At 33.9% G+C, this 72,089-nt stretch overlaps 1 pseudogene; it reads left to right on the top strand.

Moving 5' to 3' along the window:
* The first annotated feature begins 20,085 nt into the window (after positions 1 to 20,085).
* Positions 20,086 to 53,763, top strand: LOC149530359 (DNA (cytosine-5)-methyltransferase DRM2 pseudogene; annotated as a pseudogene).
* Positions 53,764 to 72,089: the final 18,326 nt, after the last annotated feature.

Genomic DNA, 72,089 nt, shown 5'->3' with positions numbered 1-72,089 from the left:
ATCTTGATCATGAGAATTATTTTTAGTGTTTGAAGTATTTTTAAAATAAAAATACCCTTCCTCCAACATAGGATCATTGCTAATTGAGCTGACTTCATCATATTTTGCTACAACCATCTCAAAAAATATGCTATCCAAGTCAAATACATCAATAAAATTAGAATTTGAATGTTTACCTTTGAAATATTCACACTTAATTGCTGATAAAAACCCTTCAATGATCTCTTCTTCATTAAAATTATCACCACCCAAGAAAGCCAAAAATGATTGACATTTCTCAACCTCCTTGTCATTGCAAAGTGTTGCATACAACTCATCTTTTTCTCTTGCTATCAAACTTGTAAAATCCAAAGGACTCTCATTTTTAGATTGCAAAAGTGGAAGTTTCAAAATTGTAGATGCTTGATCTTCATAAGGCTACACCATCCTTGAGCATGATTATGCTACATTATCATCATCATACTCAACATGTAGATGCTAAATTCCAGACACATCATTGTGACTATTTTCAATCACAAGAGGCATTAACAAATCTTCTACGATAAAAACTTTCATAGTTTGATAAAAAGGGGTAGGAGGTGCAGGTTTCACCTTTTTGAGAACAAGCCTTTTTTGAGAAGGCTTTACCTTTAGATAATGTTGTTGTTCATAGGTGTATATTTCAGTCTGTGAGGGTTTAGTGCATTTTAACCCGTTGATGATCATATCATCATCTAAGCTAATAGCCTCCCTTTATCCATCTTGCAAGCGCTATACTTTTAGACACCGAACCAAGAAGCTAATTTAAATTTTTAGGGCATTGATGAAAATGAACAACTAATTTTTTAAGTTGGTTAACAAGTTTGAGGGATCTTGCCAACACATCTATTGAGTCTATCAATGAACTCCCTCATAGTTTCACTTTTCTTCATTTGAATTTGAAAGAGATATAATGATAACTTAGCAAAATAAAAAATGAGCTTAAACATCTAAAGAAATTTTACTTGAAGATAATTCCAACAAGTGATGCAACTACCTAGCAAATTCTGGAACCAATCTGCTACACTTCCAATGAGGCTTCCAAAAAATAGTCTGACAAAGATGTTATCTTCTTGTACACTAAGAATCCCACAAATGACTGTTACCACTTTAATGTGATCATTGGGGTTTTGGTTTGTGTTGCCAAAAAAATTTGGGAGATATTCCATTAATAATATTATAGGTAGAGTTGAATATTTGGGTAAGGTAAATGGTCCAATCCGAGCCCCCCATGGATGGGCTACAACCAAAGGCATAACACATTGGACTTCTTTTTTCAAATAAAATTAGAGTCACCAATCTCCATCCTCGGGGAGGTGCCTTCAGATATCCAAAGAAAGAAAGCACTGACACTTCACTTTCTCTCCCTAGTAGAGTCACCAAAACTCTGTTAGTGAATAGATTTTTCCTTTAGCAATAATGAAATAAATTGACTTTTAAATAAATAGAAAGAAGAAAAAACAAAACTAACTATTGAACGAGTTATCATTGATTGATAAATCTTCTTTGAATTGAGAGGTACAACTCCCTTAGTCAAATATTTGCAATGAATTAAACATTTGGATATACCTTAAACTTGAAGGTACTAAGGCATGCTAACACTCACCATAACCATGGATTGAGTGTGATTATTAGATTTAAAAACTAAAAGGTAGAAGAAAGATAAACAAAAGACCATAAGATTCCCTACTTAATCCTTTACATAACAGAGGAGATAAAAGGAAATCAAACATATCATTTTGCAAGGAGTGAGTACGTGAACCACAAAATTACATACAACACATGCTTAATACAACAAGGAGGAAGATATTTAGAAACACAAAAAAAAGAGAACCATATGATTAATCTTAATAGGAAAAACACGTTTACAAACCACATGACCTATGAAATATATTTAGCCTTATTTATAAGTATCTCAAAAAGGTCACAAGACCATTCTATATCTTATCCTTGTAATTAAGAATGTAGAAAATATCAAATAAACTTCCCTAAATTCCCCTATATTACAAATATCATAAATATGTACTTCCCCCTCCCACAGCCTTAGGATTTATGAAAAAGAAGAACCCCTAATGTGTTGTTTGTTTGCATATTTAAACTCTTCCAATCCCTAATGATCATTTTCAGTTATCATAACTAATTATTACTACCTCGTGAATTTTTATAGAATAACTTCACAAAAATTTAGTTATGGGACTTATAATATGATCTTCTAATAGGAAGCACATAGAGATGCTTGGTACATAACAATGCCTCATGTTGAGAACATCAGTCATAGTTGGTTATAATTGCATTACATGTGCCTTGTCTCATTCTTATCCCCAAACTAGATAATGTGAGCCAATTGGCATTTTTCTTTCTTTTTATCCACATCTAGTTGCTTTCATTTTCTCTTCACCATCGTTTCATCCAAAATCTACCCATACTTCCATATATTAGATCCAATCGACACTTTATCATTTCCTCATGATGAGTGAACTCCACCAAACATTTACCACATAATATTCACCCCACAGAACTAATCAATTTTTGTAACTTGATAAGAGGAACATTCGGCTTGGATGTCAACTCAGACCATTCTAACTCCATCGTACGCTACCTACAAGCATTGAGATTGGGCTGCAAGAAATGATCAACAACCACACCATGGTTGTGGAATATGGGACCTCAAAATATTTTTATTTAAAATGATGGTGATGGACCCTTTCAATGGTGCCTATGGTATTCTATCAAATATTTGAGTGCCATCTGTCACGCTTCTATGTATCAAATTTTCCATTGTAATTCCTAGAGCTCGATAGTTTTACACACTAACATTATGTCAAATAGATGGCATAGCCTCGAGCTTCCATATTCATCACCACTATGGTCATCATGGATATTCATGGAGACTAATAGGAAATGCCTTCTAATGTATGAATGAATGTGTGTTCATGACACCTGCCACTTGATATATTTGGCATCTCCCATATTACAAGTATTTGTATGTTTTTTTGAGTTTGCAACATGCATATGGATTCCCTTAGAGTAAGACCATCAATTTCCAACTCATCTGATCCTTTACTGTACTCTTAGACCTCTATTCCCTTAATCAAGATTCTCTGGCAATCAATCATACTTAAATCAATTTGATTAGCTTTATACCTATTATTTCCCATTGTGTCTATGGTTAAATCATGAGCTTCTAATGAGATGTTAGATTCATAGACATTTAGTGTCTTTTCTCTTAGTGAGAGATATTACAAATAAGGCCTAACCTCTCATTCTTTTAGCTAGGTTGGAAGTCTCGTCATTGTACACAAAATCATGGTGCTCTTTTTAGCAAATGTCACACAACTATGCTTAGTGACTTGTAATAATAATCAAAATGGTTTACAATTGCAAATGAATTTTATTCATTCTTCCTTTATAAGACTAACTCAATTTTTTATGAAAAAGATATTTGTATCTAAGCTCATTGCATTCTATGTTCATGGATCTAGGGGTTGTGTTCTCACATTTCAATATTTTAAAATTGTTCTATCCAATCCTTAGAGATTAATACACTAATCAAATCCATTGAGTCAATAGATCCCAATTGAACATGTGATACTGTGTTCTTTGAACTTTTGTGCCATCTAAATCTACATCCTTGAATTGTAGATGTTGAGCCTTCAAACTTTGAACATCTGAACCTAAACTATATGACCCCTTGGAACCATTACTTTTGCATTGAACTTCTTAACTGGAAAATCTTGAACTTTGGACTTGAACCTCTGAGCTTTGAGGTTCAAAGTTCAAGTTCAACATAACTTAAAAACACTACCTTCTTTACAAATCATGATTTACAACAACATCATTAGTAATAAAAACCAAACGAAGATTCTTCTTATGAGGAAATTATAAAGTTTAAAATTTGGATGTTAAAAGTATGCTTACACTTACATAGGCCTTTTATATTATGACAAAAATAAATAGGGGTATTGGATCCCCTTGTCTATGTCCTCTTGAAATATTGAACAAGCCTTTAGGATTTCCATTTATAAGAATAGAGAGTTATGTTGTAGATATGGAATTAAAGATTAGGTTGATACATCTTTTTGACAAACTAAATGCTTTGATCTATTTAAAAAATAAATAGCATCAACCTTATTGTAAGCCTTTTGAATGTCTAATTTGATTAGCATTGTGGGTTTTTGTTTTGTTGTACAATGTGAATGAATTCTAGAACGATAACGATACCATCAAAGATGGATATGTTCGACATAAACCTCATTTGTTCTTATGAAATATTATTAGATTTAATAGTTTTTAATCTGTTAGTCATTTCTTTAGACATGACTTTATATAGTGTATTGTAGAGCACTATTTGTTTAAAGTCACTAAAAGTCTACCTTTTAGTTTTTTTTTTGGAATTAGGGTTAACAAGGTATTATTTATTTCTATAAGAATGTTTCCAAATTTCCTAGTATTTTTTATGGCTTTCCATAGGTTTGATCCTAGGAAGTGCCAACATTTTTTAAAGAAACTAGGAGGGAATTCATCTAGACCAAGAGCTCTATCAGACTTCATTTTGAATAATGTTGTTTTGATTTTGTCATGTCCCCTTTTCAAATAATAAAAAAATAATAATCTTTGCTAAGGCAGGCAGGCCCAAGAAAGTGAAGTTTCAGAAAAAGGGGGTTAATCTTTGGAAACCGTTGGACTAATAAATGAAAATTATTATAAAAATATTTTTCATTAACCTCTCTTGGATGTGAGTTATAGTTATGCCCTCTTTTAAGAGGTTTTGAGGCATTTTGGGGGGGATTCCAGAACTTGATTTTTGCTCATTCTTTGTTATTCTTCAGAGGCTGCCAAACCTGTGGAGAAGGAGACCCAAGAACGGGAGTTTGCAGGTTTCTAGGGAGACCCAAGAATGGAAGTTTGAACCCATTCCATGTGCATGCTCATACAGAGTTTTCCTTTGTGCTAAACAGTGCAGATTTGTGGGTTTTCGGGTGTGTTTTTTGTATGAGTTTGGTGTTTTCAGTTGAGTATTTCATATCAGTTTGGGTTTCTGCTGTATTTCAGAATTTAAGGTTTAAAAATAGAGCTGAATATATATATTGGGACATGATTAAACTTCTGAGATAGATTATTAGTGTTTTTGTGGTGTTTTTGGGCATTTTTGTGTTAATTTTGGGAGCCCGATGAGCATAGTTTTTGTCCTACATTTGAGAACTGTTGTGTAAAGGCTATACGGATCTGGAAATATCATTTTGTAGGCTTTTATGCTGCTGAAATTTCTGTAAAAATGTTCACTTCCAAATTTATTAATAATAGGTGAAGCTGTGAAGCTTTTGGCACAATTTCTGGCATACCCGATTTGGGGTTTCTTGAGAAATTTGGTGGATCTTTGTGATATTAGTTGTTTGATCTTGAAAATATGATTAGAGGTTGGAAATATCATACAAAACCAGTAAAGGGACATTTCAGTGGTATCAGAGCCATGATCTTGCCAGCCTGAGGGTTTGTAGAAGTTGCATATCAGTTTTGACAACTACCTAGATCTTGCATTTCAGTTTTTAGAACTACCCAAATCTTGCATGTCATAATTTATGGTTGCATGTTGCTTCTAATCAGCTGCATTTCAAAATTTATGGTTGCATGCTAGTTCTAATCATTTTCATGTTAGTTCTTGGTGAATTTGGTGGTTGTAGAAGTTTGCATGTCAGTTTTGACAACTACCCAGATCTTGCATTTTTGACAACTACCCAGATCTTGCATGTCATAATTGATGATTGCATGTTGCTTCTAATCAGCTGCATGAAAATTTTTATGGTTGCATGCTACTTCTAATCATTTTTATGTTAGTTCTTGGTGAATTTGGTGGTTGCATGTTGCTTCTAATCAGTTGCATGTCAAAATATATGGTTGCATGCTACTTCTAATCATTTGCATGTTAGTTCTTGGTGTTTGAAGAAGTTATATCCTATTGGGGTTACACTCTACTTTATCCAGAATGGACAAGTATAGTATAGAGTCTCAGAGGACATGATCTTGGACAATTGATATCCAGAGTCAAAACAGTAGAAAGGATGGTTATTTAGACATTCGTGATAAACTTATGAAAATAAGCCATGACATGTCTGAACAGTTGATTGAGCACCACCGTATAATGAATGACATGTTGTCCGACCCAGCTAAGGTGGATAAGTTCACTGGATTTCTATTTGGCAGATTTTATCACAGGGAAGATGACACAATTACCAAGAACTTGCATGAAGAGTTTGAGAAACTAGCTGATGGCCAGGTAGAGGTCTCAGATTCTACTCTGCCACAGGAGGTGGTGGGAAAGGATATTACACAGATTGATAGTAACAGTCAACTTGATACTCAAATTGAGACAATTGTTTACAAGTCGTCAAAGGGTGATGCCACAGGTATTCAGGATGGTATAGTTACAATAGGCAGTGACTATAGTGTAGTGGGTTCAGATGATGATTATGAGGATGTTGTTGTGCAGGATGGTGAGATACCTGGTAGAGATGAGCAGACATTGAGCATTCATGAATTTGCTGAGAAAGAGTACCAGGCACAGTTAGATGCTTCATCACATGAGGTTGAGGTTGGTAGTACTTCACATGATTTGTCCAGCCAGCTGAAGGTGAACAAAGATAGTATTGTGACTTCATTATCTCATCATGACAGGTATGTGGAGTTAGTTGGTATTGGTCATATTACTCAGGTGAGGAGTTTGCTTGAGTTACCAGTTGATTCTAGTTTACGGATACGGACTCGAGATTGTTATATTGGTGTTTGGGATTCATTTGACTGGAGATCTTTAACACTTTTTGGTAGTAGTGTTTGTTTGGGTGCTATCATGGATTTGATTAGCAGATTACACAGTGTTGTCTTTTCTTGTGCCAGTATCTTGTCTGATGTTGGTATTAGTTTTTATACACCAATGTTGGGCTTTGTTCATATATCCAGTCGACCATACTTGTTGGAATGTGTTGATGATATTTCATATTTGACAGTGTGTATAGATGAGTCCCAGGATCATATTGGCATTGATGACATCCAGGAGGATGTAGTGGGCAGTTTTGAAGACTTAGTTTCCTTGGGTATAGAGGAGTTGGACAGTAATGCTAATGTTTTTGATACTTCGTATGTTGATATGAGCTTTAGATTTGATTCACAGGATATGGATGGTAATACTCTAGAGACTAGTAACTTTGAGGATACTCCTTCAGATAGTACATCAGAGGAGGTTTGTAGGAGACAGTCAAACCAGTGCCATCATGTGTCTAATCAGTTGAGAGTTAGTGACCGAGACATTGCTATCACTTGCCAACATTTCGATGCTGCTCGTAAGTTGTTAGCAGTTTATGGATGGGGTTCTCCTACTAGTGATGAGCAGGGAGGCAGTTATCTTTCCTTGACAGAGTTCCACTCTTTATGGGAGGCTATTTGGATTTTGAGATAGAATTATATGCAGTTGGTAGCCGACATAGATTATCTTATGGAGTGGGGTAGTACAGCATATGATGCATTGTTGGCCAAGGAAGATGAGGTGAGTGAGCTTACTGAGCAGCTTGAGGTGACTTCTGAGATTCTTGAGAGTACACAGTTGGCTTTCAAGGAGTCATAGTTTCATTTGGCTAAGGTGACCATGGAGTTAGAGCGACTACAGTCTTTACCTAATTCTATACAGTCACAAGCTGTGGTGTTTGGTGATCCGAGGATGTCCATGGCCGAGATTGTTAGAGACAATGGAGATGGGGATGCATCCATCCTTGATACTAACATTGGCATATCAGGTTCATTCCCACTAGAGTCAGGTTTAGTTGAGTTGGGTGTTGTAGCAGATCGTTGTATGCCTGACATGGTGGTGGCCTCTAGTACTGATGGTACAAAGACTAAAGATGTATCAAAGATCATGTGTGATGTTGGTGAGTCGGCAGTTGGCATGGTTCATGCTAGTAATACTACTCCCTTGGTGATATCTTCGGAGGTAGTAGGCAGTTCCAACATGGTTAATGATCAATTGCAGTTAGTTTCATCTAGATTACAGTCTAAGCCACTGACTGAGATTGGCGAATTCTATCGGCATTACACTGTGAGGTACGCTTATCAATTTACCTTTGATGACCATGTTGATGAGATGATGATACAAAGATGTACTTTGGTTCCTAGTGCTTATCATCAGTTATGGGATAGTTTGATGCCTCAAGATGAGATTTGTGATGGGCATGACATGCTGATAGGTTTTGCAGTTGACAGCTTGATAATATGTGACTTAGAGCAGGAGTTTGGGAGTGATACTTCAGTGGGTGTTGTTATTGATTCTACTCCTTTGGCTATGACATATCCTGACTTAGCTAGTGATCAGTCACAGTGGGTTGTATCACTTGTTCATGGTGAGCTATTGACTGAGGTTGGTTTTTTTAATCAACATTATATTGCAGGGTATGTACATCAGTTAGCATTTGATCCTTGTTTTGAGGAGTTGATGGCAGACAAATTTGGTTTGGATTCCATTTCTTACTCTTTATCTTGTAATGTCTTTTCACCATCAGTAGTGCATGGGAGTTATGGTTATGAGATAGTGGCCGGTGATTTGCGGAGTTGTGTTGACTGTAGGAGTTGTACAGTGTGTGGGTTCTCCATACTTGGTACAGTTTCATTCGAGAGCGTTCACCATTGTTGCAGAGTTGGATTGTACATTCCGTATAGGCCAGTGGGATGCATTGATGGTATTTACTGTGTTGGTAGTTTGATTTTTCCACTTTACTTGGGTTCTGATGTTCTAAGAGTTTGTGTCTCATGGGTTTTTGACTATGGTGGTGGTGATTTTGGAGTTTGGTTGAGCTATAATTGTCATTTTGATTATGGATTCCTCTTGGTCATATTGCAGAGGATATTGCAGGAGCCTGTGTTAATTGATAGTAGTATAGTTCATGACTACATTTGGGATCCAGGTGGATTGATTGGTTTATTGTTCAGCCATTTCTCGAGGACAAGAAATTTTTGGGAGGGGAGGACTTGTCATGTCCCCTTTTCAAATAATAAAAAAATAATAATCTTTGCTAAGGCAGGCAGACCCAAGAAAGTGAAGTTTCAGAAAAAGGGGGTTAATCTTTGGAAAACGTTGGACTAATAAATGAAAATTATTATTAAAATATGTTTCATTAACCTCTCTTGGACATGAGTTACAGTTATGCCCTCTTTTAAGAGGTTTGGAGGCATTTTGGGGGGATTCCAGAACTTGATTTTTGCTCATTCTTTGTTATTCTTCAGAGGCTGCCAAACCTGTGGAGAAGGAGACCCAAGAACGGGAGTTTGCAGGTTTCCAGGGAGACCCAAGAATAGGAGTTTGTAGGTTTCTAGGAAGGCTAAGGATGAGAGTTTGAATCCATTCCATGTGCATGCTCATACAGAGTTTTCCTTTGTGCTGAACAGTGCAGATTTGTGGGTTTTCGGGTGTGTTTTTTGTATGAGTTTGGTGTTTTCAGTTGAGTATTTCATATCAGTTTGGGTTGCTGCTGTATTTCAGAATTTAAGGTTTTAAAATAGAGCTGAATATATTTATTGGGACATGATTAAACTTCTGAGATAGATTATTAGTATTTTTGTGGTGTTTTCGGGCATTTTTGTGTTAATTTCGAGAGCCCGATGAGCATAGTTTTTGTCCTACATTTGAGAACTGTTGTGTAAAGGCTATACGGATCTGGAAATATCATTTTGTAGGCTATTATGCTGCTGAAATTTCTGTAAAAATGTCCACTTCCAGATTTATTAATAATAGGTGAAGCTGTGAAGCTTTTGGCACAATTTTTGGCATACCCGATTTGGGGTTTCTTGAGAAATTTGGTGGATCTTTGTGATATTAGTTGTTTGATCTTGAAAATCTGATTAGAGGTTGGAAATATCATACAAAACCAGTAAAGGGACATTTCAGATTTCTTCCTTGGTAAAGGATTGATTTAGTATCTTATTATCCTTAGGAGTGACTATTTTAGGGATACAATATACAAATTGAGCTTTAGATTTTAGGTCTGAAGACTCCCAATTATTGAGTGTTCTACAAGGTATACTTTAAGAAACCCCTCCTTTAGAAAAGGAGTAAAAAATTGGCGAAAGGTGTAAAACACCTGACAAAAAAATTTATTTTTTGTGGCGAAAAAAATAGTTTACAAAGAAAAAATAATAATCTCCATTGGCGAATCATTCATAGTCTCTCAAACAATGTGTAAAATCTGGGCGAATTGTGTTATTTTAAAACCACAAAAAAATTATACATTGGCGAACAAAAAATAATAATCACATTAAAATTTTAATTTTTTGGGCGAATCAATTCATTGTATTCAAGGTTAAAAAAAACATATGCGAAGTCGATGGCATCGGAGGTTCGCAAAGGGTTTCATCAGTTTGAACTTTTATGTTACGAAGTCGCGAAAAGGAAATCGCATCATCGAAATTTTTATTCAGGCAGTTAGTCTGTTGGTTGCGAGACTGCGAAATGTTAATTCAAGCAGTTTTCACATGTTCACAGCGGTTAAAGGGCAAGGACTTCCGCCAGTCGCGAAAAGGGAGATCGCAAGGTCAGAGGTTTTATGCAGGCAGTTAGTCTGTTGGTTGCGAGACTGTGAAATGTTAATTCAGGTAGTTTTCTCATGTTTTCAACGGTGAAAGGGGAAAGATATGTCATCCTATGAAGTCGCGAAAGGTTAAGATGAAGCAGTGTTCGCCACTTCACACTGGTTAGAAGGAAATGGGTTTTCACAACTGTGACAACGCGATGTGAAACGTGTTAAGTTCTGAAGCTGCGACAGAAGGGGAATCTCATTAGAAGAGGATATAAGGCTAATTGCAAGGTCGCAAGGATAAAGTGAATATTTGATTTAACTGTTGCGATAGCTCGAGAAAAGAAAAAGAAGGGTTTCACAGTGTCGCAAAAAGATTTCAAGGTTTAGTTGAACCGATTGCGACAAAGCGTAGAACGAAGGGTTTTGCAACTCATAAGACTGTACAATTGTCAATGATAATGTATTTTTGAAGCTTGAAATTTTGAAGGTACAAAAGATCAGGTTTTCAAATCTATTATCTGATTCCGAACAACTGATGAGTTGATTGATAATAAAGGCAGTAGTTACTACTGGTAGTGATCGATAATAGATATCCATGCACGTGCAAGCTTTCAAACTTTAAAGCCATTAAAATTTAACAATTTAATGCCGTGGCCCATCAGGAAATTGCAGAAAACTAGAATTCTCAGGTATCTACAGCTAACAGAGCAAAAAGATTCAAGAATTTGCAGTAAGATCAGAATGGCACAAGCAGAATCATCAGTAAAGAAGGGCACTGGAGAGGGCAGCAAGGTTTCATTGTCTGCCAAATTTGCAGAAGAATGGTTGAAGATTCTCCCTAAATCTTCCAATGCTCAAAGTGCTAATGTCCACGCGTTTAGAGATGCTTACAGCTTCTATAGAGATGCTCAAGTACCGTACACCAATGGAACTGAATTGTTCTTGTACTTTTACAAGAATAGGGTGCAGAAGGTTCCCGTCTCAAATCCATGGATGAGGAACCTGGGAAATTTGATAATGCCGGAGGTATACATGGATGTTGACCTTATCAAGGCATTGGTAAATGCATATAATCCAACCACTTGGTCCTTTCATAGAAAGGATATGAGCGTTCTCTGTATGTTAAGTAAGGATGCTTTTGTTGAAGCATTTGATTTGCAGGGTCCCATGTCAGTTCCTATTAACCTGGAAAAATTGGCAGCAACATTTGAGAAACAGAGAGATTTCTATACAACACATGCAATGTTACGACATATCCCGAGGGAAAATCAAAACAAGATGAAAGGAGAATTCCAGAAAATGGTTACTAATTTTATACCCTTGTCATATTTGTGTGCATACTTTCAGAAAACAATTTTCGGATTGAACAAACTATTGGGAGTAGATGGATCCATGGATGCCTCCCCAGCATTGTATGTGATAGCTCTAGACATTCAGGACCCACATACTAATGTGGGGTATGATTTTGGAACATTCATTGTTGATAGTATTCATCAGCAGATGGTGACAGCTCAGCAAGGTGATCTTGACAATTTCAAATTTCTACATTACTCGGTGCTTATGCATCTCATCCTCTTCTACAACATGGGCCATGTTGATTCCAGTTTCATTGAAGGTTTGGACAATTTCGGAGAGGCATTGCCTGTTCAAAGATGGACAAGATTATGGCAGAGGTTCTACTCTTTTTCTAATCCCCTCTCTTTTTATAATGATTTTGTTGCAACTATTCATAGGATGTTAGGTTCAAAATTGGAAAGATTACCTAGGTTAATCAGGAAGATTGTTAGACGAACTTTGTGTTTTGATGATGAGGGACCAATTGATCATGATTGGGGCAGTGCCTTTTTGTTAGCAAACTATACAGTGATTAGAATTTTTGGTTGTTCCCAACCCCCTCATTTCTTGCCAAGATATGTACCAGAGAGGGTGGGTGTAGTGGAAATTTTCTGGCAATTGTTATCCATGAATAGAGAATATCTAGGGCCAACCATTAAAAAGGGGTCTTTTGTGTGTAGAAATTTCAAAGTAGGGGATTTTGAAATTGGTAAAGAGGCCATTGAGGAAGTTGATGCCTTCCTAAGAGAGTTAAATTTCCCCATTGCCCCCACTAGGGTTTATGACCCATATAACATTGTTACAAGTGCTCTTAAACAAATGAGGGGTTATAATGTCATCATTGGAAGGAAAATTTGGGAAGAGGATGTCATTAGGGATGTATTGTATGAAGATGTCTGTGCTGATAGGATGCAGAAGTGGAGAGAAATCCTCTCAGTAGAGGAAGAAATGAAGAAAGTAGATCCTAATTTCCAGGGCTTCTATTCTGATTTACCCTATTTTAAAAAAATTGATAAGTGTATTGAGGAGTTTAATAACATTATGGCTCAAGTTCCTCTAAATGCTAGAGATAGGGTAAACCCTTCTTCTCCAAAGGCAGATGTTGTATTGGAAATTAGTGACGAAGAAGATCAGCCTGGCCCTTCAGACTAGGATAAAGGGGGCAAGAAGAAACAAAAATTGATTGAGGTTCCGAAAAAGGCTAGAGAGAAAGCCTTACAAGTGCTTCCAAAAGGAACTAGGTATTTTGATGATGCCAGAAAAAAGTTCTTAATTGATCAAGCTACTGAAGAGGAGATGAGACCCAGTAGTTTAGAACTGCAGTCCATGATGCTGGATGACAGAATTATACAGGCTCAAGAATTCATGAAGGATGATGATTTTATCAAGAGTGAAGAATTCAAAAGTTTTTTGTATAAACTCAAACAGAATGAACTTTCTTTGAATGTAAAACCTGGAGACACAGATGAAAAAGTGACTGAAATGGTGCAGAAGCTACAAGCCTATGATCCTAACAGTGAAAGCCTCACTGTAGAGGAGGCTAGGGAATTGGTACAAAGGAGTGGTATGATAGTTTTCCCAGGATGGGATATTAGTTCATCATTTCTACTTGATCAAATGAGGAGACAAGAAAAATCAATCTCTTATGAGGAGATTAATCCATTTGGTGAATTGCAGGGGGCAGGATTTAATATAGATACTAAGACAATGGCTATTTGGAGTGTAGCTCCAGAATCACAGAAGCCTACCCTAATGGAAATTAAAGAGACACCGACAGGTAATGCAATTTTTTGGAATGCACATTCAACTTCAAATCAAATTTATAACCTCCAAAACACCACTGCTATGCTAGGCAAGAACAAGATTGATATTCTTCAAGAACAACTGGTGCAGACATATGAAAAGTACCTTGACGCCAGGAAGAAGTATGAAGAGGAAATGAGAAAAACATATGTTCTGCAACACGCTTTGGAGGAATCAAAAAAGGAGAATGAAGATTTGAAAAGAGAAGAAAGGTCACTAAGAGTAAGGGAGGTACAAGACCAGAATATTCAAACTGACCAGATAGCAGAAGAACCACATCCAATAACACATATGGATGTGGATGAGTTTGAGATTAGCAATGATGCAAAGATCAGGACAATGAAACAGTTTTTGATTCATAGAATCACTGCTTTAAAGAGAGCCTTTGTAAATGTACATAGTATGTACATTACTCTGCAGAGTAATGAATACCAATGCTCTGAGGCTTTATCACTATTATCTCCATTGTATGCCCAGTGGGGGCCATACATTCAATTCTTTGATAGGTTAGTTCCTTTACTCACACAGAAAAAGGAACTACCTAAGGAGATCATTGTTCCTATAAGGAAAATGATACATCAAGTTAAAGAATTGAATTCATTCTTCATTGGTAAGATCGAAGCAGTAAGGGGAAAATTGAAAAGCATAGCATTAGGTACCCCAGATTTCATTCCAACAATTTTGAACAATGAAGGGTATGTCAAATCTTGGCAAGAGTGGTCTGAATCTTTTGATCTAATATTAGACCATCCAAGATTTATAGCATTTTCAAGAGGTGAATCAAGTGATCAAGTTGTATATGATATGATTGATATGACATACAAAATTGAAGCAGATATGAACAAAATTAGTGGAGAGGGTAAAGCCATCACAGATGCAAAATGGACTAAAAACATCATTGAATTAGAGGCAGTTAGAAATACAACATGGCCTATTGTGGATACAGATATTGCCATCTGGGAGGTTATAGCAGATATCAAAGCAATCCCTTCAGTAGAAGATGATTAGCACAAAAGATGGTGGCCCTGGGGAATCAATTGGAGGACAAGTGTTGCAGAAGAATATCAAAGAGAAGCTGTTCATCATAACAGATTACCTTACCTTTGCAGTACATCCACTGTGGGTAATGCTACAGTTAGAACTGGAAGACAAGCTTAATGATCACTTGCCACTTGTCACATTTTGTAATTGTTTCCCCTTTTTCTGTTAAAATATGTCACAAAAGGTTTCAACATTATAGCAGATATCAAAGCAATCCCTTCAGTAGAAGATGATTAGCACAAAAGATGGTGGCCCTGGGGAATCAATTGGAGGACAAGTGTTGTAGTAGAATATCAAAGAGAAGCTATTCATTATAACAGATTACCTTACCTTTGTGGTGCATCCGCTGTGGGTAATGCTGCAGTTAGAACTGGAAGACAGGCTTAATGATCACTTGCCACTTGTCACATTTTGTAATTGTTTCCCCTTTTTCTGTTAAAATATGTCACAAAAGGTTTCAACAAATTGTAATGATTATCTTAATTGTTGTTATCTTTTTTCTTTTGTAATGAATCATTATGTAACCTTTGTAAGCCTGAAGCTTGTTGCAACTCAAGTGATATAAATATGAGTTCCCAAGGCTTACAAATGGTCCGATCTGTTGTTATTTTTCAGATTAAGATTGAAGTATAATTGAGCAGATATTGTTCCAACTCTATGTATTTCAATTTTCCATTATGTTTTGTAGTCAGTAGTTCTCTGTGATGTTATGGGCTTTGCACACATCTCTATTATCTCTTTTTTTATTATCAAACAACTAAATCAAGAGAAAGATACAAAAATAACATTGTGTCAACAATATGAATAGAGTAACAAGTAACAAAAATCTTGAACTCAAATCAAGAGAAAGGTACAAAAATAACATTATGTCAACAATAGAGTAACAAAAATCTTGAAGTCAATTTTTGTAAATTGTAATTGCAATATGACTGAATAATGAATATGGAAGAACTGAAGTAGACCTATAAATTCCTTAGAACTGAATGCTACATTACTAAATCACAATTCACTTCATTGACTCAGTCTCAAATATGAAACTGAAGTCTGATTAGTACTAATAGGTTCCTCTTCATTCTGAATCGGGTATTCAAAATCCGTAAAATCTTCATCTTCATTTTGACTTTGAGACCTAAATTCATCATTTATGTTGGAGTCAGCAGTAGAAGTAGAACCACCATCTTTTAAAGTGTTGCAAAGGCCTTATCTTTCATGTGTGGAATTCCAAATGGCCAATGACCTATCATAAGGAAAATCTCTAACATTGTATTGAGTAACAAACAACCTCAAACAAGTTTCCAAATTTTTGTCTAGTTTGTTTCTGACATTTGATTTCAAAAACCCCAATGCACTGAAAACTCTCTCATCTTCCACCGACCCTAATATCATTGTTTGACATAAATCAGCAAGTTTGAAATATTTTGATATTGAAGTACGTAATACTTCACTCTGACTTATCCTTTTCCAGAGCCTTGTTATTGCACCAGGATCGAATGGATTCTCAAAGTTTTCCATCTGCTTTTTCATACACAATGCAAAAAGTTTACATTGATTTTTAAGATTATTTGAATCTAAGATTCCTTGTATTAGTTGTCCATTGTAATCTGTATGCTTTGAAAACTGTGTTATCAATTCGTCAAGTTTATTATGAAACAACTTTGCATCAGTTGGATTATGTCCAAAGTGTTTCCAAAATTGAGGAAACACACAACTCATGGCTTCAAGAATATCTTCTCGAGGGAATCTTTCACGAATCTCACTTGAAAGTTGGTAGGAAATAGACTTCACATTTTCACTAACAGATTTAAGAATCTTGTCAAAATCATCCTTTCTAACTGGTAGTACTCTGCCTCTCTTGGTTGTTTTAGATTGGTGCATTGGTATTTGAAATCCTTTCACAAACACACATAGCTCATTTTTCCCATTGAATTGTAAAAAATTCTCAGCATGATTCAAATCTGTAATTATCTCCCACCTTGAAAAAATTGGGCTATGACCTGAGAGATCTGAATACAAAGAATCCAGAGCCATGCATGTCATTTTACGTAAATCAGAATACTCATGAATATACATAGTTCTGTCTTGGGCTTTCTTAACAAGTTTGTTCATTAAATCCAGCATGGGGAGAAGACTGGCTAAAGTTAATAGGTTCTCTATATCACTTAACTTATTTAACAAATCAGGAGCTTTGTCCACTGTAAGGCGTTGCTCATATAGAACTCCAATCAAGGATTGATATTCTGCTAGAACTCATTCTGCTGGTCCATGCAAAGATATCCATCTGGTCTCAACATCCTTGAGAATCTTATTTCCTGCTGTTACTCCCTCAGAAAAAATCTTAAATTCTGCAAAGCGTTTAGGACTTATGCAAAAGTACGAGTGGAGCTCACGGATTAGATCTTCAACTTTTGACACTATAGGAAAAGTACTTACAATCTTATATGCTAAATTCATTCGGTGGGCCATGCAGTGTATGCCAAGCATATTAGGTGCAATACTAGTTTTTAATCTTGCACAAAGACCAGTCCTTTGCCCTTGCATTACTGTAGCTCCATCAGCTCCGACACACACTAACTTCTTTGCAATTGTCAAGTCATCCATACCAGCAATTTCATTCAAAGCTTTCTTAACTTCTAAATATAAATTTTTTGCAGTTGAATTGGCCCTCATTTTACGAACACAAAGTAGATTAGCTTGACGGATATGATCTTTTACAGTATATACATGCATACAGACCCAAGCAGTGTTATCTACCGCAGTGACTTCATCTAAGGATAATGAAATGAACTTGGATTCTTTTACTCTCTCCTGTACATTTTGCTTTTCCACCTTAGCAAGACAACTTGCCATTTCCCATCTAGCTTATATTGACCAATGTGACATAGGATAGTGAGGAACTCTCAAAAAAGATAATAAATTACCATATTCTGAAAAGTCTCTCATAGGACGCCCTCTAGATAGAATATGAAAAATAACACTCATCTCAATGGTCTTTTCCAAGTTTGCATCATTGGCTGCATGTTGAAGCCCATCCTTGATTGGATTGCCACTACTGCCACTACCAATTACCGCTATTTTCTTGAAATGCTCTTCATATCTATGGCATACTTAACATGAAGGCATTCTTCCTTTGATTTCCATCTCACTGCCGCTACTTCCTTTCCATCTATGATTTGTTTTTCATAAACCTTAACAATATGTTTTTCTATAGTGTCGAGCTTTAACTGCAACTTTTTCTCTCTTTTAGTTTTCCAGGTACAAATCGTACACTTGCATTCTGTTGGTGGTTCATCATTGTTTGTGACTAGTTCAATAAACCAGTACTTTGCTACCCAATCAACCTGGAAAGTCCTTTTCATTTCCCAATCCCGCCCCATTTTTACATTCCTTTTTCTTTTCTTCCTACCAACATCAATATTATCTTCTGTTACAACATCTTTTGTTGTTCGAACATTGTTATCCTCGTTTGATGCATTTTGATTTAATTGAATAACAACCTGCTCTTCTAGTGGTGGTGAGGTATTGTGATTTCCTTCTGCACTTGTACTTGCCAAAGTTGGTGGACCAGAAACATTGTCAATTTCAAAGAAAGCCTTTATGGTAGTATCTCTAAGTTTTCAGCATTTTGATATAAGATTAATCCCTTCACTGCCCTTGGGGGTCTTTCCCTTGTCACTTCCCTGAGATTGAGCAATATTAGTTACAGACTCACCCTCCCCTGACATCTCAATCCACTGATAATCTGTTTAAACTTTACTTCCCTAAGAATAAGCAGTATTACCTTCAGTATCCATTTAAAACCACAAAATATTTATACACTGGCGAACAAAAAAATAATAATCATAGTAAAATTTTAATTCTTTTGGGCGAATAATTTTCTTGTATTCAAGGTTTAAAAAAACATACCATGGAAGGGCTAGGGAATTGGTACAAAGGAGTGGTATGATAGTTTTATCAGTTTGAAGTTGGCAACTTGGCAGTTCCAAAACCGTGAGAAAGGCTTTAACAGGTCTATCACAATGTCGCTGTCAAAGTGAAAGTTAATAGTTTTGTGTTGCGAAACCGCGAGGAGGGCAGAGATCGCATCATCGCCAGTTGAAAAGATAAAGGAGATTTTGTTGCGAAACCGCGAGGAGGGTAGAGATCGCATCATTTTCGGTTTAAATGATGGTGAACTTTTATGTCGCGAAGTCACGAAAAAAGGGAGATCACACCATCGGATGTTAGCACTTTGCAGCGGTTAAAGGGAAAAGACTTCCAGAAGTCGCGAGACCGCGATGGCAATGATTTCGCATGTTTGCAGCGGTTAAAGGGAAAAGACTTCTAGCAGCCGCGAGACCGTGATGGCAAAGATTTTGCATGTTCGTAGCGGTTAAAGGGAAGACTTTCAGAAGCTGCGATACCACGATGGCAAGGATTTCACATGTTTGCAGACGTTTAAAAGAAAGACTTCCAGCAGCCGCGAGACCGTGATGGCAAGGATTTTGCATGTTCGCAGCGGTTAAAGGGCAAAGACTTCCAGCAGCCGTGAGACCGCGATGGCAAGGATTTCGCATGTTCGCAGAGGTTAAAGGGAAATGACTTCGAGGGAATCTTTCACGAATCTCAATAGAAAGTTGGTAGGAAATAGACTTCACATTTTCATGAATCCATGCATGCAAGCTTTAAAAACCATTAACATTGCCAGCAACTTTCAGGATTGCGTCCACTTTTTGAAAAATTTCTAATGAAAATGAGATAAGAAAGGAAACTGTAGATAAGCTTCTGATTAAATTAAACTACATAAGCTCAAGGAGAGTATTTTATAGCACAGCTACAGATACCAGTGTACCACCACTTGTGGAAGCTATCTCTAGAGTCTGAGTCGTGCTCGCGATGTGTCCTGCGCTACCAAAAATTTGATGGAGTGCCAGCAGTATTTAGTGAATGTCTCATTGCTTGGGCGAATTTGGATTTATACACATTACAAATCAATACAATTACCAATTTACCACGCCAAACGAGCCGACTCCTCCACGAGAAAATGAAATAGTGTTGGAGAAATGAGCCGACTCCTCGACTTCCCATTAGATGAAACGAGCCGACTCCTCCACGATAAAATGAAACTGGGATGATGAATTCTCCCATATGGCATGAAACGAAAACTTGAAACCTGACGAACATTCCACGATAAGCGTTACCTGGTTGGCTGCGTGAAAGGCGATACCACCAGGGAAAAACTCAAACGTAACATTTGCCTTGGCGATTACAATGCTAGGCAACCAGGTAAACCCAACAAAGTTTGGCAACCAGGAAACCATGGAAGGGCTTAGAAATTGCCAAAAATAACATTGGCAAAATGTCAAATTCGCCAAAATACGAAAATTCGCCACTATATTATACCCTGGTGTTCTAGAAATAAGACATGGTTTCCTTGGTGGTTTCCTTTGGATCATCAAGATACATACCTTGTTGATTTTTAATTTTATTAAATTGTTTTATATTTCTTATCATATTTTTGTTTTCTTCACCTTATGATAACCAATCCTCCTTGGATTTGTGTTTCCTATAAATTTCCTCTTTTAGTGATATTGATCCATGTCTTATTAACAAATCCTTTTATGTGAGATATCTTTGATTACTCATTCCTTCCTAGAAGATTTCTTCATTAAGAGTCTTAAACTCAGTGTCAACTTTATCTTTTTCTTAAAAGATGTTTTTAAAATGATGTTTGTTCTAATCAATGATTTTTTTCTTTGAGAATTTTAAGTTTAGAAACAAAGAAATACATGTTTGAGCCTTCCAAAGATTTCTCTAACCACCAATTTTCCCATAATAACATAAATTGTTATAAAGATACCACATATTTTTAAATTTGAAGGAAATCCTATTGGGTATTGACTCTTCAAGGATTTCAAGACAAATAGGGAAGTGATTTGATCCTGAGGTAGGATCCAATGAATCACTAATTTGATAGTAAAAAGAAGAAAAACTTCCATAGAATAAAAATCTATCTAGTTTTTTAGCTATGTTATGTGATTCATCCCTTTAATTATTCAAAGTGGAATTCCTATTATTAAGAGGAATGTGAATCAGATTATTGGTTGAGTTCCATTGATTAAAATCAAACATGGATTGAGATATATATTGGAACCCACCTTTCTTTTCATTGAGGCTTTCTAAAAACATTAAAATATCCCCTAATTACATAATAACAGTTGTTTTGGGAGATTAAGTTACTTATCTTGGGCCATAGTAATGGAGTTGTAAATATTAATGAGATAAATTAATAATTTTCTTTGAATAATTTTTGTTAGAAATAGGGAATAATAAGAGAGGGTAATGAGTCAATATTCCAACATTTTTTGTCCAAATATGGATATAAAAACTTAACCTTAAATATCCATATGCAATTAAATTGAATAAAAAAAAAATCATCCCACAAAGAAACTCATAACATCATTTTTTTTAACTAGGGAAACTATGGCCAAGGGAAAACCCTAGTGAGGATGGTACTGACAAAATGATCTTCTAATCAAAATGATCTTTTGAAAGGTTTTGACCCTATTAGGAGCCTATTACATACATATAGTGTATATGACCTTGTTTGCATATTTTATCTTGTTAGAGGTCTCAACCCTATTAGGAGTTTTAGTACAAAATGATCTCATAGATATACAACAATATATGACTTTACAAGTAGCATAGAGAAATACCAAAAGCTAGGTATGCTTATATCTCAAATATATGATTAGTTCTTTGTTGCTTCTTGCATCTAGTCATGCCCATATACCTCTTCTTTTCTCTAACCATCAAAATATAATCTAACCAAATTTTTAAAAAAAAAAAAATTTATATCACAATCATAACATAGCATAATCATTAGAAACTTCACTTATCAATAAATTCTATCTTTATACCCTTTTCCATAACTCCCTATTCAGTCAGCCTGAATAGATAATCAACACACTACCAAAACAAAATATTAAAATTTGATAAATAAGGGTTAACATCTAGAATCTCATCCCTATATTCCTAAGTCCTTTAATTGACAAATCAATTCAATGACTTAGCCAAAATGATTATTTTGTCTTGTGTGCTTTATTTTTGCAATATCAAACTATTAACTAATTTTCCATAAAAAACCTATGCCAACTATCATAATAACATAAATTAAAATAGATATATCATTTAGACTCCTTATTATACCATGTCCAATATTTATAGATCTATAGGTGCATCTAATGAAGCTTGCTGACAAAAATAATCTACATGTACTATATTTTTCCCTATTGTACTTAGGCAATTTCTTCACTCTAACATATCAAAAATAATGAAATTAACTAAGCATGGTGTTTTTAATTACAACATCCAATCACTTACCTCATCCAAATCTCTCTCTTTGGCATTGATGGCAACACTTAGTGAAAATATGACTCAGTGTCCAATTTTTTTGAAAATGTCAAAATTGTCGCCATATAAAGTTTTATCTTACTTATACACAGCTTTACCATTTTATACCTTTGCACATACTCATTTCTATACATATTATCTATTTTTTGCTCCTCCTTCATATATATTTTTTACTATCCATACTCCTCCTTTGACATTAATGATAAAGGTGAGTTTCATATATGGACATATATGTCAAAATTGTTATGTCAACAAGTTTTCTTTAATCCAAAAACCTCATGAAATCTAAAAAAATTCTTCTTATGGTCTCATGCTAAGCATCCTATTATTTCTTCATTGATTGTTTTATATGTATAACTACACAAATGGCATATGCAACTATCTTTGCTTCATTTAAGTTTGCATGAGTTAACTTTTCATATAATTTATTTGCTTCAATCAAAATATTCAATTCCTTTTGTAGCATATCCAACTTAGGGGTCAAATTTCCTATCAATAGATTGAATCTCCCTAAAACTTGTTCTTCTCATTTTTTAAAGTGTAAAGAACATACTTACCCTTTTATCGATCTCAATCACACTTAAATTATTTTGCTCAAATTCACTGGCTATCTAATATAGCTTATCCTCATCCTCTTTTATGCATTTTGTAACATCTTCAACATAATGATGTGACCTTTTACATGTAGTATATATCTTCTTTCCTCCAAAAATAAAACCTCTAATGTCCTTAATACACTCATTAATAACTTTCAAATCATTTGCAATGGTTGCACAGACCTTTTGACATTCTACAAACTCAAACTCTTGTTGTACTCTTATTGTTGTTGTGTTAGTCAATGTTTAAATTTGATTATCAAACTCATCAATTACTTCACTAAGATTATCTGCAACATTGGTTCCGTACAACTATGATGGTGTAGGAAATATTATTTTTAATGTTTCCAATGCATTTTCAAGTATCATTGTAATGACCCCTGTCTAGAGATCCTTGGAACAAGGATAAATATAAGCTAAGATTAAAAAAATTTAAAAAATTGAACAAGTATGGATGCACATGACATGCAACACACAAGGATCACAAACATCACAATGGAAGACTAAAAAAACATCCAAACACTAACGTATCTCCAAATTCTGCTACTGAGCAAAATGACTAACCATGGAAGGATGCAGTCAATTTTGAATCCAAAAACATACCAAATTTGAAATGCAATTCCAAGGTATTCAAGAACACCATAAAGGGTATCCAAAACACCTTAGAAAAACTTTTGGTCAAACCAAAAAGTGCCTATTGTCCACCCTAATAGGTTTTTCCAAAACCTAGGTGATACTTTAAATCAACAAAGTGCGATACTTTCTAGTATTGTACGACCTTTCTAATGAAGGAGTGTGATACTTTCAGGGTTTGGGTGACACTTCTCAAGAAGGTATGTGATACTTCATAAGTATTGTATGACTTTTCTCTAAAGGGTGTACGATACATTAAAGTGTCGCACAATAGAGTTTCAAAGGGCATGCGATACTTTCTAGTATCACATGATTCTTCTTCTTTAGGCATGTGATATTTTAAATTATCACCCAATGTTGATGCATGGTCACCCAAGAAAAGCAAGAAATGCACCAAGGAAAAAAAAAGGGGATAAACAAGAAGTTAAAACCTCCATACTGAGGAGTACCAAATTAACAATCGAGGCATAGACACTCAAAAAAATACAATAATAGCTAGAAAAAATTGCATCTAACCATCTAACATAGCAGTGAAGGCAAAGAATTGAAAGGAACATCACAATGTATTGAAACAACATCGTAATGAACTGAACAACCAAACTAAGTACACAGTTCCTCCCAACCATAATAGCATCATCCGACCTTGAAGGTCCTAGCCATCCCCCACGTGTAACATCCCAAACTACTGATCAGATCATTGGAGTTGTCTTATGAGGATGTCAGTACTAAAATGTACTACAACATAAGAATAAGGAAATCTAACATGCTAGAAGTAAATCATAAGATAATCCCACAAATCAAACTCATCATCTAACATATGCTAAATATCATAATATAGGAATGCATCAATTAAACTAACTTCATCTAACATGATATCCAGGCATTCTAATGAAATCATAAATCACAAGATAACATACCCTAGAACTAAAAGTAGCAAGTGAAACACAAGCAATGGTCATACTAGAATAAAGAATCGTCTCTATACACTAGTCCCTAGTAGTGGTAAAGGTAACTTTGCCTCCTAACAATATAGAACCTATAGGTCCACTCCCACCATGTTGATGGAGATAATGATCCAACCAAAAACACACCAAAGTAAACATCCATGGCTATCACTCATGCCAGACAATAATGATGACTGAAACCAAGACCATGCAACAATGCAAGTACAATAGGTCCTAGTTAGACACTCTATGGGTAACTATGTAGGGACTCTTGTTGGAGAGTTGGTAAAATGATAACATACCATTCCCCTGGGTATTCCATTGGGAGGTTGACATGCTACATCATAGCTTAAGTGCAAGGACTATGTATCACTGACCATTCTGCTCAACACCACCCTTAGGAGGTTGATTATAGCAATTTTATCTTATTTAATTCTCTAACAATTTATTAAGTTATCACTTATTATAAACTCCCTAATGCCAACCTAGGCTAGAACACCACGAATGCATAAGGAGCCCCTCTACTGACCTTACCCTACATTCCCATACTCATCACATGATGAGTGCCCATAGGCATGCATATTCCCAACCCAACCCCAAATGAACATAACTCCATTGAAATACAAATGGGAGATCATGCCCCGCAAGTCACTTGAAAAATGAATGCACACATGCTCATGTGTGGTACACCGCCATCATGAAGATCAAACGTAAGGGTTGGATGAGAACACAAGCAAAAATAACACCTAACCAAATAACAACTTGGGAGAACGTATGCAACCTAAAAAAGTGCAACAATGATCTAATTGATATCCTAAGAATGATCTAAGTCACGATCAATAACAGGCCAAGAAAACTTGAGAAAATTGGTAGGCACCCAAATTGAGGTAAAATCCCCAAAATTTAAAAACATCAAAAATAAAACCCATTTAGTCTTTGGGAAAGAGCCTCAAAAATCCAATAAAATTTGGGTTCAAACACCATATGCAAAAATGGTAGCATAACGACATGAAACCCCAAACCCTTATCCCCAAAAATGGGAAAATGTTCATACCTAATAAACTAGGCAGAACCAACAAACAAAAACAAAGAGGAACACTAGTTCTCAACCTCTAGACAAACAATTACAAAAAATAGATACAAAATCTAAGCTAAAACAAGAAAATGGAAGGGCCCTACCTAATAGAAAAAGGGGTTGAAACATAAATCAACCTGATAAAATAAATAACCTACAAATATGGCTGAAAATGACAACAAAGCAAGGTCTCCTCGAGTTGGATCCAATGAGTCCATCCTCATGAAGATCCCACGCTCGTAGTTCTAATAGAAAACCAATCCTTCAAAGAAGGATTTCAGAAAAAGCTCTCAAATTTCCAAATTACAAAAGTGAGAAGTGAGGAATTAAATTCATCTTTCCATACTTATTCACTAATCAATCAGGGAAAATAGCCAGTTAGGCTAGCTAGACACCGAATCCACCTAAATGAAAAAAAGCTATTCCTAGAAATAGGAATTTATCTATGGAAAAGCTACTAGAAATTAAATTCAATAAAATTTAAAGACCAAAAACCCAAAATCACATAAATTCCCTGAACAACTTTTGTGACAATGAGAACCTCTAAATGCACAAACTTGCTCATAGGTCTAGTCATTTTTGACCTTTATTGGTCAAAATTTTGACCCAATTTTGGACCAAATTTGACCAACCCATTGGTCAAAATTTTGACCAACATATTGGTCAAAAACCTTCCAAAGCCATGGAGCAAGTTCTACCAATAGGTGGTCAAAATTTTGACCAATGAAGGTAGAAAACACCCAAGCATTGGTAGAAATTTTGACCAATGAAGGTAGAAATTTCTACGAATGCCTGGGTGTAAAATTTTTTTAGGCATTCTATAAAATAGTTCACATGCCTTGTGTATGATATGACATTTTGCATGCATCCTACACTCTCTCATCTGGTTGATGATGATGCTAAAAAACACACACAATCAAATCCAAAATGAACTTGCATTACAAATGGATTGTGGAAATCTAATATTGTTAATTTTGCATGCATGTCCACCAGGACAATCACAACATAAACATATATATTAAAAATATCAAATTTTCAGAATCCATTTGTAATGCAAGTTTGTTTTGGATTTGATTGTGTGTGTTTTTTAGCATCACCATTTCAGATCACTCTCTATAACCCATCATCAACTAGATGAGAGAGTGCAAGATGCATGCAAAATTTTATATCATACACAAGGCATGTGAACTATTTTATAGAATGCCTAAAAAACATTGATAGTAACTAACAAACTGTTGTAAACACTGATAGTAACTAATATGCTTCCTCATTAATATGCTCGATACAATAAGAAAACTTGGCAACTATGCACAAAAAGTTATATGCTAAAAGGAAATCATTTAGGAGATACAAAATTTGAACAACCATATGTTAAGATTCTACAATTTTTATCACTTGTTTGAGTTTGACAGTTGAGAATAAGTTTTTCATCCTCCCTATAATATGTTTTGATGGCCTGCACATCCACAAAAGTTCCAGCATCTTGAATTTGTAGAATATGAATTGTTTGGTAGCGAATGGACATTATTGACAATAAATCATCATATAAAAAGACTCCCATGTGAAGCATGAATAGCAAAGGAAATGAATATGGGTTATAGGGAAGAGAATTCAATAATAGAGGCTCTTAAGTTTAGTTACAATCATGATATGGGTAATGCACAACTGCCTCCTAGATTCACATTCTATCCCACTGATGAAGAGACCATAACACATTATCTCATTAGAAAGGTTTTAGACAAAAATTTCATAAGAAGGGCCATTGCTGAAGTGGACCTCAACAAGTGTGAGCCTCAGGGAGGGCTCAATTCCCTCATTTATTATTCACTATGCATATAATCCCACACACCCATTTGATCTCGAATGATGATATGTACTAAATGCTGAGTGTTTGTGTTGAGTGCTCAAAAACCATATGTTTCATACCTTGATCTATACACAATGTCTTTCTAGTTTCTTTCTACTCGCACACCCATTTCATTTCATATGATCATCTAAAAATTGTGTCACTCTAAGCTCTCAACTATTTCCTCTTGATTGATCATCTCATAACTATTGAATGAGAGCTTTGGGATAAGCTAGAGGCATCCATCAAAGAATAAAGGATTTTGTTAGACAGTGTAGATGAAGTAGTAGCATTTGCCTTGGGAGACATGCTTACAAAATGGAAGCATAGATAAGTCATGTGAACTGTTTGATAGGATGCCTGAAGGTAATGTGGTCATCAAAAGCCATGGTTGCTAGATATACACAAAATAGAGATATTGAGAGAATATGTTTGTTTAAGTTGCAACTGCCCTGGTAGACATGCATGCAAAATGTGGAATCATAGGTAAGGCATTTGAACTATTTTATTGACTACCTCTATGAAATGTCATCTAATGGCAAGCCAATATTGCAGGATATGTATATTGATTTGTTGAATATATCTAGATGATGTAGTGACATTCTTGTTATTGCAACCAATGCCACATATGTATAAATTTGGGATTCTAACTCTTTTTGAGGTTGTAAATTATGTTGAACATAGTCTCAAGCCATAATAGTTTTATATTTTCCAAAATTAGAAAGAGAATCATACAAACTTGTGCGAGCTCTTTGTATTTTCTATGATATGATATTCAGGAAAAGGATGAGAAACAAAACTCTAAATAAGAAAGCAAGCTCTCCATGTGCTCTACACCCCATAGGTAAATCTAATCTAATAAAAGAGGCAATCAAAAACCAGTTCACTTTGCATTTGTAACCTTGGGCAAGCTCTTAGCAACATGCTCACATTGAACCTTTGACGTAAAGGAGAAATAGACAAGCTCACAACCCTCTGAAAGGCTTTCTTAGATAAGAATTTTTTGAGCAGACACAAATCCTCACTAATAATGTTGTTGCGATTTTCTTATTTAAATCCAAACAAAGTTGTATTATCTTGGGGAGAGGAGTCTACTGTTGTTTGTGGTTAAGGATCCTTTAGGTTAGTAGAATCACATGCAAACTAGATGTGACATTGTAGTAAGCAAACTGTAATAAGAGCTAGGAGCTTGCCTAGTGATTAGGGCTTGAGACTGGACATTGCATGAAGCATTTGTAGACATTTGAGTCTCAAGCGTCACCAACTCAAAATAAGACTGAAAAGGAAACTTGGCGAATAAAACTAAATAAAAATAGTCTTCTTGACTAAATATCAACATTGTATGAACAATATCATTGCAGTGCACTATACTTGGTACAAATATATTGTTGGCTGAGTCCCATGACACAACGTCAGTTCCTAGGTACATCAATAGAACATATTTTTCTCTCCCATTCTATTGCATAATTTATTATTTGTATTTTATCGATTGCTTAAATCAGACATGCTTGTAAAATGGAAGCATAGATAAGTCACATGAACTATTTGACAAGATGCATGAACGTAATGTGGTCATCAAAAGCCATGGTTGCTAGATATGCACAAACTGGGCAATGAACATAAGTTGTAGCACATATCATACACTCCATAAAAGAAAACTTGCATTTGGTTAGAACTCTTATTTTGGCCCTCTATAACAAGATAGAGACTGTTATTTTACTTTATGATCATAATACGTCTGTCTATCTTCTATCATATAAAATTAGTTGCCTTATTCTATCTTCTTTTCTATAACAAATACATTCACATTGATCTAAAATACTCCCTAAAAAATCTAGAAATGAAAATGAAAAGAACAAAGCTTAAATCAATTATTGTGTTATTTTTTTAATCTATATTGACATTAAAAAAAAAATTATTTTTGAGAATAAAAATCCCTGCAACTATAATGAAATATGAATCTTAATACTTGTGTAGCTGTTGGGAGGTGGAGCTTAGCCAATTGTCTACAACTTTCATAATACAAAGATGATATGCAACAAAAATAGATATGTCTTGAGAAACTTTATCAAGAGGATCTTCAACAATATGCTCTGATTCAACATCTATAGATGAAGTGGTCTCAGATCAGGGACCTTTAGTAAGTAGCCAATTCAAACAACTTCTTTTTACAAACCATTCAATTTAAAATAGTGGATAGGCCTTTTATTGATAAAACTTATATCTATTTTCTAATAGATGAGATAATTAACACACAACTTAAAGTTTAAACTATCTGTGTAGAATAACTAACTCAAAATTACATATATATTAGAAAAAATTTAACAAAGACCTTGATTTCAGCTGCCTCGGCAAAAACATTAGAATCTTTTCCTCAAAGGGTTTGCAAAGCTACTCTAAACTCTTTCTCTTGTCCAAACTTTTCCTACAAGTGAATTATATAATCAATTGGGATTGTAAAATGGATTCTCTAAACTAAAACCACTACGTAGAATTGTGCTTTGTAATCGTGGATTGAGTTTCTAATAGCTTCACTCACTCTATTAACTACCTACATAAATCTGGTATGGTGTTGCTAGCTAATAAGCATCTAACATATCCAAAATCTGGTTTCTTGCACAAGGCATAAGCTATATAAAAAAAATCTGATTCTAAAAGTACTAACAATTCACAGAAATCACTAACCATGAGGAAATTATTAGGAAAAAAGGCTATTTAATAACCATCTAGGGGACTCTGGAATAAAGAAGAGACATTCCTACAAATATCATTCATGACACATATAAGTGGACCAATGTTGAATTTCCTCAAATGCAAAATAACAATCTCAATGCTATGATTTTTACCAGACGTCAACCTAGATGGAGACCATTGACTGTTTATTGTGATATTTTATTTGATGAAAACATGTAAATCACATTACCTATAATAGCAAGTTCGCGTCATTATACCAACATTCCAAGAAGATATGCTCTTAGTATCCCAACGATTATTGAAAACTATAGAGGATTCAAGTAACAATGAATGTCATATTTAATTTGCAATAGTTTTCTTCAAATCTTAAATTACACCAGACAAATTTGCATTAAACACCAAGCAACTCCACTACTTTAATATCAACATTTTCTTAGCAAAAACCTAGAAAAGCTTACCTCTGCATTCCTTATTCATGATTCTAATGAAGCAAAGTAGTCTTGTTGTTGGTAGGTATAAACTAAAGTCTAAAACTCAAAGCACACATTACAACATCAAACACTTGAAGAAACTATTAATAATATAGCATAGCTAAGGTGGAGCCTCTTTTGATGGTAGAATAAAGTAATATTAATTACCTCATGACCAACTAGAGTGAACAATATTGTTCCAAAACCTCCAGCAAAGATCCCATTCTGAATAGAAAAGCCCAGAAGTTGAACAAACAAGACCAATATGGCCACCCCCACTGCAATATAAAAAGCATTGGTGGTGAATTCAAGTCCAAGTTGCAAAAGCAAAGACATTTACATAAAAACTAAGCAACCCTGTCTAGCAAGAAAAGATATATAGAGATTTCTGACTGAAATTACAAATTGATGCTGAAATACTTAAACCATAAGAATTGTTTTGTAGAATAATAAAGAAGAAACAATGTTGATGTAGCTTCAAAAAGATTGTCCAAAGGACATGATATGCTCAGGCTGAAGGAGCTTTGAGATTCATTACTAGAGTCGGGAATGGGCTCATCTTCAATCTTTTGAAGATTGAAGATGAGCCCATTCCCGAATGTAGTAATGAATCTCATATAATGCAATCTCATCTATGAAGCATATTGAAAGCTCACTACTGTAACCTGCAATAATAAAAAAATATTCCACAAGAGCCATTGGAGAATGTCGAAGATAGTCATGATGCTAATAGGCAAATTGTGACTATCTTTGACATTCTCCTATGGCTCTTGTGGTTCTAATCTTATAACATGAGGCTTCCTCTTCTTTTTTCCAATATAAGGCTAATGCGGCTCTGTAATAAGAAATAAATGGGTTTAATTTGGATTATGTACAATAGAAAGAAAACCAAAATGTAATAGCAATTTTTAATAGAGAAATGAACTATATAAACTTATAAAGCTCATAATAATAATAGGCCATAAACAAGAGCTAAATTTTGAGTAGACAAAGTCTAGACACATGAAGCGTACCTGATTGATCAAAACCAAATCACTACCAAGCCTTTTAACCACTCCTTAATAGCACTTTCTCTATCACCAAGTTTGTAGCAGGGTTTTTGTTTATTTTTGGATCTAACATTAATATGGCATCTTCATATAGAAATTTCTTCAGAGCCTAAAAGATATACATATGAAGTGATCAAAAACTCAAAATCTATCATGAAAAATAGAGCTCCAACACTGATAGTTTATACATCTATATTTAGAGGTAAGATAAATTCAACTGAATAGTCAAGATCTCCATTACTTTTAGGATCTCCTATCATGTATAAAACTTGATTATAATGAAGAGGTGACAAGGAATTGGGATCTGATCTTTGAGTGCATTGACATAGATGTTATTGTTTCACAATTTTCTAGAAATCTCTTTACATGAGATAGTTGTACAACACATGGCTAGTGGAAGTGAAATTGTCACTCATTGTGGTTCAAGTGAAGTTCTATTTTCAAAGTTCTAGGTGTTCATTTCATTGGTAAAACCAACTTGCTGTCCTATTAGGCCTAATTTGCAATTAAGTCTCCAGTGAGCATTTTTTTCCCTCCCAGATGTCCCAAAAGACTCTCATAATCACATGTTCTGATACCTAGTTGGCTATATTTCAACATATCTCAAAATTAGATATTGGTGTTTTGGACCAACTGTCCCCAATAGATGACTATCACTAGTTTTTGGCTTATTTGATCCCACTTTTATAAAACAAGTGTGTGACATATGTGGCTTCTAGCCCTCAAGCTTTCAATAGTGTTGTTGTTTAACCCCAATCAAAAGAAATTACAACCAATTCGGTCTCATATACCCTATAACTATGAAAGTCCCAAATTACTCTCACAAACCCTCATCTAACTAGGGTTTGCTCATTATATGACTCTCCAATGAAGTTTCAACTAAATGAAAGATGTTTCAGCATTAGATTAACACAATAAACTCATCCCAATCATAAAAACATAATGTTGTTTCGGCAAATTTCTCACTTTTGTAACCAAACCGCATAATTAGTGTTCCTTCAATCATAACAACTACGGTGATCACCTTGCATAGTTTGTCTTTTTGCATTCTAGTGGTTAGGATAGTATGATACATGTTAGTTTGAGACCATCCTATGAGGGTTAGGGCATCACCTTGCACAGTTAGTCTTTCTACATTCTAATGGTAAAAAATTATTAGGTATGAAAGATGCAAATGGAAGAGTATCTATATTAGAATGATCTTTTCTTATCATTTGGTGGACAATAAAAAAAGATGACAAATATGATAGATGAAGGGTCCTTGATGAAAAGGCACTTGGCATAATATGGTTGTGCTTGGCAACATCAATGGCTTTCAATTTATCAAAACAAATAACAATGGTGGATATAATGTTGATGTTGTTAGATTAGGCATGTTTGTCATTGATGCCAAAAGGTGCTATCTCAGAGTGTTGTTTGTGAGATGTTCAGAATGCCTTCACTAGTTATACCACGTTATCAGGATGATAACTCTTGGGCAATGTTTTTGTGTTTCAAATCTATTCATGACACTATGGAGACAATGTGAAAAGTGTGTTTCAATATTGTTCATGGAAATATGGTGACATGGTGATGGAAAGATAGGATCATTGGATGGTTGTCAATGGTGTTGAAAACACAATGTGTTTACCACATGATGTTTTTTTTTATTGAAGTCAAAACCAACAGTTCTCGACAAAAGATGAATGGATAGTCATTGATTATTTTCAAATTCCAACAATTAGCAGTTGAAGAGTCTCATGGTCATGTAAGGTTTAAACAAAAGCTATATTAATTTTTATTGACAGAAGTTAAATGGATATTTGTTCATTCTTTTTAGATTCCAATGGTCAACTATTGTTAGTAGAATTTGAAAACTCAGTTGTTGGTTAAATTTAAAATGTTTATCTCTGCAGATATGATGCAATGAGTTTGATGTTATGGGAAAAAGAAGTTTGTGAAGGTTATAGTAAATTTTGCATCAAGAGACTTTGTTGGCTTTTGTGTAAGATTGGTGAATTACAGAGTTTCATTCTTTGCAATCTTTGAATACATATAAAAAGATTATGCAGACTATTACAAATATGAGATAGTAAATTTATTGTTTTGAAATGAAATAGACTATCCCTCTATGTTTTAGTCATTCTTCTTTGAGTAGTGGGTAGGGATTCGTGGCCTAATTGTAGTTAGTAAGACTCTTGTATTGCTAGTGAGGCTTGTTGTTAGTGAGACTTATACTCTATAAGAATTTATTGTTTATTGGTTTGGTTTTTTAGTTTTATATGCATTTTTTTTGCAACAAAGTTGCTTTCTTTTAATGTTTTATTTGTTTGAAACACAGATAGCTTGTTCTTGTATCAGGATATTGTGATATGGCCAAGATGAGAGTTCATTGTTAGGCAAGTAGATAGTTGTGCTAATTCATATACAAATCCATATCTGATATGCTTGTGTGTGTATTTGGTGTGTTGGGGGGTGGGGAGGAAGTGGTTATATTTGAATTAATCAAATGGTCTACACTTGTCTATTTTTTGGCATATGTTGTATCTCAATTGTATTGTATCTGGGGTTTTATAAAAGATTATTCTATCTATGTTCAATGCCCTTCTCATATCTATGCCCATGTGACATAGATAGCAGGCCATTGAATAAAATGGTCATATAGTATAAATATTCCTTTTTAGATTGGTGCTCAACAATTGTAAAATTATTTGATTACATTAAGGCCCTTAATGTAAAGGAGGATGTCTATCTCATGAAGATCAATATATTTAAACTTTGAAGACAATGCCATCCAGGCTTGCCAATGCCAAGTCACCAAGCACAATGTGATGTTCTCCCATTGCATGATTTTCTAATGTGTTTCTAAGAATATATCTACTTATATTGCATTTATGTTCATTTCTATTTTATCTTGTCATCTTTGCAGTTCACATGTTCATGACTTTTTATAGGATTTCTAAGTAATCAGTTGGTTTCTCTTTGTTGTTATTTTGTAGTGTGAGAAGCATTTTGCTATAAGATCTATCACTTCTCTTTTTTCCCCCCTTAAGCAACCTAAATTAATATTATTTTATATCCTTTTGGTTTTGACTATGTTTGTTTTTTGTGATTTTTAGGGGAGTGCAAAACCCAACTGAACAAACTAAAGTGTTTATTATAGATGATTTCTTCATGAAGCTTCAAATCAAGTTTCAAACAACGTAACATGTGTATGGATCTTAAATAGGTTCATCCACAAGTGAATGAATTATTGCTAGTATATAACTACAAGAATGAAAAGTTAAAGAAATAATGAGAAACCATGGTAAAGAATGTTGTATTTTAATCTCAAATTGAATTTAAAAAGTTATGGATATTTATATTGTTAAATATGCCTAATAAATAACAATACATTATATATAAGACAAGAGCCTACAACACAACGGTAAATTGTGAGTATCTTATACGAGAATTGATCACAACACATAATAATAATGATCTTGACTTCAGCCTTTTACCGATAAAATATATATAATTAGTAAGCAATAAGATAAAGCATACCCAAGTAATGAGAGATTGGCCTCCTTCTGGCATAGATTTTTCTACAAGCTTTCTTCCAGTAATCAGTTCTAATAGAACTACTCCAAATGCATAGACATCACTTTTTTCCATCAATTTCCCTATCATTGGTTACACAGATAATTCTATCATTGGTTGTACAAAGAAAATTATCTAAGTAGAGGTGAATCAATGTCATGGGGGCATTTGTAGCATAGAAAATTAATATTAATTATATCTATTTTCCTAGGATGTGATTTTTTTGGGAAGCAGATATGTCATAAACATAATTTGAAAGCTTGACCTAGTATTTGAGGCATACCATCTACAAGGTATTCTAGAGCTACATATCCCAAGGTTCCCAAAACTTGAAAAAAAAATTCGTCCACAACTCCTCGAACTGTTACAGCAAGACCAAAATCTGATAGCATCTATAATTCCAAAGAACATAATGGCAACCATGTGCATCACATGATAGCCTATATCTATGTGTAATGCATTTTCAAAAAGCTATTTTATTTAATGTAAAAAAAAAAAAAAAAGTACAAACCATCGCCAAAGCCAAAACAGGGGATCATATTATCTTCATCAAATGGAGATAGAGTTTGACCAATGATTGAAATCACTTGCTCATATGGGTTTGGTATGTTCCCAATCTCATGTAAACTTCACATATTAAAAGAGTGCTTCCCTACATTTATCAAAAAAATAGACCTATTGATTTTCAATGCCCAGTTTAGTTAAACTAAACAAATCTCAAACTTTCTATGTGATAGGATTTTGATACCAATCCACTCATTACTCTTGGTGAAGTCGATTCCAAGAATCAAGTTTGATGACTCGAGCCCAAATTCTCTTAGGGTAACTATCACCTATTAGGCATATTCAACAATGACAAGTTTAGTAGGCCTCAAAAGTCAAAATTGCTAGATCACAATGACTTTGCCAAATCTACCTTGAGAATGTAAATATATAAAGGGAACAAAATGATCAAATATAAAACATTGTAGGTAGCCACACATAAATCTGATATCACATTTATATTCTATGTTAAACTCACTTCACCCCTCCCCATAACAAAAACACTAAAAATTGAATGTTTTGCTGACTTCAGAAAACTGCTCTAACTAAAGGAGATTTATGGAAGGTTGTTATTATTTGGTATAAGTACAAACAATCAAGTAAAATAGGAAGCATTGCTAGTGGGATTTGGCATAATCTCAAAACCAGAGAATTCCAATAGTTGAAGGTGACTAAGGTGTTGATAATGCAATTAATAAAAGGAACAGTCTGAATTGAATGCTCAGTAAATATGTAGAACCAGCATCTGGGTTAGGGAGAAATTTGATTCTATCAGCTTTTCACATTGCAAGTGACCTTTGATCATGTAGCACATTATCCTACTAATGAAGGAATCATTCAAGAACCTATAATGGCCCTCTGTAGTTAGGTCAAAGGTCTTGCTGCTTGCATGGATCTTTAAAGGCACACCATCTATAGTCAATTAAAAGTTCTTGTATTGATCTTTAAGGGCACCAATTAGTTCAAAGCTCTCGTATTGATCTTTAAAGACACCTATGTTTTCAGGCACCATGAATTTGTTAGATATGATCATGTTGACATGTGTGTGTTAAGTCATTCTATTTTTTAAGAACTTGAAATTGTTGCCATGAGGCATGTCTGAAAATTTTACACTTCACATTAGATATGTCTGAAACATTAATTAAGGAGGATTGGTAGGAACATTGATGCTAAACCCATTTCTGAGGGATGGTGAGCAAGTGTATAGTTCAAGAAAGAGAAAGGAGCTAAAAGTGTGTGGTCATGTCTCCAACATGAGACTAAAGGTCAACTTTTCTTATGAATCAAAAGTTGCACTAGGTTTTGTCAAAGATATGCTAGAAGACAAGATTCTCAATAAGGATTGGGACTAAGGAATTACTCAAAATCCATGCTAAGACTATAGGCCACTCCTATGCTTCAAATAGAGTGTTGAAATTGGTGATGTCAAAATGTATTTCACAAATTCATGTTATGGGCAGCAGTAGTCCTAGATCATTTTAGACCTACCACATGCAAAGTGTCCATTTTATGTTAGTTTGAGCTTCACTTGGTTTCAAGAATACTGTAATATTCTCTACATAACAAGGCCAACCATGTGAAGGTGGAAGCTTATAGCTTGGGCAAGGCTTATAGATTCTTTGCCTTGTATTTTTTGTTTAATATCGTCAGTTTTCCATGTATGGTTTTATTAAACAAAATTGCTTGCAAAATTATATTAAAAAAATATGAAATTTCATTGCTCCTACTTACAAGTTGAGACTGGAGATTCATATAGCCACCAGAGCCAAGTTTGTGTTGGCCAAACTTTTCTAGTCTCGCTTGTGTAGCCACAAATGTGTCCTGCAATTTATGAACAATTTCAAACATCTTAGATTATATATTTACAAATATCAATAATTAGTGCATGATTACAATGTACTTAATACTATCTTGACATACCTTATTTTTCCCTGTGTTGCTTCATTTACTCTATTATCACATAGTCTTATATCCTTTGCATCTTCTATTATTTCAGAATCATAAGAGGACAGTCATACTTTGGGTTATCCTTAAGAGCCTTTCTATATTGATCCCTCACTTTCTTTATATGCTTTGATGCTCTTTTGAGAAGTAGGCCAGTGTCAAAAATGTTTTTTCCAAATTTCTCCTCAAAAGATGCAATTAGCTGATTTTTTTAAGTCCACAGCTTATAAATTCCACATTTTTAAAAACAAATAGATTTTTAGATCAATAACTATAATATATTATAATAAATGGAAGAAAAGAAAAATTATGTAGCAATGATATGAAACTACGTACCTGTTACGTATGGTGGGTCCAAATAGTCTCAATGTCATATGAAAAAGATGTTCAAAGAAAGCATTATTACCTACAAAAACATAAGGGATTTATCAATCCAAAATGAGTAATGTAAAATTAAACTAAATTTACACTTTAAATAATAACAATTTTAAAGCACCTAGAAGCTTTTGTTCTTTTAACGAAAACATAGTTTTCTTATTCAGCAACAATGTCCCTTCATATGAACCCGTACTTATCACATGGATTGCTCCAGGAAATGGATCAACTTCAAAAGTACTGCTCTTTATTGGTCTATCAACTGAAACATCATGACAATTAAAGCAGACACCAAATGAATTGAATGACAGAGAGATGCCACTAGTCACACTTTGTTAATATGACCAATTAATTTCCTACCTAGAAACAAATGTAAATTATAATGCTGACCAAGTAGGATAATGTTTCAAATTGGTCATGGCCAACTTAACCTAATATGGTCGACTTTATAAGAGACTTTAATTTACTAACAGTAGAATCCATGTGTCAAGTACATACCAAACATCTTTCCTTCACCTCTTTTTTCCTTACAATAAAAAAAAATATTATCACAACAAGAATCCAAATCAATCAAGAAACATAGCATGCTTCGCTAGTGATGTGATCTATAGTTAGGTTGGCTAAGCTATAATTAGTTTATGAATGTCATTTTAAACTAAGCATGATATAAATTCAAACTATGATACTCTTAATTGTAAGTCTAAATGAATAAAATTTAGGAAAAGGATAGAATATACTCTTAATACTCTTCAACAAACAGTAGCAAGAGGGTCCTGGTCAGTGGTACAATGGTAGCATTCTTAAAAGAACATTAACAACAATAAGAATGTAAAAGTTAAAGATTCAACAAACAAACTACTATTATTATTTTAAGTATGCATGAGTTTTTTTGATTATGAATTAGTCTATTATCATTTCTTCTACATTTTTATGGTCCAACCGTAATCAAGATTAATGGATTATTACCTAATGGTTGAGAAGAAGACAATACCAAAGACTATGAAAGGTGTAGTCAATAATAGCCAAACAACTATTGGATTAAAGATACAACTCATTCTTGAATAATCAAGCTTAGAAACTCTTGTATATTTTCCTAGAACATATTTTAGATGCAAATACATATGCATACTTATGGATATAATCAAAATTGAAGAAATTGACTAGCAAAAGTGTTTTTTCCTCGCATCATTTAGAACATTGTTAGTAGTAGCTTCTAAGTTGGATGTAATTGTTCACCAACTTGATGTAATATTAGCATCCTAAATGTAGAAGAGTAGTTATATATGCAATAAACAAAAGTTAAGAAAAAGAACAAGTGAAAATTTTGTGAATTATGCATACAATCAGATGGGTTGAAGCAAATATATCTTGGCCATCTCTGTGGATGACACACCACAAGGCTTTATTCTTACTGGTAATTTCAATACAAATTTAGTAGAAAAATTATAAAATGAGAAGTCATGTAGAGATTAAATGTTTCATGTGAAACCAATAGCTAGAGATAGGAACAAATGGTTACATCACCTGAATAATAATATGCATTCTAGCCCGTCTATTTGGGATGAGTAAATATAAGTGTACTCTTATACCAACATATTACAGGAAGAAATTGTCAAGGGTCATGAGCCCAAAAATGTTGGAAGTGCAAATGAGAAGTCATGAGGAAAAGGTATATAGGACAAAACTGAAAGGCTACCTCCCTACCTATCTCCATGTCTCTCTATGTGTGGGTATATATATGTGTATGTATGTATGTATGCGTGGTGTGTGTATGCATGTGTTTGTGTGTATGTAGGCTTCTGTAGACATCATTTAAGCACTGATATGCTACTTTTTTGTTCATCAAAACAAGGTTTTACCAGTTCTAGTGGGCATAGCTGAGGATGTTTGCATGGTCCTTTTTGTCGACAATGCACTAGGAAATACTGGACCACCAACCAAAGGAGGAGTCTGCACTTCATCATGAGCTAAAGAATACAATATTTTTAGCAAAGACATTTGCAATGGATAAAGATAAAATGGGATACTAGCTAGAAACACCCACAAAAAATGGTAAGTGTTATAATGTTGATGAAAACAAACAAAGTCAGATCTATAAGATTTCCACAATCCATTAACATGAGTTAAAGTTTTATGGATTTGATTGTGTAAAGTTTTTATCATCAACATTTCAGATCATACTACATGATCCATCATCAGGATGCAAGTGCAAGAGAACATTAAGAACTAAAAATAATAAGTTACAGATCTAGCAAACCCCTAAAAAAGGTGATAAGAAAGGGGGGGGGGGGGGGGGGGGGGGATAGGTGAGGAGAGAGAAAAAAGTACCAAGGTGACAAAACAAGACTTTGATCTAAGAATATAAAAAATAGATTGAAAATGCTCCAAATAAGTGGGACTAATATCATACATTTATGCACTTTTTATTCATTGGTTAAGTTATTCTTTCTCATTCTTTCAAATTATTTTTTATATTTTATTTGTTTGAATTATTAGTCCCACTTAATTGGAGTGTTTCCAATCTATTTTTTATATTCTTAGATCAAAGTCTTGTCTTGTCACCTTGGTACTTTTTTCTCTCTCCTCGCCCATCCCCCCCCCCCTCCCCCTCTCTTATCACCTTTTTTAGGGGTTTGCTAGATCTGTAACTTATTATTTTTAGTTCTTCATGTTCTCTTGGACTTGCATCCTAATGGTGGATCATGTAGTATGATCTGAAACATTGATGATAAAAACTTTACACAATAAAATCTAGAAAATTTTAACTCAACAAACAAAGTGTTACTTACACAAAGGTTGTGCACAACAACCCTCACCATGTTCACCATGTGATATCACAACTGGCACATATGTCTATACAAGAACACATAAAATTAGAGATCATGATTCATAAGATACTATAAAATATTAATATCTATTGAACTTCTATTATTGCTTTAGTTGAATTACTGCTTACCTTCAAAGATTGGATTCTATAGTCCAATTTTGTTCTCAGTGCCTCTTTCTCCTCGCTTTTGTCACCCTCGATGATAATGTTCACAAGTTCATCAGTGTATCTTTTCTTAATTTTCTAGGTGATGAACATAGGGTCAGTACTAAGGGCGATGTCATGTAAATATGATGCCCATGTTTCAGATCACATTTGATCGGCGATCATTCTAGCTTTTTCCTATCATTTGTGACATCAAGTATTAGTAAAATTTCATCAAAATAACTCCAAATCTATAAAGAAAAGAACATAATAATATGAATTTTTTTTCTATATTAACATTAAAATTTATAATAATTAATGCTACCTCTATTGAAGGTGTTTGAGATGGTGCATCCATATTGCCTTGTGAAAAAGATTAGTAAGTCTTAGAAATCAGCAGAAAAATTAAAATAATAGACTTACCAAAAAAAAATTAATAATAAATTAGATTGTATATGTAAATCATTTTTCTTAAGTTAAAAATTTAGTATAACTAATGTGTATATCTGAAAAAATATTTGACATGTTCTACTTAATGTTTATATGTGCACATATGGTTTGAAAATAAAAATTTGGTCGTACATGACTCCATCATAGTTGACATTGACCCACCTAGACATTTCATTGATCATCATGATCTTCATCCATGTCATCATCATCATCATCATCATCACCATCATCGTACTTGTCACTTTGATCGTCATCGTCACCATCATTATCTTCATCACCATCATCATCATCTTCATCACCATCATCATCATGACCGTCACCATGATCATGATCATCATTAGCATCAGCATCATCATTATCACCATTATTGTCAGCATGACCAAAATCATCACCATCTTCTTCTTCTTCATCACTGGGTAACTGTTGTTCCTGATAATCATTTACTTCCTCTTGTGTTTCTTCAATATCTTCTTCTTCGATCACATTATACGTTATCAGCCTTCCTCTTGGGTCATGTCTAACAACAAATGACCAACCTAGTTTGTGTCGAACACCAAAGTAAAACGCTTTCTCACATTGGCTTGGAAGAACATAGGGCTCATCTTCGAATGGCTCAAATGACTGTGTATTAATCATAGTAAATCTACTATCATGTTCAATAACAGTCCTATCAGGATCATTTCGATTCAGTTGTAACTTGAACCATTTGACAACAAATAGAACTATTTTGAATGAATTAAATTCGCACTCAAGTATATCATCCAAAATGTCATAGTATCAATTTTTAAATTGTTGAGGATGTATGTCAATTCTAGATGAAATATTGGTGACTGCAAAGACAACACTTATCTAGGAATCACAAGTTTTCTTCATTTCATCTAAATTTTTTGTGTGAAATTTATAGCCATGGTAGTACATAGCTTTGTGGTGTTTGACCTACAATTATTCAAACATGTCAAGATTATTTGCATCGATCTATGAGTTGATATTAAACTTATGTCTCATGATTAGTAATCTTATGCATACCTTTGTATCTCTTAATCCATAAATTAGATCAAGTACCATTGGCATAACATTGGGATCTCCATTACGATGAGCTTCTTTAACCAATGATGCAACACCATCCCATATTAATGAGTGACCATTTTCTTGAGACTATTCAATTTGTACCATCATCCAATCAAGATTTTTTGCAATATACAAATGTAGTGCATCCCACTCACGACCAACTATAAAGAAGACAATTAAACCAGTTAGAAAAAAATTATATATATTGATGATGGATAAGAATTATTAAAATACAAAAAAAAAATGATAATTACCTCTCACCCTCCTCAATCTACCTTTCCCCGTCATGTACTCCCCTTCAAATTTTTCATTAGAGTTGGGATCCCAAATGCGATCTACATGGATATCTGCTGCAAACTTTGGAAGATATTCACTAATGTACACCATGGTCTGGTATATCATATATCCTTCTATCATAAAACCCTCAGAACATGCTCTTTGTTGAACCAAGCCCTTCATAAATTTCAAGTGCCTCTCAACCATCCACATTGATCTAACTTGTATAGGTCCACACAATTCAATCTCCTCAACTTGATGTATGAGGTAGTGTTCTTGAGCATTGAAAAAGGTTGGAGGTAAACATTTTTGCATTTCACAAACAAGCTATGGAATTTTTCTCTTCCAATATTTTATATCTTTTTTATCAATTTCTTTAGATGATAACCACCTAAAAGAGATTCAACATGCAAAAACACATAAATGAGATTTTAAATAAAATTATACAATAAATTTCAGATAAAAAGCTACAAATCTAAGAAAAAACACTTCTAATCTTATGTATTTTCCAAGATCATATATAACTTGTTTAAAATTGTTGTCAAATTGTTGTGGAAGGGATAGAGGTAGGACGAATTGCAATCATTAAAAAATGATCATTTCAATATATTATTAAATAATACAATAGGTAGTATATTCAATCTTAAAAATATACTGTAAATAGAAAACATGACTTACCTTGACGAAGGTATGCCAATCATGTGTTTTCAACCCTGGCCCAAAATCACCTTTCTTTGATAGAAGAGTGCTTATATTTGTAGCAAATCCTATTGGAAATTTTGCTTTTTTTATGACTTCTTTGAATGCATCACTTTGTTGCTCTGTTAATAACCAAGGAAGGGCACTTGTATTTATGCGGTCTTCATTGCTATTTGATTCAATGAAAGCTTTTAGTGCATGATTGGATTCATGAATGTCAGTAAAAATTTTGACAATTTTTTCTCTATCATGCCTTCCATCCAAAATTTTCCATAATGTCTCTATTACATTCTTTCCAATATGCATAGCATCAAACAAATGCATGATTGGGAGATCTTTGTAGTACAGTAACCTACTAAATTGAGTAGGATAACTTTTCATTCCTCTAGGAAGTTGGTCATTAATGCCTTGATGACCTTTACAAGCATCAATTACAGGATTAGTAGATATAAGACAATATCAAAATACAAATTTTAAACTTCAAATGATAAATTAGACATTACCTCGATGATTTAGTCGATCATATTTCAACTTCCATAGATGAGGTGTCATTCTTCGTAGCCTTGATGATGTCTCTTCTTTCCCATTGAAAAGATATTTTTTGGAAATTTGATACCTATGATTATTGTGGAGAAAGTGTCTAAACTCATCAAACACCTGCTTTCCTAAACTTTTTGAATGACAAGATTTCATCTTCAGACCACAAACTAGACATGCAAATTTTTTCTTTATCTAAAGACCTAAAAGATCATGTATAATTGGATCATGTACAATTATCATGCGCAACTTAAGAATTTGATAGTAATGTGTAAGCACTATAATAGACCAAAAATATGTGATCTTAACAATATAACATACCACAAAAATGAGTTAGCCCAAGGGCATATGTATTGTCCATACAAGCATTGCATGGAATTGAAATTGTCGATGTCCTATCGGTCTAGAGATGTCATACATAGTGATGTCATTCTATAACTTCAACAACTCGTCAATTAGGGGCTCAATATACACGTTCATATCTTTAACTTGGTATTTACCTAGTAATTTAATGAACATAAACATTACATAATTATTATGACCATTTTCATGCACTATTTATAAATTAATTTAGATAACTATAAAATGAAAAAATACCTAGCACAATCATTGACAACATTATGTGCTCCCTCTTTATGGACATCCAAGGAGGAATGTTATTGTTAATAACAAAAATAGGCCACACTAAGTAAACAGATCTCATATCTCCATATGGATTGACACCATCCACTGCTAATGAAAGCTTCAGATTATGAGGTTCTTCTTTAAAGTGTGACCATGTTTCTTCTATCTCTTTAAATGAAGAACCATTGGCAAGCATTCACATAATGTCATCTTTATTTCTATTGTGTGCATGGTAATCCATAAATTGTGCCAAGCTAGCACACTTGTATAATCGTTGAAGACGTGAAATAATGGAAATGTATCGAAGAACCTTGTGGGGCACTTTTTTTGTTATTTGATTTGATCGATATCTACTAATATGACAATCAAGGCATTCTATTGTAAATTCATGTTGTTTATGATATAGAATGTGATCATTGGGACATGCATGTATTGTCTAATACTTCATTCCAATCTAATCCATAATGTTAGATAATTCTCAGTACGAACAAGGAAAAATGTTTGATGGTGGTAAGAAAAACTCACTAATCAACCTACAACAAAAAATATGCATTGTTAATATAATGAATAGTAATTGTATGCTAACATTGAAGATGACAAAAATGACATACCTTAGCATACGTGACATTGCTACATTGGATATACCATTCATAACCTTCAAGTTCACCAACAACACTATAGCTGAGAGTAGAGTTTTTTGGGAGCCTTTGTATAAGGGCTCGTGTGCCTTCTCAAGTAAAGGTATATCAATGCCATCTTCATCATCATTATCATATTCACTAGTACCATCATTGTGAACCTCTTCATCACCTGCCCCAATACCATCTTATTCAATCATGTCCTCCGGCACATTATCATCTTCTTCCATGGGAGTGTTATCCTTAGCTTGGATATTCACACCTCCATGTTCCTCTAGTAGGAAATCCACAATCAACAATGGACAAAAATCATGGCCCCCTTCAATGTGACCATGTTGCCTACAATGACTCTAGGTTGTTGTGATTAGAGTTCTTCAATTCTTTAAGCCCTTACACTTTTTGCAAGGACAATAACATTTATCAGGTTTTTTTCAAAACTAAGCCCATAATGTAGCCATTGTCTCATTATTGTGTTTTGGGTTCATATTGTTAGGCATGGTCTTTCTTCACATGAAAATATATTTGCAAATAAATTGGACATGTTGTAGTTAATGTTTATATCTACACATATGGAAATTATTGATTAATGTTTTCAAATGTAACTAAAATGATCCTATCATTTCTAGAAGGCCTAGATGTTTGCAAAATGTGGAGTTATTTGAAGGACAAATTAGTTGGGTTTTCATAGTGGTAAAATAAAGCAAATTGTTTGACAAAATTTCTCAGAGTTTAGGTTACAAAAATTTCAATATGAAATAGCACAGTGTCCTACAGTGGTATCAAAGCACAAAACATCCTACTAGCCTGTGTGTAGTGATTCAGTATTGGAGATGGCTAATGTAGGAATAAGTATTTTAAATAGTTAAGTGCAATAAATTGTTCATAGATGTTAAATTTGTACCTTCAAATGAGGTTCTTGAAGTGAGTATTATGCTTTTCTATTTGGGAACCTAGATGCCCTCTACAAAAATAGCTGGTGGTTTTGATCATCCCACAAGAATAGAGGACCCAAGATGTCAATATGTAGGAAAAGTTTGAAATAATCCCAATTGCATTGCTTTAGTATGAAGAAAATTAAATTTGGGTTGAGAAATCTACCTACCCCTTGTGTCTATATGGCAAAACCTTGACAACTTTTGTGTAGCCATCCTTTGAGAGGCCTTGTGAGGAAAAATACTTTTAACTATCATTCATATGCAAGTGGTAACATATGTGCTCCTCCCAGCTACAAGATTGAGGCCTCTTCGAAACACAATATGTCCAGCCCTCCTAAAAAAAGATGCTTCAAATCATTGTGTAAGCAACACTTGTGTAAGCATAAAAGAGACTATGTTCCTAACAATGCAGGAAGGACTTTGTAGCTTACACTAAAGTATGCTTTCAAAAGTTTGGAGGTAGAGTGAAACATTGGATCACTTTAAATGAACCTTATGCCTACATAGCTATGGAATCATTGAAACCATGAACCACAAAGAAAAATAGTCATTGATTCCTTTCACTCTTGTCCTTTGTAGGAACCACTGAAACCATTAAAGTCTAATAGTGAGTTATACTATTTAAACCATACTAAGCCACTATACAAGCATAAATCAATACAAAGTCACATTCAACGAACATTATTGGTAATAAGTATTAACTCTTGGGAAGGTAAAAGATAATTTACATAATATAGCTTCTATTTTAAAAAAAGACAGAAGCACATTTAATGATCCCTAGAGAGGTGTAATAGAAAAGGATTAGGTTTAACTAGCTCATTAAAGTTAGGTATAGTTCAAGAGGTAGTTACTGTAATGATCTATTCAAAATGAAGTTTGATAATAAATTAATAATTGTGTAATATAACGAAGAACTATAAAATTAATAATAAGATTAAATTGAAATAAAAATAAAATTATAAGTCCATAACATTAATATAACATCATCTATTTAGAATGCATTTGTTTCACTTTTGGGCTTTAAAATCACCATCTATGTATGGTGCTTGTCGATAAAATCTTTCAGTTCTTCCTATACTACACCTTTTCTTTGTCCATTTGTGTGTGCATGTTCATATGAGGCACTTTCTCTGACAATTTGTGTGCACAATCATGGGGTAACCATTTATTGTCATGCCCCCACCAAAATGCCATACATTCCAGCACGTGAAAACTATTTGTTATGCGATTAAAGTTTAAATAGCACCCATATCATAAAAGCCAATGCTGTTAATAATATGATAAAACTAGCACTAACAATATTTAGGAGGTGGTGCTAGCAAAATAGTTTAATTTTAATTTCCAAGGGCAGGGATGGATGTGAATCTTTCACCAATTAGTATAAAAGAGAACTCAAGTCATTAAGAAAAGGAGCATCTATTGGGAATGAACATTATGTGACTTTGCACATAAAAATTAAAGCCAAAGTGAACAAAACCCCTCCAAGGATATTCAGAGACTTAAAGATGAACAACCTTCCTCCTATTAAATTATTGGACAAAAACCTATAAATTGTCTAGGCATCAAGGACAAACATTCAAGTAAAAATAGTTGCAAATAGAGAAGACGATAATAGTAGAAAATCAAGATAAGTCTATTTTTAGAATTGTGTCTAAGTGAAAAAAAGAATAATATAGAAAAATTTACAATTCTTTATTATGTTATATTTATAAATAAAAATACCAAGTATTATTTTTGAGTTATAATCCAAGAGATGCATATTAAAAAATAATTGAGTTGTTTCATATCCGAATCTTGACAATATCATGGATAGCTTTTGAAAAGATTTCAAAGCTCAGTGGCCATGCTTTAAGCATTGTCAAGAAATGTAACCCCATTAGTTGCATATGTGAAACAAAGAGTTGAAGTTCAAGGTTAATTACCTTGCACCCATCCTATAGGTGCTCCAACAATCAACAAAGGAGATCTATGATACCCAACTTCAATATGACTTCTACCTCCATGGATTCAAAATTCGAACTCATTTTTTAGGAGAATTTATTGCTTGTTGAGATAATATTATAAGTGAGTAGTCTTGTGCCCATTTGTAATGGAGAATCCATTTCATGTAAATGAGCTATTGAGTCTCATATATATAACACTTTTTGACTCCTTATTAATCAACAAAGGAACCTAAGTGTATGTTTCTTGCATTGTAGATGGTTGTTCTCAAAAGTCTAACTCTTACTTGTGTCTATGAATGTCTAATGCATATGTTTTTTATCATTGTTACTTTTGTGGACTAGTGATCCATGATTCATAAAGCTCTATTTTAGTTATAAGAGGATATATGTTGAGCATGAGACTCTTCATTTCTGTTATTTCCTCTATTGCTTTTTTCCTCCTTTCGTTTACAATAAGGCTTATGCTGGAATAGGTGAAGAACTAGCCTTGTGATCATGGATATTGACTCACAAACTTATCATGCATTTGTGTGGCTTTCCATGATTGGTAGTTAAGCAGGATGGATTTATTCTAAACAAAAATTTAGACCAACAAGTCAACCCTTGATCCATTGGGAATGACCTCATTGGTCTTGGTTTACCACATATAATTTCAAAATCTAGAATATTAAAATGTAATTAAATGACACAACCACTACACAATTGTTAGAGTCTTGTATATGATGACACATAGAATAAGCCACTCCCTTTTCTGTCATCAAGCATATGTTAGTGAAATGGTTGCTCTGACAAAAATACATTGTTAGACGTTATTTCCATTTAACATTTATCTACCATCAAAAGAAAGTTTTTGGAAATGATTGTTGAATGTATTCTAACACATGGCCTAGAAAAATATTCAAGAAGAAAATGATGTCAGTTTGCAGTCTCATTTCATTTGAATGAGATGTTGTTGCTTCTAGCATGTATCTTGCATTGACAACAAGCAGTGGCAGGTCTCTGAGACACCAGGACATAACTAGTCCCACATCAATGTCCTTTCCTAATAAGAAATTATGTTGTAGTTGTTGTGTGATCATGTTAGTTTTTGAAGGTAGATGATCCAACCATAATAGTGAGAACTCATCTGCAGATTACTAGCTTACCATAAATTTCAGTGCACAGTTGACATTAAAATAAGAAGTAAAATGCTCATCCAATTTTTGTGAGATATGAAAATTATGAAATACAAATCATTGTATATCAATAAATTACAAGGGCAAACAAAGATAGAAACTCTCGTCGCTTGTATTCAAGCAGAGTCCTTTGAATTTTTAGACATAATCTTCCCTCAATTGTTTTTTTGATCAGGAATGCATCTGGATGCAACTATGTGAGAGTTATATATATCGATAGTTTGGTCATACTGTATGATGTAAACTACTCAAAAACTTGCCCAAACACATTCGCAATTCCTCTAGATTTGACATTATTTTGTGTCAATAGGTGGAAATGTCTTTTCAATATATAAAAACACAAAAATGTAGATGAAACATCCATGAAACATTACCATTTGGAAGAACTAACTAAAAGAAGTAGATTCAACTAATAGAATCAGATAAGTAGTCTGGTCTAGGCAAGAAATGTTTTCCATTTCCTTTGCCCGGTAGGATAAAGATGCCTCAAATCATTGATGACAAACATGTAGTGTTTAGATGGTTGTTTGTAGATGATAATAGAATACATTGAAAGAATGTGTACATGTTGCTTTATCTATTGAAAAGAGAATGTACATGTCTACTTCAAGAGGCCAATTTAGACCATTTACTTCAAAGAATTATTTATACACAACTAGTTATTTTTCCTCTTGTTGATTTCATGCACAATTGAATATTTTCTAACTTTGTAGGCTTTAGAACTTTTAACCACAAAAAAATTGATTTTTCAATTTAAGGCTATAAAATAGTTTACATCAATGTTGCTTGCTTATAATGCATATTTCTATCAAAGCATGTGCACCATACTTTCATTCAAAACTTTAAATCACTTGATATGTAGATCTTGATTGTAATTCATTGTATCCTAATTAAGATTGTTTTGGCTGCCGCACAGGTCCATGTAGAAGTAGATGCTTTTTCTTGTTTTGTAGAGTTGCTGAGTAATTTTTTGGACCATTTTTCCCAGAAACTAGGCAATACTGCTATAGGCATCTATTCTACAATGGTACGAATGGCAGAACTTTTGAAGATACATGATGAAATGTTGTTAACTAATTGCAAAACATCTAAAAGTTCTTCTCTTAAACTCTTCTTAATAGTTTGAGTCCCTCCATTACTTTAACCACATTTACCCAATTATCTCTTGTCATGTCATATAGAATTAAAAAATATTATATTTTATAACATAGAATGCCTCAAAAAGAGCCATCCCAAGGGTAGGATAATGAAAGTTATTCTACTAAGAGAAAGTATTCTTCTCTCTTGTATATTTATCCATGCAATACATCCTAAATATGCCAAAGCTTGGTCAGTTCTATCTATATGACCATCGGTCTCAAGGTGATGAGGAGATCTATATTTCAAATTGATCCCTAATTCTATTTGTAGATAATCCAAAACATTGACATCATTATTGTGTTTTATCAAGTATAAAAAAAATTAGGTACATTATTATATCTAAATATCTCAGACAAACCTTTTGTTGAAATATAGAAATCATGAATCATTTACTAAAATAAATTGGGTAACTTTTGTAAAATTGTTTAAAAGTCCATAGTTTTGAGACTTGAACAAAATTTTAATTGACATATGGTAGGCTTTGTATAAAATCCTAGTCTAAACAAAACATAATTTTAATTCATTCAAAAATAGAGAAACTTAGGGCAAAAAAAACTAAAAAGGTACTTTGCATAATGCATTCCATATTAAATAAATTTCAAATAAACACAAAATTTAATCAATTACATCCACCATACAAACATGCATACAAGAAGGGATAAAAATTAAAATAAGATATTGAAAGTTGATATTAAAAGAAAAGTTTGTTATGCATCAAATTGTTTTCTTGTATACAAAATTGGAATTAGAAATCTATGTCGCCAGAATCAACAAGAAAGGTACAAAATTGAGAAGAACCAATCCTCCCAAAATTGGTTCAAAGATGTTGGAACCTGCCATGTTTTACATATGTCAGAAAAGTAGCTGCAACCATCCTATTCATAAAAGAGGTAGCAACAAGATTATCTTCAATAACTTGTTTGTCTCTAGTTGTACAAGCTCACTCCTCCCCGAATTGCTCCATCACTATCTAATGACCAACTTGAGTGAACTCATCTATGGTTATCCTCCATAAATATAAGGTCACAATCCTCAATAATCAGCTCAAATGCAAAACATTTTTCAAATCAATATCTATTATCATCTACAAGCTATGCTTATGCTAATTAGCTCTCAAACTATTTTTAATCCAAACCATACTATTTGAATTTTTAGTCAAATGATTGTGGAGTTTTACATTTAGAAATCAAAATAGGAAGATAAAAGAAACAATCAAGCTATAAAGAGGCAGAAATTTTACTATATAAACCTCAAGATTGGGACAACTAATTGGAAAAGGAAATCACACATTTTTTCAAGCTTCTTTAGATTACTTAAAACAATTACACATCTAAGAAATTCAAATTATGTGTTTTCTATCTTTCAAGTATTCTCGAGTTTTGAATACTTCTGCCACATAAGTTAGGTAGTCATCATAGTCTACCTAGCATGTTTTTTATGTTGTGCTCTCACTTTCTCTATCCTATGCTTCGTAATTTGGTATGTAGCTATCCTAAATCCTATAATACAATCTGCTCGTGATCCAATTCACTATGGGATGCCTTTGATTCCTCACATTATCCAATTCAACTTGCTCATGTCCTTAAATTGATGTTGGAAGATTCTCTCAATGCATTAGAATTTATAACTACATTTGGAAGAGCAAACATCTAACAATTGACATCAAATTTCATTTGTCATCAATAAAACCCACCTTCATGAAAACCTACAGCTTCATTATCATTTGGATGGTTTCAAAACTTCCTTGGCCATTATAACCTACCCTAACAGGATCCAAAAATTTCAAATTACCACTTGATATTTACAAATTTTCCTTTTAGTAATTTCCTCCACCTTCCATAAACCAAACTTTCAAATATAGACTTAAATGAAGTGCTCTTTTTTGGAATTGCATAACTTTTTGAAAAGAATAGGAATAAGTAGAAGTATTCAAATTTGAGTGCCATCAAATACTAAGTTTGGTCCAACAAGACAATTGCATCTACAAGGCCAAAATTGTGTCCATCCACACCAAACAGCCATTGAACTCATATAATATTTGAGCAAAAAAAATAATGACAACTACGTGATAGATCACTATGAAGCCCTTTTCTTTGCTAAAAGTGGATTCCCCATCTTATGTTATCCAAAGCTTCCTTTCTTCATTCTGTGAATGCTCTAGTTCTCTCATGTTGCTACATACAATTGGTACCAACTTTTATTCTTTTCTATACACACAAGAAGTGGAACAAATGACATGTTACAATGTTATTATTGCAATGTAAACATATGCTTGCTTACGATTGCTTTTAAATGTTTGTACAATTATCCATGCTATTAATTTTGTTAGTTTTGCTAGAATCCATGTTCCCCAATGCAATCAAGTAACCCCACTTATCCTCCATGCTCTAAGATCATACATGTTCTTCAACACTATTACAACTATTTTTCATTGTGGTTAATTTAATCATAAGCATATAATAATGTGTTCATCTGTAGGGAAAGAAGAAACAAGATGGAGAGGCATGCAAGAGTAAATTTCATAAAAGAAAGAAGGAAGATATTATCATAAGTAGCTTGGAAACTGAATCCCTTTTAGTCCATAAGAGGTTAATGGGCTTTGGGGTTCTTGGCTATCTTGCAAAAGTTCATTCCAAGCAATTGAAGGAGTTTATGCAAGGGCCTCCATTCTTCTATTTCAAAAATGTTGCCATTGAGGATGTTTGGAAGACTATATCTCGGCATTTTGATGGTATAGAGGTGGAGTTTGTTGACTCCAAGTACTTTTCAGCTTCAAAGAGACCAAGAGGCTATGTACACAACCTTCCAATAGAAGGTAGATTTCATTTGTTGCCTCTACCTCCTATGACTATTCATGAAGCATTTCCTCAAACAAAGAAGTATTGGCCTTCCTAGGATCATAGGGAAAAACTAAATTGCATATGTGCCTCATGAGCCAATGATGTACAATGCCAGGAACTCATGGCAATAGTTAAAAGATCTCACGGTAAACCATCTTTGAGTGAGCAGGCATACATACTTCACATGTGCAAGAAGAACAACTTGATATGGGTGGGGCCAGATCAGATGGCCCCTCTGGAGCCTCACAAGATAGAGCTCATACTGGGATTTGAAAAAGATCACACCTGGGGAGTGTCATCTATGACAGAGTGCCTTTAGTGTTTGGGAAATGCATTCCAAATTGACATAGTAGCATACCATTTCTTTGCACTAAAACCATATTATATCAGTGGAATCAAAGGCCTCTCTTTGTTCTCTAGTGTAGGTGGAGTAGAGGTTGATCTTCATTGATTAGGGATCAACTTAAAATGTGTTGTATCTATCGAAATATGTCCAAAAAATAGGCTTACACTTAGTTCCTGGTGGCAGAGAACATAACAAACAAACACACTAATTCAGAAGGAAGATGTGCAAGAATTGACCAAAGCTTATCCTAAATGACGTAGCTTGTGTTAGTGTAGTTTAGCTAACATGTCAAACAAATTGGCTTTCAGTGAATCAAAAAAAAAAGCTAAAGTAGGATTATCTTTTAGGATCTAAAAGGAACTAAAAATATTTTTCAAAGTTTTCTAATGAAAGAAAACCAAAAAAAATGCATAGTTGAACATTAACAAAATTTATAAACTAAGAAAAAAGTTTAAATAAATGGCAATTAACATGGAATATAGTACGAGAACAAGATTTTTTAATCAAATGTCAATCTATAAATCAAAACTTCAACTCATCTTTGTAACACTGGGAAGGAGGCTCTTCAACATTTCCAAGTGTGAATTAATCCTTTTACGCCACCTTCTTTTAGCATTACTATGACTCTTTGATGCTACAAGAGCCTTCACTTCTGAAATCTCTTTCAATGTCAACTTTGAAGCATTCATGAGCTCTCCTCTACTACAATCAAGCACCAAAGAACCCAAGCTATCAAACCCTGTTGGCACTGAAGCTGTAAAACCCTTTTGGCATGTACTCCTAGCCATAAAATGCAGTGTAGGAAATGATTAAGTGCACAAGTTGTCTTTCGGTCACGTAACAATGAAATTAGGGTGGCAAATAGAGCTTTTTTTCTTGACATATATTTTGACATAGTGTAAGCCCTTGTTGGTCAAAATTTTGACCAACACAGGCTTGTATTTAAATATTGATGGGGACACAACCCAAGCAAAGAATGGACACAACAGGAAAGGGAAAACTTTATTAACTATGAAAATATGCTAGTACACTTAGTGCAGAGAAAACAAACTCCAAAACATGCCCTATGGGCTTACAATAGCATAAATCTGGAGATAATTTCTTCTCCCAGTACCTTCTCTCAAACTCCACTTCGAACTACCTTTTACAATGCCAAAAATGTCCTTAAATAGACCCCAAAGGGTTAAGGATTAGGAATACATTCTAGAAAGTACTAGTTGGCATCCACTGCCAAAATGGAAGGCTCTAGAAGTCTCTTTAGAAGTCAGTGCAAAATTAGAAGAATCCAGAAATCGTAGCCAAACTTTCGGGAGGCATAACTTTTGAACCGTAGCTCTGATCGATGAACCATTTACATTTTTGAAAAGCTCTTAGAGTGCTCTATAGCCCTATGGATGAGCATAGCTCATCCCCCATTTTTTAGCCCTGTACAAGGTCATTTAATGCCTCAAACCTGACTTTGAAGCATTCATAGGAGGTCTCCAGAAACTAAAAAACTGCAATAACTTTCAAACTGTACAGCCTTTTGACCTAATTCTTTTTCTGGAATGTTCTAAATTACAATTTTAATCCTCCCTCAAATTTACACCTTCTAATTCACCCTAATTATGGCTCAATTACATAGTCCTATTTTTTTGACATTTACACATATTCCAAGGTGCTTAAATACTCTAACCTAGAACACTGATAGTGGAACTGTGAGAGTTGGAACCTTTATTTGACCCAATCGGGTATCCAGAAATGAAAACACATGAAACAGAAACTATATCTAGGTACATTTTTTTTGGGTGACACATGATTACCCTTATACCTCTGGATGCTCCTGCATCAAATATATATATATATATATATATATATATATATATATATATATGTTTCCTTGCATATTTTGACCAAGTTGGCCCCATTTTATTAGATCGTCAAAAATTTTGGTCTAAAAATGGGGTCAAATGTACTAGTGTGAGTTCGGATTTATTAATCACTAAAAGGTTTAATTTGAACAATTAAAATAAGGATATGTCGACCATATAGGGACGACATTGGTAAAATATGAGTACTTGAATCACTAACTCCATGTGTCACTACCAAGGATATAAATCTTACACACTAAAATACATGATCAAGTGCAATTGCTTATAATATCATAGCCAAAGAAATAAATGCATTAAATGCCTACTTTACCAATTACTAAATTATATTGAAATAGTCCAGTTACACCACTCATGTTTGCATAAAGCATAATGAAACAAGAATGAAGTAAATATCCATAGCATGAAATCCATCACATAAAAGAACTAGAGATATGTCCAAAATACTAGATAACTAGATATCATCATAGACTCACTGTCATCTTAAAATGGCATCAACATGAAAATATGATAAATTGAACAACATAGCACTATAGAATCTATGGAATTGACATCAAAGTATAACATCTGACCCTCAAGTTATCTCAAAGTGCAAATAAGAAGAGTATCAAGTATCTCTTGAATCAAAATATAACAAGGTTCAGACTGTAAACACGAGAGGCACTATAATCATCTTGTACTTTTATGACTTCTTATTTGACTTCTCATTATCCTTCGCATAAGCTAGCCATGATATCTAAATGAAACCATCCTTATCCAAGTATTCTTTGATTACCTTTGAGATATCCTTAGACATGTTGCTACTTTCCAACAATGCTTGCAATGATGTACTTGGTATTGAAGGTATGTCAGTTGATCTCTTCTTAACAATAGAAGGTTGAGTATTTAGTTGTACTTTATCTATTTCCATTTCTCCAACCACAGTGGTGTGATTATATCTCCTAATGGTACCATCTATTGTGAGTAATGAAGGTTTATCTTTACTTTCCATAGATGGCATCTTGAATTGATCTAAATCCATGTTTTTGTGAACTTAGTCATCCTCAACTTTCTTCTCATTTTGTTTATCATCTCCTTGTTTATCACTATCACTTATTTCACATGTTATGCAAACTACTTCAGACATTAAGTTTCCAATATCACCTATATCACTTTTGTTATCCTTATTCAGTTCTGCCTCATCAAATTTTTCATCCAATGAATTAAGTACTCCACTAATGTAGAAATATGGTTGCTTGACTATTCTTACAAACTATTTTGTCTCCTCATCTTCTCTTGTCTTGATGGTAGGCTCATTAATTAAAATACTAACTAATATTTTAATTGATTACATCATTGTGAGGGTAAGGTCCTTAAGTACTTCAATAAGTTCTTTCTTACTCTCAAATTCATCCTCATCATACAAACTAGCCATCAATTTAATCTATCTCATCTTCTTCTTCTTTTATAATCGTAAGCTTTACTTCCTCAAGAATATTGTTCATTCTTCAAAATTGATTAAGGTGCAAAGTTCTCCAAATTTTTCCTACCTTATCTTCTTGTCTTCTTCAATTTATCTTGGTCTCTTTTATTATAGATTTCCAAAAAAGTGATTTGGAATACTTCCTCTTAACTCTACAAAAATCTTCTTAAAATTCAATAAATACTTTATAATTGAATTCTCAAGCATAAACTATCATTTTTTATCATATGTCCAATAAAAAGTATGAATCTTATCAAAATTCTCATCATATTGAACACTAGAAGTAACCTTTTCTTTGATCTTTGTAAAAGGTGTTGGCTTCTTTCAAAACCTATTTTTACTTAATCAGAACACTAGAAGTAACCGTGTTTATATTTGTTTTCTATTTTCTTCTTTCTACTTTTTAAATCTATCTCTAGTTCTCTTGGCTCTTTTGGAGTATTATGTTCAATTTGTGATTCTTCATCTTTCCTTGTTTCCTTCTCTTTAACACTCTTCTTATTTGTTGTAATTGTTGGCTTCTTGGAAATAGGCCTAGATGCCCTTTCCTTTCGTCTTGAAGGTTTCTTAGGGTCACTCTTAGGTGTTTCTTCTAATTTCATAGTAGGTGTTGATCTTTTTATTCTCCTTTAGATACTACAAACTTAGGGAATAACTTTAACTTTTGTAATCTCTATCTCCTCTTCATCCTTAGTGTCTACAATGTCTAAAATAGGCTCCTTTGACTATTTATCACTTTTTCCCTAAAGCTTAACTTTAGAGTAAGATTTAATTTCCTTTTTTTGACCTCTTTTCATTCTTCCTTTCTCATTCCTCCTATAGACATTTTGTCTACCATCTTTTCCACCTTTCTCTTTATAGTTCTATTGTAAAATTTCTCCCTTACTGAAGTGAATTTCCCGTCTCTCACATTTGGTGTCTCTAGGTGATTCTAGAATTACCTTGGCGTATCCATATAATAATTATTATGTTACTTCATATCCCATAGGATGTATGAAGATTTTTCTTGTCTCAATTGCTTCCATGCAAGTATAGTTTGTTTCTACTAGAAATAAAATAGTCCATGCATAGTTTTCTATCATTGCCTTTGGAATCCAATATCTTTGCTTCATCTACATCTAATAACATTTAATCATTCCAAAGATATACATTGTGATTTTTTTCCTTTCCTTCTATATTATAACATTATGAAATAAGGTCCATGGTACACATGTCATTATTCCATGCTGCAGGGTGCATGTTGGGAAATTGATGCATGATATGGAAGAATATGTACATGATCAATGACCCAAATCTAAATGGTTGGTGTTTATATTGTTTGATTCTCTTAAAATTCTCAAGTAACTTATGCTTTATGATCTCACATGCATCAAAGTTCTCTTTGTCAATAATCATCTTGCAAGTATTTTAAATGACTCTTGTTGCAATTGTGTTGTGTCTTGTGTTGTAACACATCTTATACTCAAGTATATTTTTAAATAATATCACGTCTCTCTATCTTATATCTTACAATGTCATATCCTTTCTATCCCATTTTGTGCATGTATCTTTCTGAACTTCCTTCTTCACTAATTTGGTACCTACTGGTTCAATCTAGTCACTAGGTGCATTAGTTCTTTTTTATCATAGCAGGTTGATCTCCAAACCTAAATATATCATCATGATTTTTTTTCAAAATTATTATGATCCACTCTTGTTCCTCAAATTGTTCATAATTAACACATTGCAAGATGTTTAGGTTTTCTAAGTGAGTGAATTCTATTTTAATGTCTTATCATCATTATAAACCTCATATAGGTTTGAACCTATATCTCCATCTCCAATTGACTCTAACTTGCAATGAATGTAGCCCTATTTCTTCCACATGCAAAATGCCTAAAGGGGTTTGAGCAAATGTGCCTAAGGGTCATCTTCTATTGATGTGAATAGATATTTCTTAAACTAATATCTTGGCCTATCCTTAATGTCAAAAAGTTGGGGTTTATCCATTGCTCTCTCTAACTTCATAATTAATTGTAATAGAAAAAAAAAATTTACTTCACAATAAATTAGTACCTTTTTATGATCATGCTAGGGAATCAAAAAATATATTTGCAAACTCATCCAATTCACCTTACAATCTTAGTCTCGGCTCTCTGCTTAGGTCTCTTAGCTCAAATTGTGAAGAATGATTTCCATTTTCCCTTCAATCACTTTATCATTAATTGCAGTCCATAGAAGTACAAAAAGATGATGAAAATTCACACAACACGCTAGAATCTTTAGCTATCTTCAGATTTATCGAATTAGCATCTGTGAATTGAGATTCAAGGTTTAGAATGCCTAAAATACCTATAACCATATTTGCATAACTTATTTCTTCAATTCAAGGGTCCAATAATTTTCTGGTGATATTCTCCCCTTATAAATAATTAATGCTAAGGTAAAAGGTTCACTGTTGGGTACTACATATATCTTGTTCTTTGTGCAATATTATGCCTTATCCTTCCATGCTTTTGTGTTTTCGGTAGATCCTTCACTAACAAATGTCTTATCAATACTCTCATATTGTCTCCTATTTTTCTTATCATTTCTTCTTCCACCAAATTTGTTTCTTCTCACATTAGGTGTTCTCATAAAGTTCATAAATCTATTAAATCTACAAACTCTAGATGTATATTCTAATTTATTGCAAATATGACATGTAATAACTGAATTCACATACCTTGGTCCAAAATGGTTAACTTGATATCTGCAATCTCTAGCAATATGTCAAAATTTGTTTCATTTGTAGCACATAACTCCATTAGTTGTGATATTATTCATTCCCAAAGGTATTGTTATTTTCATCTTAGTCCTTTCATTTGTCCTCATGTTTGATCTTTGATTAGGCCTCTTCTATTCATGTGGTTTGTGTCCACAAAGAAAGTAATTGAAACAATATCTAGTAAAGGGTTTTGCATCCATGTTGCCTCTATATTCCTTCTTCATGTGTCCATACTCATTGCATACATAACATCTACCTTTCAATGGTATCCTTTAATTTCTAGGTTACTCAATATTATCTTTGGCCTAGTTGATATGATGTATTGACTAATTTGGCTCCCGTACAAGTTCATGTTCCATAGTGACCTCTAACCCTTTAGAAGATTCTCTTTTAATGTAGCCAATCCATGTCATATCATCTTTAGGTTTTTATGTCATTAACTACTCATCAAGTTTATTAGTGCTTCAATATAACTTCTCAAGATTTTTCTTGGTTTGAACAAGTTCTCCCTTCACAATGTTATTATACTTCTCAAGTTATGTGAATTTTAACTTTGTATCTTCAAGTTTATATGTTACCTTTGCAAGTTGTGTCTTCATATTTGTGACCTCAGTCTTTAGATCTGCATCTTTTCACTCATCTAATAACATACTCATCTTTAGTTATGTGATCTCAAGTTCATGCTTCATTATCTCATTCTCTTATTTCATATAATTGTGATTACGAAATATGATTCCTTAACTTAAACTATTAGTTATTTCCTTTTGGATCTTGAATTTTCAATATGATCTTTTAGCTTCTTGATGAAATCTTTCCCGTCTCTAAGCTTGATTTTCAACTTGACCCTTTCATCATTAGCCTAATCCAATTCCTTAAGATCCACCTTGTAGGTTTTTCATAGATATTTTGAATCCATAGTGATCTCCCTCAAGTTGTTAGACTTATTCTAAGTAACTAAGATCTGATACCAATTGTTAGAAATAGGGAATACTAAGAGGCGGAGGTGAATCAACATTCTAACACTTTTTTGCTCAAATATGGATATAAAAAATTAACCTTGAACATGCACAAATAATTAAACTGAATAGAAATAACAAACATCTCACAAAGAAACTCATAATACCATTTTTTGTTAACTAGGGAAACCCTAGCCAAGGTAAAACCCTAAAGGGGATGGTACCCACACAATAATCCACTAATCAAAAGTACCTTGTGAAAGGTTTTGATCTTGTTAGGAGTCTATTACATACATATAGTGTATTTTTTGTTAGAAGACTTAACCTTGTTAGAGGTTTAAACCATGTTAGGAGTTGTATTAAAAAATTATCTCAATGATCTACAACAATATACAACTTTACAAGTAGTATAGAGAAATACCAAAAGCTGACTATGTTGATATATCAAATATCTAATTAGTCCTTTTTTGTTCCTTGCATCTAACCATGCTTGTATACCTCTTCTCTTCTCTAACCATAAAAAATAAATCTAACCAACATAAATAAATATCACATATCACATTAATAACATAGCATAAGCATTGGAAACTTCACTATCAATATATTCTATCATTATACAATTTTCCTTAACTCTCTTTTCAGTCGGCTTGAATAAATAATCAACACATTAACAAAACACAATATGAAAATCTGCTAAGTAATGGTTAACATATAGGATGTTGTCCCTATATTCCCAAGTCCTTGAATTGACAAATCAATCGAATGCCTTAGCCAAAATGATCATTTTGTTATGTGTGCTCTATTTATGTAATATCAAATTGTTAACTTATTTTCCATCAAAATTTGTGTCAATTATCATACTAACATACGTGAACATAGATATTTAATGTAGACTCCTTATTATACCATATCCAAAATTTACATTTCTCTAGATGCATCTTGTGAAGCTCGCTAACAAAAATAATCTACTTGTAATTGATCTTTTTTTTGTTTGTAATTAGGCTATTTCTTCACTCTAACATATCAAAACTATATCCTTAGCATAAGAAAACTTAACTAACCATAGTGTTTCAAAGGAATCATAATTGGGGAGTTTATTGGCATGTTTTATGGGTGATCTTAAGGGCCTACGGTAATCACTACATCTTTTTCTTTACCAAGGTTAGAGTCAAGTTCAAGTTTTGGGAGAAAAAATAGGTCTCAACTCACGATGACTAGAGAACATAGAGTCTTTGTTAAACTGTCTGCAACATTATGGTTGGGGAGAGGCATAGAAGGGAACTAGAGGGAGAAGTTGAGAAGTGGAATAGGGATTTGAAGGTGTGGAAGAAATTGAGGGATCTTGTCCTTCATTGAAAAACTTCATGGCTGGGACCCAAAGATTATAGACCTTATGGTAAAGACATGGAGAGAGGGAAGGTGAAGATTGATGGAGAGGACTTCCAAGTCAATGAAGGGGTTATTTCTGAGGTGATAAACTCCCCCAACAGGGCAAAAAAATTTATAGGGACAATAAAATATCCTTGAATGTGGTAAAACATTTTGCTAAGGACACAAAGGAAATGATCTTGTGAAAACGGGTGCCTACCATGAGCCCACATCTATTAAGAAGCTGTGGAGGTTTGTCCTAAGGGAAATTATTTCCTACATTACACTTGACACCAAGTTTGATAGGATTCAAACCCACCATTTTGTTATCCTTAATCATTTCAATTATGGAACCAAAATTTCCATCCCCTTCTATCTATTTTTCTCTGCAATAAGAGTATAATGGATTTTAAGAAGAAAGTGTACTCTAACCCAACCTTTCATAAGGGTTTTTTATTTCTCATATATGAGCATTTTAAAGCTCAAACTTGTGGAAGAGTTATTGCCCATAAGGCAATTTCTTCTGAGGAGATAGAGAGCTCCTACCTCCCATCAAACACAAAGGATAGTACTGGTATGCACTCGGAAGACGAAGAGTAGGTGGAAAAAATCATGAAGGATATGGGTAAGAAGAAGAAAAAGAAGCCATGGAAATGATTGGAGAAAAGGTTAAAGCAAGAGGAGGACTCAAAGGATGATTATAATGATGAGGAAGAGGGGACAGACATGGATAAGTAAGGCATAAGGAAGCAGGAAGGTGGACACCTTGGTCAAAAGGAAAAGAGGAGGGGAGAAGGAAGTTGAGAGGGCTCACAAAAAAGGCAAAGAGAGTACTTTTGAGGCACTGGAAGAGAGGAAGGAGGTAGAGGGCTTAGTTAATACTACAATTTCTCTAGATGCCAAGGGAAGGAAATCTACATGGAGGAACTTTCATGCTTGTAAAATGAAAATGGGTCTTGTCAAAGAACACATCAACTTGGAGGTGCTAAAGGGAAGGGATGGAAAAATTCAGTAGGAAGAGCTTATTGACCCATCTTTGGTGATTTGTAGCGACAGTGCTCAGGAAATGGGTATGAACCTCCTTAAGAATGCCCAAAAAAGTTTGGTGGACAATTTTTAGTCCACTAAATGGATCTTCCATGAAATTGAAGAGATCAAGTTCAGGTTGCAGGGGCAAGAAATGGAAGGGATGGATGATAATGTCAGAATTGGCAAGCTGGAGGCTAGGGTTTCAGAGATTTAAAAAAGGGTGGAAAGGATTGAGACTATGTTCCATAGCTCAGCTAATCAGAGCCTTAACATAATTAAAGGTCTTAATGATAACATCATTCAGCTGCACGGGATGATGGAGGAAAATAAAAAGGGGAAGGAGGATAAGGACACTAAGGAAACCAGGGTGACTGATGAGGATGTGTCTTTGTAGGGGTAGAGCTCGAGCAGAAAAAAGAGAGTGGAAAAGAGGAAAAGGGAAGAGGAGGATACCCAGGATGATAGCCAATTGAAGACTGATGAGGCTGAGGCTAAGGAAGAGATGGAGCTCAAGAAAGTGGAGTTGGCTAAAGAATTAGTGCCTTGATCATTTCTCCTAGTTTTTGCTTGTTTCTTAGCTTTTGGCCTTTTGTTTTTTGCTTCCGTCTGTTGGCTAGTTTAGGCCTATTATTTTTTTTATGCTTGGTTGTTAGACTTGAACTTTTAGTAGTTTTTTAATTATTAACTAGTAGGTTTTAGGAACCCCTATAAAAAACATGTTTTACTTAATCAAAAACTAACCATAGTGTTTCCATTAATGAAAACATTGAATCACTTAACTCAACCAACTTTCCAACACTTTTAGCCCAACCTCCTATCTAACTTTAATTTTAAATATTAACTCCTAATTTTAATTATTTTGGGGCCTCATATCATGGCTAAACCATCAGAGGTGGTGTTATTATGTGCACCTCTCATCTCCCATATACCTATTGTATTTCCTAGCTTATGTAGTTCCTCGTTATCAAGTTTAGTTACTTTAGTTAAGAGAATATCATACTTAAAAGTATTACAATGACATTTTAGAAAATGTTGTTTGTTAGGGGTGTTTAGACCCCTAACATTCTAGGTTATGAGTTTCATGGCTACGTGGGAAGGAACTTTCCCTTTCCTACATTAAGTATGTTTGAAAGCTTGTCCTAATTATTTGCATCTCCATCCATCTTCCTAAGTTTTGAGGTGGATTTCCTTCCTTGTTTCTTGAGGGATTTACCACAACTTGGTATGTGTATACCTTTTTCATTTTTATAAATTCCTAAATTTTTCTTGTTTCTACTTTTATCATAGCTTGATCAATTTCTCTTTTTCCCTCATTATTATCTATTTCTAATTCATTTATAATATTTGATAAGACAGGGTTAATATGAGGAGAAGGGGAGTCCTCATTAATTTCCATTTCATTCATTTCTTCAGTTATTCTCAACATGTTTTAAACAACCTCTAATTCAGAGGGGTCTCTATTTATGGCTCCTTAGTAATGTTATATTGGTTATAGGAGAAACAATCAAGGCTTGAACCTTATTGTTTTTGATAGATTCCAAATGTTCCTTTAAAGAGTGCCATGTTAATAATTCATTATTGATTTCATTATGCATGGAAATAATATATCCTAATAGAGAACTCAGATCCTTCATTTTAAATTCCATACTTTCTACTAATCTTTCCTGCTCTAATAAGTTTAATTCTATTAGGTCATTCTTGGAGTTTAGATTATTATTTTCAGACATAATAACAATCCAATCTTTTATCAAAGAAGGGGTTGAAGAATTTGGTTTGGTGGGGGATCAAACAAGTAAGTGAGCAACAAAGGTCTCTTTAGATGGCACTTCTACGTGTTTAATTTGACGGGTGATCAAATCTGTCAATTGAATAGTGCAATCTGAATCTAGTTGTGTTTGGGGAGATGATGTTCCATCTAAATCAATCAACGGTTTTTCATTAATTACATTCTTGTCTAGACCTGAAATGTCCATGTTACTCTTTTAGGTAAGCTAATAGGCTGAAGATTATAGGTTAAGATCGGTTAATGGGTTCACAATAATAATAGGATTAGAATGGGGGGATGCCATAGTTAAGGCCTTCAAGAAATTTATTTGATTATGTAGGATAAAACCTCAGTTATCCATAAATTTCATGTTCAATTCTATTATTGGAATTATCTTATTTGATATATTCATCTTGCTATCTTCAAAAAAATCATCATTCGTCTTTGGGTCTTTGAATATAATGTTTGAATTTACTCCTTCACAGTTACTAGGGTATATATTGTAGGTTGAATTATTTGAAAATATCTACAATGGTTTAAGTTTTTAGAGAGAGTTAATTTAATCAATATTTTTAGATTACTACAAGCAACAAATTTTTATGGTATACCCATGTATGCTCCTATCGGATCTAAAAAATAATCTTTCTATGAAGTACCCCGAAAGGAAACTTGGGGATCTCAATTTAATGACATATGGTTAGAGTTACAAACTTAGAAATGTCAAAGTTTGGACCTCAATCAAAAAAAATTAATACAAAAACCTTTGCAATACATAAGTGGGCTAGACATTAATTAATCCTTTAGAGTTTTTCTACAACATTCCACATAAACAAATTTACCTTCCAAGTTAGTAGTACACACATGGCCATCCAAACTGTATTCAAGCCGATTTGAAAATTTGAAATCAAAGATGGCACTGTCTACCGTACAACATATATGCACCAATGTTGAAGGAAAATATAAAAGACTTTGAGCGTTTGACAGTGGCTATGGATGCATATAAGTTGCCCCATAGCCATTGGCAAGTTGTTGCCCCAAAGAGTGGAAAGACTCCATTCTTTAGAATGATTTCAAAGACCATTTGAATAAATATTGTTGGTCATTAGAACACCCATTTCTCAATGATGGCTTTGGTATAGGAGCTGGGGAAACCCTAGTTTGTGCTAGCTGACTAATGGAGCATTTCAAAAACTTAGGGCCTTGATTTCTTGTTCTTGAATACCCTAGGGGAATTTTGTTAGCTTTTATGGGAAAAATAGGTGTTTTGTCAGTGATTTGTATTGCCCAAGGTTTCTGGAAGGGTGTTCAGCTTCTAATGATTTCCCAACCCTGACCATTCCCCCACTCGTTCTTCCTATGGTTGTAAATGTATTCATTTCAATCTTCACATTTCTACTGAATTTATTCCATCTTCTATGCCATGTCACTCTCCACCTGCATTTGAAGCTAAGATTCTATCCTGGTTACTCTCTCACAATGGACGCTCTTCTTTCTCCCCAGAAATTTCACCTTTCTAACGAAACAAACTCAAATTTAAAACTCTCTAATATTTTGATAGTTGCTCAGGTAATTTCTATACTTAGGGTTTTCGATTTTGTACTCTTTCTTGAAGGCCCGAGTAATTGGATTTCAAATTGTTTTAACATTGCAACCAGTATGCTAAAATTTTGCATACATATGCCTAATTTTTGCACTCTTCGCTGATAATTCAATGTTTCATGTCAAGTTCTGCGACCAAATTTATCTTAAAGGTAAAAGTTTATTCTTGTTGACCCTTTTTAAAATCGCATCCTTGAGTATATTTGTTGATGCTTAAATCTTCTCTTGCATGTCATAAAGGAAGTTGAAAATGTAAAGAAGTCAAATTTTAATGTGAATTTAATTAACGTGTCCTTGCAGTTAGATTATTCAATATGGGGCCGCCTGCTACTAACAAGACACACGTTTCATAATCCATAATTGCATTACCCTGTAAATAATCACCGCAGCTTTCAGAATTTGCAATAATATGCAGAATTCATCTCTCCCAATGATCAAACAGGTCAAATTCCCCTGGCGCCAAAATTTAAATTCAGAGAGGAAAACCCACAGAAGAAACCACACAATTCCGTCAAGTTTTAAATATCACTCTCGGATACATACAGAAATGTGTTATTTGTTGGAGCTCCTTGTAAATGGCTCACATTGTTTTAATGGGATATCAGATTAAGAAGGCGCTGGCTAATCTCTGGACAAACTGTACTAAAGATTTAAAAAGTCAACACGAAAATACAGTAAATTTCTCTCAAATTTTTTTTTATATCATCGTGTTTTCATTTTTTAAAATTTGGTCGGCAGTGCATATAATTTGGTCACCGGTACATTTTGTATGGAGGATAGTGCATTTGTAGGGAGGATAGCCACATCCAATTAAGAAGGCTTAGTTTGTAAGGTATAACTCTAAGTTGTGAGGTATAACTCTATATTGAATCTTAAACTAGCTTATATATACCTATATATATATTACACCGAGAGTAATCAGTCTCGAGGCGCCTATTTTCATTTAATTCCAAGGTTATTTTAATCACAGTTGGGATTTATGAAAATGAAAATAGGTGCCTCGAGAATGATTACTCTCGGCATAATATATATAGGTATATATAAGCTAGTGGCAGTCGCGGCGCAACTAGAAAAGTAATTTTTAATTTTTCTATTTTTGATAAGGTTAGTATTGATTTTTTTATTTCTTTTTAAATATAGTTGTATAAACTTACTATAAAATAGTAGTAGTATAAAATTATTCAACATTTTTTTTAAAATTCTTATCATTTTAATTGAGTTTTATTTTAAGGATATTGTTAGGTAAATTGTTATATTGAAGAGTAGAGTTAGGGTTAGGGTTAGGGTTAGGGCTAGGCCAAGGGCTATTTTAGGATTACGACTATTCTTAGGGTTAGAGTTAGGGTTAGGTTTAGAATTAGAGTGTGTTGGTGTTAGGGTTAGCGTAAGGACAATGGTAAGAATTAGGGTTTAGGTTACTATTATTGTTAGGGTTAGGGTTAGAATTAGAGTTAGGGTTGAGGTAGAGTTAGAATTAGAGTTAAAATAAGGGTTAGGTTTTTAGTGAAGATTTAAGTAAGGGTTAAGGTTTCGGTTAGAGTTTTAAATCGGGGTTAAGGTTAGAGTTAGGGTTAGGATTTTAGTGAAGATTAAAGTAAGGGTTAAGGTTAGGGTTAGAGTTTTGAGTTGGGGTTAAGGATAGAGTTATTGTTAGGTTTTTAGTCAAGATTAAACTAAGGGATATAGTTAGGATTAGAGTCTAATTATGGTAGAGTTAGATTTATAGTTAGAGTTAGAGTTAGGGTTAGAGTTATGGGTATGGTTGGGGTAAGGTTTAGGGTTAGTGTTAGGGTTAGAATTAGACTTAGGGTCAGGGTTAGAGATAGGTGTATAGAAAGGGTTAGAGTTAGGATTAGCTTTAGGGTTAAAATAATTGTTAGGGTTAGAGTTAAAGTCCATTTATGGTAGAGTTAGATTTAGGCCTACAATTAGAGGTAGGGGTAGAGTTACAGTCATGGTTAGGGTTAGGGTTGGAGTTAAAATAATTGTTAGGGTTAAAGTCCAATTATGGTAGAGTTGGATTCAGGGCTGCAATTAGAGGTAGGGGTAGGGTTACAATCAGGGTTAGGGTTAGGGTTAGAGATAGAGAAAGGGTTAGGCATAAGGTTATTGTTAGGGTTATGTTTATATAGAGATAGTGTTATATATAGAGGTAGCATTAGGGTCAAAGTTAGCGTAAGGGTTTGAGTTAGGGTCAAGGTTAGAGTTAGGGTTGGGATTAGGGTTAAAGTGTAGATATGGTAGAGTTAGATTTACAGTTAGAGGTAGGGGTAGGAGTAAGGTTAAGGTTAGTGATAGGATTAGAGTTACGGTTAAGGTTAGGATTAGAGTTAGGGTTAGGGTTAGGGTTATAGATAGGGGTAGAGAAAGGGTTAGTATTAGGCTTAGGGTTATGGTCGAGGATAGGGTTAGGTTAAGGGTTAGAGCATGAGTTTGACTTAGGGTTAGAGTTAGGGTTATAGTTTGAGTTACGGTTATAGTTAGAGATAGAGTTGAAGTTAGAGTTTGGGTTAGAATTACAATTAGGGTTAGGGTTAGAGTTACAAATAGATTTAATATTACAAGTAGGGTTTGAATTAGGGTTAATGTTAGAGTTAGGGTTAAGGTTAGAGTTTTAAGTCAAGTTTAAGGATAGATTTAGGGTTAGAGGTAGGGTTAATATTAAAGTAAAATTATGGTAGAGTTAGATTCATAGTTAGAGTTAGGGGTGCAATAGGGTTACGATTATGATTATGGGTGGAGTTAGAAAAAGGGGTAGAGAAAGGGTTAGATTATGGGTTATGGTTAGGGTTAGGTTTATATATTGAGTTAGTGATATATATAGAGTTACATCAGGGTTAAGGTTAAGGTATGGGTTTGAGTTAGGGTTACAATTTTAGTCGGCATAAAGTTAGGGTTAGGGTTAGGGCTATATTATAATTATGATAGAGTTATATTTAGAGTTAGAATTAGGGGTAGGGGTAGGGTTAGGGTTAGTTTCAGTATTAGAGTTAGGGTTAGGGTTAGGGTTAGGGTTAGAGATAGGGTTAAGGTTAAGGTTAGGTTTCAATTTATGGTTAGAGTATGAGTTAGCGTTAGAGTCAAAATTAGAGTTAGGATTAGGTTAGGCGAAAAGTAGGACAATGGTTAAAGGTACAATTAATGTTAGCATTAGAGGTAGGGGTAGGAGTAGGGGTAGGGTTAGGGGTAGCAGTAGGGGCAAGAGGTTGCTATATTATAGTAGTCTATATTGTCCTCCAATGATGGTCTATATAGAGACATATGTGCTACTATATGTAGGAGTTTATAGGATTTGACTGCTAGATTTAGAGCTCACCATTCATTTATCCCTAACATATTAGCTTCCATATCTAGGGAGCTTGTGGCTAAGATTTGAAGAGATGCATCTGTTGATGACATCAAGAGGGTGGCCCCCAAAGACATCATCAAACGAGATCTCTTTCCATCATATGAGGGTGCATAGGGTAGGGTGAGAGGCTACTAAGTCACACGATGCAGAGATCCTGTTATTGCTAGCATGATCTATCCTCATTTTTTAGCTACACATGGTTGAGTTAGGGTTATAGTTAGAGATAGAGTTAAAGTTAGAGTTTGGGTTAGAATTACAATTAGGGTTAGGGTTAGAGTTACAAATATATTTAATATTACAAGTAGGGTTTGAATTAGGGTTAATGTTAGAGTTTTAAGTCAAGTTTAAGGATAGATTTAGGGTTAGAGGTAGGGTTAATATTAAAGTAAAATTATGGTAGAGTTAGATTCATAGTTAGAGTTAGGGGTGCAATAGAGTTACGGTTATGATTATGGGTAGAGTTAGACAAAGGGGTAGAGAAAGGGTTAGATTATGGGTTATGGTTAGGGTTAGGTTTATATATTGAGTTAGCGATATATATAGAGTTACATCAGGGTTAAGGTTAAGGTATGGGTTTGAGTTAGGGTTACAATTTTAGTCAGCATAAAGTTAGGGTTAGGGTTAGGGCTATATTATTATTATGATAGAGTTATATTTAGAGTTAGAGTTAGGGGTAGGGGTAGGGTTAGGGTTAGTGTTAGTAGTAGAGTTAGGTTTAGGGTTAGGGTTAGGGTTAGGGTTAGAGATAAGGTTAAGGTTAGGTTTTAGTTTATGGTTAGAGTATGAGTTAGCGTTAGAGTCAAAATTAGAGTTAGGATTAGGTTAGGTGAAAAGTAGGACAATGGTTAAAGGTACAATTAATGTTAGTGTTAGAGGTAGGGGTAGGGGTAGGGGTAGGGGTAGGGTTAGAATTAAAGATATGGGTAGAGAAAGGGTTAGGGTCAGGGTAAGGGTTAGGGTTAGGGTTAAAATATGAGTTAGGGTTAAATTATAAGTTGAAATTAGGCTTATAGTTTGAGTTAGGGGTAGAAAAAGCATTAGAATTAGGGTTAGGGGAAAAGTAGGACCACGGTTAGAATTACGAATTGTTATGTTTAAAGTTACATTTAGGAGAGTAGGTTGTTCTCCTTACACATGCCTCTTACCATAATAGAGCAATATAAGGATTACAATGTTCCTTATGTAGTTTTATAACTTTAATAGTTGCATTTATAAATAGACAATTGATTAATGTTAATTATGTTTAGCATGGATAGTGTACAATGAAGGACTACTAAATGTTATTGAGGTAATGATTGCACTTAAAATGAGTATAAAATGAATATTCTACTTTAGAGTGGATTAATAGTTAGAAATAAAACATCAATTTTATACATAATTTAATGATCAACATATAAATGATATATCTCATGTTAAAGCTTTAATAATACAAACACAAAGGTCAAGGAAAAAGATTTGAAATATTTGCAAGTATAGTTGAGAAGAATTTGAGCTAAGAAGTTAAATTGTTTATTTATTTTTTCGATACATAGATGAAAGCAGAACAACATCTCCTAGTACATTTCTCTAGATAAAGTAATAAGTGAAATACTAAAAATTGTGAAATCATCATATGGACCATGTGTATAGTTTCTCCATAATGATGTAAGTACATCACATATTCTTCAGAGATTAAAATTGTATTACGGCCTTTGTTCGTAATATGATCATCATAGACCTCTTTCATCATGCATGGAAATGCATCTACTTTTGTAGATGTGTTGCGTACATATTTTGCAACATCTTCCATCTCCATTATCTCTATCTCTTGTACATGATCAATAGATAAAGTTGCATTCTCAAGAGCTTTTACCATAGTTGTACAACACTACTTAATTATTCGTGCACACTTCTGAAACTCTGTCTCATAAAAATGATTTGAGTCTACTGAAGAAGTTGGGCTCATGTCAACAATGCTCGACTGTCTATCAGAGGCTTCCATGCCTAAAAAAAAACATGGAAAACAATTTAGAAAGCATTATCACCAATTTTAAAAAATAGAACAAATGTATATTTAATGAGAGGGATAAATATTTTATATCAATAATGGTCTTGAAAAAATAGAACAGGTCACTTAGTACAATCAATTGTGGAGAAAATGAATATAAAACCAAATTGTATTAAAATTTGTAATGAAACTTTGGGTATTGAAACATGGTAATATTATGACCATTCATGGATAGTGAAGAATAGACAAACATAGACTTCAAATATTGAGTAGCAATGTATTGGTTGAAAGTAATGAAGCAAAAACGTTATGATTTATTTGAATTGAAGAATGCCTTTATAATTTGAAATAATATTATAAACTTAATTTGTGGACCCAATTGATGATCATAGTTAAACTTACAAATTAGAGAATTAGTATAATAAAATTTCAGCATAATGGTACTTGCAAGC

This window comes from Cupressus sempervirens, chromosome 11, assembly GCF_028749045.1.
Source record: "Cupressus sempervirens isolate cs-2001-9-10 chromosome 11, ASM2874904v1, whole genome shotgun sequence".
NCBI classification, from domain to species: domain Eukaryota; kingdom Viridiplantae; phylum Streptophyta; class Pinopsida; order Cupressales; family Cupressaceae; genus Cupressus; species Cupressus sempervirens.
The sequence above is the reverse complement of the archived record's forward strand: the minus strand, read 5'-3'. Positions and strand labels throughout refer to the sequence as shown.